Genomic DNA, 72,089 nt, shown 5'->3' on the forward strand with positions numbered 1-72,089 from the left:
ATGTGACATTTTTGTAAATATTTGAAAATTTAAAAATAAAAAATAAAACTATTTAAATAAATGAATAATGATACTTCTTTTTTTAAAACTGTAGTTTAGTTATTTTAAATAAAAAATTAGCCACACTTTGTCACGCTACAAAATATTTGTCACTCTAACAAAGAAAAAGTGAATATATCTATCTAATTCTATAAGCCATTTTAAAATTTTAAAATATTATGAGCTTTTGTTTTAGTTTCAAAACAAATCTTGATTATTGCATTTTAATTTGCTCCATTTTTAAAGATATTAACTAACTCGACATTTTTCAAGTCGTGTGCTTTGATATATTTTTTGAAGTTATGTTTCTCAATTTAAAAACATGAGAAGTGATAATTTATTGTAAATTCTATGTTTGCCATTTAATTTTTTTTAACACTATTCTAAAAAAAAATAGAAGTGAATGTTTGATTTTAAGGTTTTCCTCAGTTTATATTTTTTTTATTAGAGTAGAATTGCATGTACGATAGGAAATTAAAATAGTGATGATAGTTTTTTGAGATAATTTGCATAATGATGGCTATTTCTTTGATAATGAATAGATTTCAAATACTTTTTCTCATGAATTCGGGTTGTGAAATGCAAAATAAACAATTAAATAAATTATAATATAGAACATTATTAAATGCTAAAAGACGCATGCATTGTGATTATATCACTATTAAAAGAATAACTATCACTAATATAACACATCGGCACAAAAAATATGTGATAACATGGTGTTTCATTCGAAACTGTCATGCACAACTTTCATTCGCATATACATGTTGGGGAAAATGAATAAACATTCCCAATTATACATGAATAATACAACAATGTTATACAAATGAAATGAAAATAATCAATGCTATACAAATGAAATAAACATAATGCTATACTACTCAGTGCCGTAGCGAAGTTGTCTCCAGGGTCGGGGTGGCTGCCGTCTGTGTCTGCCTTCTTCTTGTTGGTCATCTGCATCTGGTGTCCTATCCCGTTGCCGTACTGTCTGTGGATCATCTCTGCCAAGAGGTACTGCGTAATCAACATCCATATGAAGCGAATGGGGAGATGACTAATATGATGGCTCTAGACAAGAACGAGGTGGCATGGCGGGTGCATCGACCTCCCCTACATTGAAAATGTCAGCCAATAAGTATGACATCGATGGGGTAGCAATAGACTCAGAAGGGGTGTCAACATGTCTATTAAACGGTCCCACAATATCAGCTCCTGGTGAAGGCGCATACAGTGTTGATGATCCGAACACGTACTTCGTCTGTACAATCGGTGGTGAGAAGGTGGGACTCAATGGACGACTGGAGGAAGCATGTCGTCCTCCTACTAGATCTGCTCGACCTCCTCATACTTGAGCTAGTCAACCTCCTCGTGTAGGCGGGTCAGGTCAAGGTGTAGAGATTTGTCGGCCGTCCTCGTGGACAAGGTCCAATCTAGCACTCACTAACCTCTGGACTACAGGATCTGGAGAGATCTGATCAACCTAATTGTAGTATGTCAGCTTGCAGTATACAAAAAAAATTGATTAACACGTGCAGATCGTAACGTAAACATAACAAAAGTAAGTGTGGGTTAAAGTCTTCTTATGAGCTCATATATACAGTAGTGGTCTTGTCGATGAAGCGTCGTGTGATGGACCTATACCAGGTAAAGTATAGATCATCCAAACGCATCAGACCATCTTGTACTCCACTAGAAGAATATAGTCTCGCTGATGCTCCTATGCAATCATGTATATCTTGTGTGTAGTCACCCAGACCGTGACCCCTCAACCGCGTCCATCCATGCCATGAAGGTCCTTCCCAAGTACATCTATCCCTGATGTTAAAAAGTGGTCGGGAATGCCCTATTGATAGCCAAACTGCTACATAACTCTATCAGGGAGATACCACTCGATAATATGAAAGCATATGAGTGGCACTCGGGCTACCCATAGGTCACTCTTAACTACATAATGGGGAGGTAAATCGGTTATAATCTCAGCCGTATAGGGCCTCCATACGAATTGTATTTAAACATAAGTAAAATGTAAGCGAACTATACGTATCTGGTAGAAAAAGACTATGATGTGCTACACTTTAATCGGACTATACTTCATGCTCCCGGTGTATGTCCAACTCAAACCTGTACCAGGGCAATCTGTGTTGCGCAACCAACGGCGCCCTCATATCGTCCCTCCTTCTATACAAAATAAAACATAAGTTTTCGAATGTAACAACTAGCAAGTACTATGAATTAGTATTCATAGTACTTATAGCATGAATGTTATAATAAATGATGTTAGTATTAATCGATATGCGAGTGGGTCAGCTGGATGACCATCCTCACCCCTCTCAATCTGCAGGAAACCTCGGCGCATAGAAGCTAAGGAGGCAAATATCTCCCAGGCCTAAACCTGTAGTAAGCAGAGTGGGCCAACAATCTGTGTCTTCAATAGGTGAGTGGCGCAACACATCTCCCTATAAAGCCACGCCAATGTTGCGAAAGGAGTAGAAAAGAACATTATATGCACGTAACTCCCTGAAACGTTGCAAAACAACACCTCACATATCAAGCGCAGCAGGTGGGCTCGTGCATGGCATACTATAGTCTCCGCATCTGCATTTGCTAGGAGCTGACGAAACATCTCCCCATTAAGGAACCGTATATGAATGTGTGCACCAACCAACTCATTGTTTGGTGGTACGAACCCTAAAAAATGTCCACACATAGTACGTAGTGCGAGTCGTCCCTGAAGGTCTGTAGGGCCCTCAATTGGTCCAACAGTACGACCAGTAATTGGGCTCCCATCAATTGGCAGCCCGAACAAAATCGTGACATCTTCAAGTTTGATGGTTGCCTCCCCATGTGGTGTGGTAGGTGGAACGTGTGCAGCTACAGTCTCCACCGCTCCACTAAAACTGTTACGAGATGCCAATCCAACTGGATATGGGCAGTTCAATATATACCATAGAACCCCGCATTGCATATCCATCTAACAATATGGTCGTCTGCATCCAACCAGCGCTCAATAAACTGTGTGCCCCCTTGGAAGAATTAGGAGTCGACATGACCATCAACCCATGCTCAGCTGGACCGATGATCATCGCCCATCGTCAACACGTTGCGATCAGCAGGCCTTGGATCAATCCTGCAAAAGGCACCGATGAAATATAGTAAATACAAAATGAACATGACGTGTAGTAAAAGTCCTATAAGTGTGTCATAAGTCAATACGAAGGGTCAGTTGCATCCCTTGGTTGTGTCCTTCTTGAACACCTTGTGCAATTATGTCCTTCTTGATGACATATGTTGTATGTGCTCTTCTTCCTACCTTCCCTTGCGTCCATCTCATTTCGTAGACGTAAGCTTTTAGGTTGACCTTTATGCCGAGCATACGTAGGATTTGCTCGCAAATTCGGAAACGAGGATGCTGGCCAATACGTCTCGTGCCTAATCAAATTAAAATTGGTGGCGTATGTCGCATAGTGCTCGGTAGTGCTCAAGCATGACTTAACATACTGGACGGCTTTCAACCGTATCTCTGCACATGCAGCGAGAAGGTGGGAGTAAGGAAAGTGTAAAACTTGCAACTTCCCACATGAGCATTTGTGTCCATTTACACTCAAAGTTTGGATATTGTTTCCTTCATGTGGCCCCGTTTGTGCTGTTGTGATGCTAAAGGTACCCCTCAACCGGTTGAACATTGTGACTCGTTGTGCGGTTGCCTTTAGCTTCCCTCTTTCTATCACTAGCAGGATATGCGGAGTAAATGCATTTCCTCCAGCTATTGCCTTACGAGCAGCCTCCCGTCAACTACTGAAATAATGTGCAACGCGATAATATGTTAGTTGCACAAAGGTCATTATTGGGAGGCTACAAGTTCCTTTCAGAATGACGTTGAAACATTCCACAAGGTTAGTGGTCATGTTCCCATACCTTCGTTCACCGTCATGGCATCGAGTCCACATATAAGGAGGGATCTGTTCGAAAAATGACTTTACTGGTTCTCCACCCTCATAAAATATTCTCTCCATCCATTTGTCAAATTTTCTTACCCGATGTTCCCTTCCCACTCACTCAGTAATATGCTTCAGATTAACACTTTGTTCTTTTGTATTAAATTTGTTGACCACGTGTTGAAAGTAGAATCGCTGGTGGGCATGTGGTGGTTGCCACTGTAGTGAGAATTCCTGGATGCTGATCTGATATCAGGAAAATGTCGTCCCTATCGGTAATGAAATGAAGACAACATAGAAACCAATTTCATATTGTTATTTTTTAATTAAAAATAATATATTATGATGCATATGTTTTAAATTTGTGTTAATATTGGTACTATTATTTATATTAAATCCAAAAATGATTAAATGATAGTATTGTCAAAGAATTCCAACATATACATTTCGAAAAGAAAAAAAACCAAATCTAAGCTATACATTAACATGCCTAAAGAGCAAGTTGAAATTTTGACAATCTGAATAATAATTAGACATTTTATGCTTATTGAACAAGTCTAGGTTCATTTTAAGAAATTAGAATGTAAATTAAAAGCATGAAGATGGATGCAAAATTAGAAAAAATGGACGACAATAATATATACAAATAAATTAAATACAAACTTCAAACTCACAATGTTAATCCAAACAATAATTCATTTTAAATTAAAATCCAATCAATAATTCATTTTTTTTTTCTAATACCAAATTTAAAACACTAGATTACAACATACTTGTCAATTAAATTACACATAACACATAAAACAAATGAAAGGAAGTAAAATACTAACAAAAAAACCCTAACCTCAAATTTGGGCGTTTCCAAACTATGCCTTCAATTAGCAAATTGAAGGTGATACGTACTAATTTATGAGCCACACTAACGATTTTATTAATCAATCTAACAAGTTTTTTAATCAAAAATATAAATTTGAATTCAAAAAAAAAATGAGCTTAGGGTTTCAAAATGAAGTTACCCCATCTCCCCCTTTTATATCTTCCTCCTCAACATTTGGCAAGCAACCTTCGGTGAGCAACGATCACATGCCAATCGTCCGGCCTCTTCCCTCTACTCTACAACGGTCTTCTCCTCTCTGGTCTCTCTGTTCACTCTGCTCTCTATTTATCCGTCACTAATAGTCATAAATTCGTCACTAATAGTATTAGTGAGGAATTTATGAGTAGTAGTCACAGTTTTCAAATAGTTGCTATATGTGTCGTTACTACTAACTGTTAGTGACGAATTTAATTTTTATCACTAATAATGGAGTATTAGTGATGGATTAAATCTATCACTAAAACCCTAACACCATCACTATACAGTATATAACGGCTCAACTCAAATTCGTCACTAATAGGAGGGGTATTAGTGACGAATTATAAATTCGTCACTACTAGTAGGGTATTAGTGATGACTTAGATATTCGTCACTACTAATATGGTATTATTGACGAATTAGAAATTCGTGACTACTAGTATGGTATTAGTGACGAATTAGAAATTCGTCACTACTAGTGTGGTATTATGGGCGAATCAAAAATTAGTCACTAATAGGAGCGGTATTATGTAATTCATCACTAATAGTAGGGTATTAGTGACGAATTTGAATCCTTCACTAATAATTAGAAAAATTACTTTTATACTAATTTTATTTAATCATGAATTCTTATATAAAAAATCTATAATTACATTTTCGAATATATAAACTGAAACCATAATTACTACAAAATTCGTAAATCATTCAAAATTTCGAATTTAAATATAAATTCAATTAAAATGAAGAAATAACATATGTTTAGATAACAAAAATTATTTAAAAATATTCAAAATTAAAATACAAATACTAATACAAATTCAAATTAAAATACAAAAACTCCATTTGTTCAAGTGACAATAAAAATTATAAAAAAAATCGTCAAAAGTTGCATCTGACGACTGTAGTGCATGCATGCATGACATCATGTTGATGTTATGACAGCCGCAAATCCTACAAATTAAGAGTCATTAAAAAAAATTTAGTACACCAAATCGAGGAGAGCTGACGCTAAGTATAATCAGGAAAAATAATTATATGATATAACAAATTGGCAAAAATTTCATAATCATGCATATTACATAATTTGTACGGTAGTAATATCAATAATGAAAAATGTAACATTGTGTTCGAGAGCATAGATTTCGAACATTTGAATGGATTTGGACAAATTTTAATACAGTTTAATATTACATTTTATTTAAATTCAATGTAAATTCAAGTCCAAAGTATCTCGAAACACAAGGAGCATAAAATTATATTAAAATTTATTAAAGTCTATTTAAATCTAAATTTAAGATGTAAAATGCATGCTCTAAAAAGCAGCATAAGATTAGTTTATGGGGGATTTGCACAATGACTCAATGAGGTATTAGCATTGCGTGGGGAAGGGGATGCAGCGAATAAATCCAACCGGTGACATATGTCCAATTAGCATGCTTTATTGTTTCGTAGACAAGCATTATTGCTCTACTTAAAATAAAACTCTAAACAATGATTGTGGGGTTTACAGAGGAGGGAAATGGGAAGATTCATGGAGAAAAAGGTCATGAACTGGCATGAGCAAGTGTGTATCTTTTCAAGCCTTAGTGAGAAAATATTATAACTAAGTAAAATATGTGAGTCAAATGGACATGAAATTGGTCATTTGTTTGGTAGTTGAGAAAATTATGGAAAATAAAATATGCCCTAGGCGCTTTCATTGGTGATCTCGTGCATGGACCATTTTTTTTCCATTTTTTTTGGTTATTTTCTATAGTGACACCCATATGTCCAGATGAATCTCTAATTATGTCTTTTTCAAATAATTATGAAAGTGATGCTCCCTGTGAGTTATGTATATATTCAACTTATGTGTTTTTTAAATTTTCAAATCCTCAGCCAAGTGTATATAATATTTTCAATGATTTTGGCACGGCAATGAATGCTTTAAGCTTACCGGACCAAAAACATATAAATGAATGTCCGTTGTAAATGAACTAAGTCTACATTACCTCATTTATTATGATTCCTAAGTTTCACTCATCCTTTCAAAAATAGTTTAACATTAAACTAAGCCTATCTTTTGTTTCAGACTTTGAAAAATTTTAATGCAATTTTGGCAGCATGCCGTCTATAAATTGGATATTTTCTCATAAAACCTGTACCTGATAGGTTCAAATAGATCATTTATAAGAAGTTGAAGGCACACACGACCCTATATCCACTACCAGCATGCAATACACATCAATTGCATCCGCCATGCCGGAGACATTCTAAACTAGCATGAAATCCCGTAGCATATTCACGACAGTAATCCATGTAACCATATATTAAATTCAGAATATGAATAGCAGAGAACAATGGATAGTATTGAGTTTAGTGTTGTATTGTTATTCATCCAGGCATTTGACAGAACGTTATGAGATGATGAGAGCATTTAATTTAAATAATTATGAAAGTGATGCTCCCTGTGAGTTATGTATATATTCAAATTATGCGTTTTTCAAATTTTCAAATCCTCAACCAAGTGTATATAATATTTTCAATGATTTAGGCACGGCAATGAATGCCTTAAGCTTACCAGACCAAAAACATATAAATGAATGTCCGTTCTAAATAAACTAAGTCTACATTGCCTCATTTAGTAATGTTTGCGAAATTTTGGCAGCATGCCATCTGTAAATTGAACATTTCCAAAAAAATTCCTACACTAAAACTTGATAGATTCAAACAAACAAATCACAATAATACGCATCATGCAGATACTAGTGAGTTTGAGCATGTGAGAACCTAATTTCACTACAACATGCAATTCACAATGTACTGCATCAGCCATGCAGTTAGCGTTCAACACAAGCATATTTGAAAGGTATTAATACATTTAAATGAAGTGTTGATGGGGGTTGTAAACTGGAATGAAGAAGTTTGCCTTGAAACTACTTGGCAGGGCTCCATTTTCAATCCATGTCAATGCCTATTTTACTTTCTTTCCTTAATTGTTCATCTCTTACCTTGAAGATGCTCCCATATTAGGTTATGCATTCATTCTGGAACCTCTATAATACTCTCTTCTCACAGAGTAGCTACTTTCATTAAAACAAATTTCATTTTTCCTCAAGTTAGATTCAAACTCTTAGTGAGACACTTTCACTTGTAGAATAGCTTATACTTCATGTTCATGTGCATGGTTCGCCTCTAGAATTTAGATCCACACAAAAATGGGAAATCTCATCCATGCTTTAATTCTCAAATTTAGATATTTATGGATTCAAATAAAATTTAATATAAGTTTGTATTATATTTTATTGAAACTCACACAAATCCATATTTAAAGTATGAATTTTAAGCTTGCAAAAATGAATAAAAAATTTTTTATTGCAAAATTTAAACAATATAATGAAAAAGAAAAATAAATGAAAACTATGAGTTCAAAGTAATTAAAAAAAAAAAACATCAATGATTATACTAAAGATACAAACTTCAACCAATTTTTATTTATAAGACGACAACCATAAAAACTAGAAATTATCATACTAGGAAGAAAATCTTCAACCGATTTTTATTGACAAGGCATATTTATAAGTTACAAATAATAATTAATACTTTTTTCTGAGTAAGAAAAATTAAAATTTTTGTGAGTTATCTAATATTACAGTTAGAACAATAAACTATAAATTTCAACTATTGATTAATAATAATTTAAGCTATAAAATGAAATCCTACAAGTGACTGACCTTCAAATACTACTGCACAAGGATATATATCCCTTTCTTATTACATGTTAAACGAAATAATTATAATATATACATATATAATGCAAATACTTAGTCTTAATAAACAAAAAAAATTATAATGTATTATTAAGTAGGGGCAGCTTATTTAAATATACATAATTAAGACTAAGTATTACCATTAAAAATTAAAAAAATAAAGTGATAATATATTTTTGAAAGCAAAAATTTTGAGTTTAAATGTAGATTTCTATAGATTAAAATAACTCCACACAAAAACTAAATTCTATCTAAATCTAAGCAAACCAATTAAAATTTTTCCATGCTCCCAAAAACATGGTTAGGGATTGACTATTTTAAAAACAAGAGATGACCCTAGAAATATATTGTTGAGGTTCCAGCCAAAATAAAAATAAAAATAAAAATAAACAAAGAAGAAAGACAAGGGAACAAACCTAAGGTGTCCAGCGAGAAGTTAAGGTCGTCAGTCGGCTGGGAACAGCAGGAGCTAGACTAGGAAAGGGTCGAGTTCGACGGGGGTCGCAGCGGGAAACTGGGAGAGGGTGTACTAGGCCGTCAGTCCACTAGGGCTCCAACGAAGCCTGCGATGTCCAGCGAACAGGGCACACTAGGCCGAGAGAGAGCAGCAGGAGACTGGGAAAGACGATCGCGCGTGGGAGCAGAAGAGGAAGAGGAGGAGCCAAGAGAAGGAGGGAAAATATCCTATGGATAGGGATAAGAGATTTTGGGCATTAGTGACGGTTTCAAAACCGTCACTATTATTCTCCGTCTATTTTCTTTTTTAAATGACATAGGATTAGTGACGGTCCACAATTCATCACTAATAATGACCTAGTAGTGACGAGTTTAGAAATTCGTCACTAATAAGAGACCAATGGTGACGAATTTATAAATCCGTCACTAATATTCTGAACTTAAATTTTTTTTTTTAAAAGGAAGTTTTAGTGACGAATTTAAAAATTCGTCACCATTGGTCTCTTATTAGTAACGAATTTACAACATCGTCACTAATACTCTGAACTGAATTTTTTTTATTTGTTTTTAAAAAAGGCATTATTAGTCACGGTTCTCATATCTGTCACTAATAAGAGACCAATAGTGACAAATTCATAAATTCGCGACTAATACTCTGAACTTAAAATTTTTAATTTTTTTAAAACAGGAAGTATTAGTGACGGTTCTTGAATCCGTCACTAATAATAGGCCAATAGTAATAAATTTACAAATTCATCACTAATACTCTGAACTCAAATTTTTTTTATTTTTTTAAAAAAATGAAGTATTAGTGACGGTTGTCAAATCCGTCACTAATAATGACCAATAGTAACGAATTTTGAAATTCGTCACTAATACTCTGACCTAGTACCCTTAACTAAATTTTTTTATATATTTATAGATATTAGTAGTGACGGTTGGTTAATCGTCACTAATAAGTGACTTTTAGTAGTGCGCGCACCTATTACTTGGTTATTACGGGTGTTGGCGTGGATCTCTCCTCCTCTTTATTAGATCGGAGCTAATCACTCGTCAGAATGTTAGACCCGGAGAGAGTGCGAGACAGGCGTTGACCTGCCCTTATTAGTGTGATTTATTATGGGCATATCAATTGTCTCCCCCTCAATTTCAAATTTCTGGATAGAATTTTGAATTTTGTGTTTGCATCTTTCCCTTTAGAAGTTTTAACACTCCATTGTGTTCCCTTTTTTTTTTTTTTTGGGAGGATAGTTGAGCAGCTCATGCCAAACCGTTTGTGCCGAGCTGTTTTGTCCGAGCTCTTTGGAGAAAGACTCGTGCCGAGCTGTTTGTGCCGAGCTGTTTTGTCCGAGCTCTTTGAAGAAAGACTCGTGCCGAGCTGTTTTGTCCAAGCTTTTCGAAGAAAGACTCGTGCCCAGCTATTTGTGCCGAGCTGTTTTGTCTGAGCTCTTCGAAGAAAGACTCATGCCGAACTGTTTGTGCCGAGCTCTTGGAAGAAAGACTCGTGCCAACCTGTTTGTGCCGAGCTGTTTTGTTCGAGCTCTTCGAAGAAAGACTCGTGCCAAGCTGTTTGTGCTGAGCTCTTTGAAGAAAGACTCGTGCCGAGCTGTTTCTTCCGAGCTCTTCGAAGAATCATTCAGGTTGAACTGTTTTGTCCGAGCTCTTTGAAGAAAGGCTTGTGCCGACCTGTTTTGTCCGAGCTCTTTGAAGAAAGGCTTGTGCCGAGCTGTTTCTTCCGAGCTCTTCGAAGAATCATTCAGGCCGAACTGTTTTATCCGAGCTCTTTGAAGGAAGGCTTGTGCCGAGCTGTTTCTTTTGAGCTCTTTGAAAACTTAGGCCGAACTATTTGACTCTTTAAGGGAATTAGTTCGACCTGTCCCATGGAGGGAAATTGGCTGAGCTATCCAACCTACTCGACTGTGTGGCCTTACAGGTCATGCCCATTAATTGGGCCTTTGCGTCTATTGAGCCGTGCTCCCCTGCTGGGCTTTTCTGGCTTTACGAGTCGTGCTCGTCAGTTTGGGCCATCCGCCTGATGAGTCGTGCTCATCTCTTGGGTTGTTCTGGACTCACGAGTCGTGCTCGTCAGTTTGGGCCATCTGCCTGATGAGTCGTGCTCATCTCTTGGGTTGTTCTATCCTCACGAGTCCTGCTCGTCAGTTTGGGCCATCCACCTGATGAGTCGTGCTCATCTGTTGGGTTGTTCTGGCCTTACGAGTTGTGCTCGTCAGTTTGGCCATCCGTCGAATGAGTCGTGCTCATCTGTTGGGTTGTTCTGGCTTCACGAGTCATGCTCGTGAGTTTGGCCTTCGCGTCTGTTTCCCCTTCCCGAGGCATCGTTGCACGCTTCTGTCCTGCGAGAGATACATAAAAGCAGGTTTTAAATGCATTCTACCTTGAGAAGTGGGCTGGAGGAAAGCTCTTATTTATGGTCATCCGTCTAACGCTGTGTCCGAGGCGACTTGGTGTTTCCGAGGTAACATTTGTCCTTGGGAAGCCACGTCTGTGCCTTTGTCAGAGACTTTCTGTGTCCTTTTCCTCCCTCGAGATGCAATCCTTTTAGTAAATGAAAATTCTTGAGACTCCCGCCACAGGGATTCATGCCCTCGTCTCTTTATAAAGGCCAGTGGACTCTTTCATTCCACACTCGTCTTCATTCCAAGAGGACTGCTTTCTTCTCTACTCTTCTTCATTCCACAAGTCCCCCATTTGGTGCTAGGTATGCTTTCCCTCTCTATAGCATTTTTGCTTTGTTATTCTTCATGTTCTTCGTTGTTCTTGCGTTAGTTTTGTATGTTTGATCTTTTCTCGTAAGTCGCCTAGCTGTTTGTGTGTGAAATTTTACTGGTCTTGATCTGTCTTGGAATCTTTTCTTCTTTGTTTTTGCTGTTGCTTGCTCGTTTGATCCTTAGGTATAGATACTGTTTCCTTCAGGCTTTGTTTTCCCTATGGAGACTTCCTCACAGCCTTTAAGGGTTCCTACTATAGTTCGGAGCGCTCGTTGTGAGCTTACCTCCTCCGACCTGCGGAATGTTCATTATTTTTTTTTCCATACCATCTAATATCACTGTTAGGTTGCCCTCTACTTCCGAGTCAGCTCTTGACCAAAAATCCGAGGAGCTCTGCCTTTATACGGATTATATAGATTTGGGTCTTAGGCTCCCTTTTCCCTCTTTTGTCTCTAGCGTACTACGTTTTTATCGCATAGCACCATCTCAACTCATTCCGAACTCTTATCTTTCACTCACCTGTTTTGCCGTGCTCTTACTTCGACTGGGCCATCAGCCTACCGTCCCACTTTTCAGAAATTGTTTCCAAATGCGATCTCATTCTGCAGAGAAGGAGCTATATTATTTCAACTCCCTACCAGGTTATAAACTTTTCTCACCAGGCAGTTCTTCCATCCATAATTGGAAGACTCGTTACTTCTTTGCCTCGGGAGAGTTGAATTACACGGGCTCCTTTGTTTGGTCTTCTACTCTTGATGGTAACGTCGTCTGTCTTTTTCCCCCCTCTTTTGCAGGGCTTACTAGGTTATCCGTCTAACTCATCTTTTCTCCTTTCACCCCTTTTTCCTTTGTAGTTCGGGTGCACCATCTCCTCCCCAGACTTTCCCCCGAAGAGCAGGCTATCCTGAAAGAACTTCATGTCCTTGGTGAACAGGGTGTTATCCCTCATGAGGAGCCGCTCCAGGAGCGTGTCCTCGTGCAGTGGGGGATCAGCCCCGTTTCCTCAAGTCATTCTTCCCCCTAATTATGTATATGTGTATGTTCGGATGTTGTCTTTACTGTTGGTATTCTTACTCCATTTCTCTTTTATCCTTGCAGATATGGACTTCACCCGGTATGAATCTCTCATAGGAGAAGCTAGAAAGCAAAGGGTGAGTAGGAGCAGGAAGAAGAGAAGGGAGATCGAAGGAGAATCCTCTCACAGGGATGCCCCTGCAGTAGGTGACTCCGGCGCCCTCACTGATGAGGTCCAGGCTACTCCTCCTATGAACCTGCAGGCTCAAATTGAAGCCATCTTTCACGAGCTGACCCGTTCTGCCTCTGCTCTCCATCGAGCTGTGCATGCTGAGGATTTTGTGTAGGCCCAGTGCACCCTTCCTGACGCTCTCTCAGCGAAAATCCGCTATACTTCGTACCAGGTAGACTTAACTGGCTTTATACTTTTAGACTTATGCATAGTCTTTCTAACTGTTCCAAACTTTGTATTCTTCCACAGCTGGCGACGATGGCTCTAGCTTAGGAGGAAAAGGTTGCGGAGATGTATCGGCAGACACTCGATGCCTGGGAAAAATATGTTCTTACTCAGAACGAACTGCACGAGGCCAAGGTCCGCGAGCGTGCTCTGCAAGCAGAGGTTGATCGCCTTCGTAATGAGGAACTTCCTGCCAGAGAAGCTGCTGTTGTTGCTTCTTCTTCCCGAACTACAGTGAAAAAGTACAAAGACTCCAACCAATTTGTTATCGACACCTCCAAAGCTTATCGAGTTGGATTCAGGAGGTGCCGGGATCAAGTAAGGACCAAACATCCTGAGCTTCCTCTTGATGGTGTAAGCTCTCATGGTTATAGCGGTGAGAGCCCCGAGTCTGCGGAGGATCTGGAGGAGGATGAAGAAGGGGAGGAGGAGGAAGTTGGAGAGGGGAGCAAAGCAAACTAGTTTGTAGGAACCAAACATGTATTTTGAATTTTTCAACCTTTATTGATGTAGTGCAACTTTTGTAATGGATACTTTTATTACAGCGCTGTAAGAAGCGGTTTTTAAGAATAGTATTTCTTTAACATTTCAAAATTCCATGTGTTCTTGAGTTCTTTCCCCCCTACATCTTCCAACTTGTATGTCCCTGGTTTTATCTCTGCTGTGACCTTGTATGGGCCCTCCCAGTTAGGCTTTAACTTGTGTGACCCTAGCTCAGCCGGGTTGTTTCGCCTCTTCCTCAGGACTAAGTCTCCTGGCTGGAAATTTCGTACTTTAACGCGGTTGTTGTAGTACTTTGCTACCCTCTGCTGGTACGCTGCAACTTTTAAACTCGCCTGATCCTGTCTCTCTTCCAGTAGGTCTATTTCTGACCTGAGCTCCTCACTGTTGGTCTGCTCGTTAAAGTACTGCCTTCGCCAAGAGGGTATCCCCACCTCTGCTGGGATGACTGCTTCTGCGCTGAAGACAAGCATGAATGAGGTTTCCCCTGTTGCTGCTCTCTTGGTGGTGTGGTATGCCCATATGAGGGAAGGGAGTTCCTCTGTCCATCTACCTTGCATGGATTCGAGTCGCGTCCTCAGTCCGTGTAGAATCGTCCGATTCATGTTCTCTACTTGTCCATTGCTCTGGGGGTGCGCCACTGACGCAAAGAAAGGCTTAATAGATAGGTCCGAATAGAACTTTTTGAAGCAGTCATTGTCGAACTGCTTCCCGTGGTCTGTAACTACCGCCCAGGGGATGCCATAACGGCAAACCAGTGAGGTCCACACGAAGCGTGTAATGTTCTGCTCTGTTATGGTGGCTAGAGGTTCGGCCTCTACCCACTTAGTGAAATAATCTATTGCTACCAACAAGAATTTTTTCTGGCCAGTCGTCTGTGGAAGAGGTCCGAGGATGTCTATCCCCCACTGAGCAAAAGGGCAGGGACTGGTTAGAGGGGAGAGTAGACTAGAGGGTGCGTATGGTACCACTGCGCACCTTTGACATCTGTCGCATCTTTTGACGAGCTCGATAGCGTCCTTCTTTATTGTGGGCTAGTAAAATCCTTGTCGCATAGCCTTGTGAGCTAGAGCCCTACTGGCAAGGTGGTTTCCGCATACTCCTTTGTGGATTTCCCGTAGTATTTACTCCCCTTCCTCGTTGCTTAAACATCGAAGGTAAGGCAATGTCAGGGATCGCCTGTAGAGCTCCCGACCCATCAACGTATATCTTGCAGCTTTCCTCCTTACCTTTTAAGCCTCCTTATTGTCTTCTGGTAAGGATCCATCCTGGAGGTATAGGAATAAAGACGCTCTCCAATCGTCCTTGCTGAACTCGGACGCTACTAAGTTAATTCTGTCCTCCTCGTATGAGGGTTTCCCTATGCGTTCAAGATAGATAGTGTCTTTCCAATCCGAACTGGTTGCCGAAGCTAACTTCGCGAGTGCGTCCGCCTTTTTGTTCTCTGCCCTCGGCACGTGTTCTATGTCGAACAGAACGAATGCCTCTATGTATTCTCTTGCTTTGAAGAGATATTTCTTCATTCTTGGATCCCTGGCCTCGAATTATCCTTTAAGCTACTCTACCACCAGCTGGGAATCACTCAATACTTTGATCTATGCCACCCCTAATGCTTCCGCCAGACGCAGGCCTACTAACAGAGCTTCGTACTCCGCTTCGTTGTTGGTTGCTATGAACTCCAGCTTTAATACAAAGAGAGTTTCATTGCCCTCTAGGTCAGAAAGGATGAATCCAGCTCCCCCTCTAGCAGCATTAGAGGACCCATCAACATGTAGCGTCCATTTCTTCGACTTGGTGGATGATTCGGGGAACCTTTCTGCTGTAAAATCTGCGAGTACCGGAGCTTTGACTGCGGGCCTCGGTTGATACTGTATGTCGAACTCACTTAATTTTATCGACCACCTCGTCATCCTTCCCGAACTCTCCGGTCGCTATAGAATTTGTCTCATTGGCAGGTTTGTTAACACGATAACCCTGTGGGCTTGAAAATAGGGTCTTAATTTCTGTGCCGCACAGATGATGGAGAAAGCGGCTTTTTCCACCATACAATAGTTCTTTTCGTCACCACTTAACACCTTACTTGTGTAATATATTGGCTGATGCTTCCTGCTTTCTTCCCGGACCGGGACCGAGCTGATGGCATTTTTCGTGGAAGCTATGTATAGATAGAGGTCTTCCCCATTCTTTGCTTTTGTCAAGAGAGGAGGGGATCCGAGGTATTGCTTAAGCTGCTCGAAGGCTTTGTCCTGCTCCTCCCCCCATTCGAATCCTCCCTTCTTCCGTAGTGCTCTAAAGAAAGGTAAGCCTTTGTTCCCTGAGCAGGAGATGAACCTGCTGAGGGAGGCTATCCTCCCCGTTAGAACTTATATCTCCTTTTTAGTCCTTGGAGCTTCCATTTTTAGTAGCGCTTGTATTTTATCCGGATTTGCTTCTATACCTCTATGAGTCACCATAAAGCCCAGGAATTTCCTTGCAGAAATGCCAAATACACACTTCGAGGGGTTCAACTTCATGTGGTACCAGCGAAGGAGCTCGAACGTTTCCCTCAAATCTTTACAATGTTGCCCCGCTTCCATGCTTTTCACCAACATATCGTCCAGGTACGCTTCCATTGTTTTTCCGAGCTGGTCTTTAAAAATCTTGTTCACCAACCTCTAATATGTGGCCCCCGCATTTTTTAAGCTGAAGGGCATCACCCGGTAACAATACAAACCCCTTTTGGTGATAAAAGAAGTTTTTTCCTCATCGGCTCGACTCATAGGGATTTGGTTGTACCCTGAGTAAGCATCCATGAAGCTGAGAAGTTCGTGCACCGAGGTCGAATCCACTAGCTGATCGATTCGAGGGAGAGGGAAGCTGTCCTTTGGGCACGCTTTATTCAAGTCCGTGAAGTCTATGCAGGTGCGCCATTTTCTATTGGGCTTCCTTACCAGGACCACGTTCCTCAGCCACTCTGGGTAGTCTACTTCTCGAATAAAGTTGGCCTGCAACAGTTTCGCCACCTCTTCATCGATTATTTTGATCCGTTCCATTGCGAAGCTCCTTTTTTTCTATTTCACAGGTTGGTGGTTGGGGTTGACCTGCAACTTGTGCTCTATCACAGCAGGGTCAATGCCAAGCATGTCTGCGGCCGACCATGCAAACAAATCAGCAAATTCGTCCAAGAGTTCAGTCAGCTCCGCTTTCAAGGTGTCGGGCAAGTAATTCCCGATCTGTATACTTCTCTTTTGGTGGCCTTGCAGTGGTATGTGCTTGATATCTTCGTGTAATGTACTGATCTGGGGATATTCTCCTCTGACTTCTAGATCTTCCACTGTTAGAGCTTCTTTAGCCTCCATCTTCCCTTTCAAGGCCATTACATAGCAACTCCGAGCAGCGGCCTGATCTCCCTTAGCAGATCCTATCCCTTGTGGTGTAGGGAACTTAACTTTGAGGTGGTATGTTGACGATACCGCCCGAACTGCGTTAAGGAAAGGGCGACCCAAGATGACATTGTATACTGAAGGTCGGTCAACCACCAGGAATTCTGCCAACGTCGTTACCTGCTGTGGGGTCGTCCCTATTGTTACCGGTAACGTGATCGTTCCTAAGGGGTGAACGGTGTTTCCTCCAAATCCTACCAAGGGGGTCGAGACGGGCTTCAGTCGTTCCTTGCTGATCTTCATCCTGACCAAGACCGAGCTGAACATGATGTTGGCCGAGCTCCCGTTGTCTATTAGTATGCGTCTGACCATGTAATTGGCCACGAGTAGGGAGAGCACTAGTGCGTCATCATGCGGTTGCTGCACTCCTTCTTCATCTCCACTGTCAAAGGTGATGACGTCATCTCTCTTGTTTCGTTTGCTACTGGTTTCCCCCTTTTCCATCATCAGCACCTATTTAGCATATCTTTTGCATGCACTCCTGCTATCTCCTCCACTGGCGGATCCTCCGAAGATCACCGCAATTTCCCCAATGACCTGCTCTTCCTTCTCTTTTACGCCATGCCTTCTTTGCTCGAGTGGTTCCCTTTGTGGATTCTCTTTCTTGATAAACTTTGACAGATGTCCCCTTCAGCTGAATGCATTCTTCTGTATCGTGGCCGTGATCCCTATGGAATGCGCAGAACTTGGACATGTTCCACTTATGTAGAGGCGTTCGCATAGGTTCAGGCCACGAGACGTAGTCCTTCTTTTTTATCTGCATCAGTAACTCTGAGCGCGGTACATTTAGGGGTGTGTAGGTGGAGAACTTGTCGTGCTGTCCTCCCATCTTTTGACCCGTTTGCAGCGCACTAGTTTGATGCCTTTTTGCAGATCTATAGGTGTCTCCAGATTCTCTGTTATTGTTTCCCCTTTTCCACTTTATGCGATTTCCTCTCGTATCCATCATCTCCTCCAAGTTTATGTACTTCTTTGCTCGGATCATTAACTCCCCCATGTCCGCCGGCAGTTTTTTCCCTAGGGAGTATAAGAAGCTTCCGGGTTGGAGAGCCATTGTCAAGGTGGCCGAAGCTACCCCCATATCTAAGTTGCGGATTTCTAGGGTTGCTGTGTTGAACCGGTGCATAAAGTTCTTTAGAGTTTCCCGCTCCCCTTGCACCATACTCATTAGATGGCCTGTTGTTTTAGCAACTCTTCGGCTACTAAGGAAGTGGCCAGTGAACATTTGCTCCATCTCTTGGAAGGAACCGACAGATCCTGGTCGAAAAGTTCGATACCAGTCTCTGGCAGTACCCATTAGGGTGGTAGCAAAAGCTCTACACATGATGGCGTCAGGAGCCCCTTGCAACTGCATCAACATTTTGAAATTGTCCAGGTGATCAATGGGGTCAGACAAACCTTCGTATCTTTCAAAGGTGGGCATCTTGAATCTACTCCGCAATGGAGCTTCCTTGATGTCTTTGTTGAATGGAGGCTCTGAGGACCTTAGGGATGCTTCCCCATAGTAGGGCCTGGTTCTGCCTTCCTTCATCATCTTCTCTGTGTAATCTATCTTCTTTATTCTTTCCTCGAGCTTAGTGGACCTTTGTTGGTTGACGTCCACACTATTTGCATCTTCTACCTTCTTATTAGGGTGAGTTTTCTCTTCTTTCTCCACTGGTTCGTTAGCTTGCTTGTCTGCGCTGGGATTCTCTTGCGGTTGGGGAAGGACGTGCTCTTCTTGACTCTTCTGTTGTAAGAGTTGGTTGAGCATGTCTCTCATTTCCTTCTGGAAAGCGAGGAACTCTTCCCTACTGACACCCGATGATTCTACGGAGGTGGATTAGATGGATTGGGATGGTACTTTTGTATTAGGGAAGGAGGTAGAATTGCGTGAGGTCGGCATTGCTGGAATGTTGAAAGTCGAGAGCAAGATAATATCGCCTCCTAAAAGTGACTTCCCACAGACGGCGCCAACTGTTGCGAGGTAAAAAATAGTTAGGATGCTCCTTCGACTCTCGTTGACCTGAAAGAGGAAGAGAAGAAAGGCTTGGAGGACCCGGGGTGTACTCCGGGGGATCTCTCCGATGCCTAAGTAAGAGGAAGGCTTTTAGGGAGGCTAAATGCAACAGTAATAATGGGTGTCGAATGACTTACCTTTGCCTGTACTCCAAATCCCTTCTTATAGGGGATTGAGTTGACCGTCGGTTGGCTCGAATTTATTGCACGGGGGCGTGAATCGCTCTCCAGCAATAAGTGCGCGCGCCTATTACTCGGTTATTACGGGCGTTGGTGTGGATCTCTTCTCCTCTTTATTAGATCGGAGCTAATCACTCGTCAGAATGTCAGACCCGGAGAGAGTGCGAGACAGGCGTTGACCTGCCCTTATTAGTGTGATTTATTATGGGCATATCAGAAGCAAATCTCGCAGGACCAAGCTGTAAGATTTGCCACGCGTTAGTTCACGATTTATTTACCCTGCAAATGTCACAGTTTGGTCCTGCGAGATTTGCTTCCCAACTTGCCACGCGTCAGTTCACGGTTCATTTCCCCTGCAAATCATGCAGTTTGGTCTTATAAGATTTGCTTCTCAGCTTGCCATGCGTCACCATGAGAAGCCTTACCCATTTAAATCTCGCAGTTTGGTCCAGCGAGATTTGTTTAAATTTTGTTGGAACAAACTGCGAGATTATGTAAGTCTTAGAATGAAAAAAATTTTCTAGTATTATTTAATATTTTATTATAAAAAAATATTAAAATAGGAAAAAACTCCACAAATGCAAGTGGCAAAAAGCAAAAGACAAGACTAATGAGGGTGAGAGAGCGTTGGCGGGGAAGCCGACCAAATCCGATGCTCTTATCCGGTTCGGCAACGAACCAAACCGTTGGTTGCGTGTCGGCGATCTCCTTCTCTGCTTCCATTTTGATTTATTGCATTGCAGTGTGGCTTCAATATACCGCACAAAAACATTTTCTTTCTTCCAAAATTGACGACCAAGAAATGGATAACATGTTGGAAAATTTCATCCGAGGCCCACAGAGCCCCTTGAAATCCCTCTTCCACCGTCGCGGCAGCCGCAGCAACAGCGGAAAGTTATTCTCCGGCGATGATGATTCTGACCATGGCGAGGCCAATTCTCCCAAACACATTCCTCAGCTTTCTCCTTTCGCCAATTCTGTCGTTGCTCGATGCTCCAAGTAATCGCCGTTGCCTCCTCTGCGTTTAGATGTTTTTTACCCCTTCCCATTATCTGTCTCTTTGATCACTTCCTTATTTCATGGGAATCTCGCACTGTATTTTCAACTGGATTTATTTCAGTAGTTCTTTCTATGTCTTTATGCTTGTTTTGATCGCATTCTCATCACCATTGATAGTCGTTAGGGCTAGCTGTTATTCTTTCAGTAAAGGTCTGTTTAATTGGGGAGAAGAAAAGAGAAAAGGAATGGGTTCCTCTCCATGACTCTTGTTTGGTTCACATAAGATGGAGAGAAGAGAAAAGAAAGGATTGCTCTCCTCTTCTCTTGTTTCACAATGTTCTTGTCTGTCATCCCTAGCCATATGAATCATGTGGCTTCTTCCTTCTTCTGAGCCGCGCGGTTTTTTGCTGGCCATTATTTATTATGAATATACTGTAGAAATCCCATGTATATTGGAGAGATTTAGTGGGTATATTATTGAGTGAGATTCTTTTAGGAGATTATTTCCATATTTAGAGTAGAGATTGTATTATAAGTAGTTTGTATTGGCTTGTACAAAATTATTCAAGAAATACAGAAATTATTCATTCTGATTTCATGGTATCAGAGCTAGGAGATTAAACCTAACTATCAATGGCGGAAACTTCCGGCCAAAGTAGAGGTTCGATGACTTCTAAATCTCACGAGGTCCTCTGATAGAGTTTCACGAGGTCCTCCAACAGAGTTCAGTCTGTGATTCGCCTCATCTCTGCATCAGAGGGGAGACCTCTCGAGTTAGGGTTTCATACTTTCATTTTTTCTCACCGTTGCCGACTACTGCCCATCACTCACTCGCAGAGCCTTGTGAGTCTGTGACAACGCTCGCCTTGTGGTGTCGCCGTACCTTTGCCTGTTCGCACATCGCTCGCTCGAGTCACTCGCCGTTACATTCTTCACGAACCACGAAACCAGATCATATGGAGGTTACTGATGAAGAACACATTGACTATGATTTGAGTGAGCCAACTATGGGTGAGAAACTTGAAAGCTTAAATTTACTGAATAATGGTAACAACACAAGCCATGAGAAACAAGATTCTTCTCCTCACACAAAGCTTCCAAGTGCCGACTCTATTCATATTCTGCTTAAGCAAGCCCTACATGCTGATGATCGTGCACTTTTTTTAGATTGCCTTTACACACAAGATGAAAAGGTTATCACAAATTCCACAAATATTTCTTCGGGTTCTTTAGCCCCAAGAGGTGATTTTTTGCAAGCTTGAATATAACCTCTAAATCCAAACTCCTTGGATTATTGATTATGGTGTTTCTGACCATATGGCCGATGCTTATCATCTTTTCTCATCATATTCACCTTATGCTGGAAATTTGAAAGTTAAAATAGCAGATGGATCACTCTTGTCTGTCGCAAGCAAAGGGAATATCCGACTCTCTAACTCCATCAATCTAGAGTCCATTCTTCGTGTTCTTAATTTATCCTGCAACTTACTATCCATTAGCCAGTTGACTAATAATTCCAATTGTTCTGCTACATTTCTTCCCTCTCATTGTGTTTTTCAGGACCTATCATCGGGGAGGACGATTGGCAGTGCTAAGGAGTGAGAGGGACTTTACTACTTTGAGGAGGCGAATGTGAGTGAACAATGTAAAACTGCTACTTGTGATTCTGTATTTATTTCTAGCGATGGTGAAATTTTGTTATGGCATTCTAGGATGGATCATCCAAATTTTCAATATCTAAAACGTTTATTTCCTTCCATTTGTTTAAATAAAACGTCTTCTGAATTTTAGTTTGAAATTTGTGAACTTGCAAAATACCAGCGTAATTTCTTTCCAAAATCCACATGCAAACCATCCAGACCCTTTACTATGATTTACAGTGATTTGTGAGGGCCCTCACGCTCTTTTAATCGCACTCACACGAGATGGTTTGTTACTTTTATTGATGATCATACTTGCATTTGTCAGTTTTCACGCTGGGACATTATTTTCAAGAAAATGGAATTGTTCATCAAAGTTTCTGTGTGGATACCCCTTAACAAAATGAGGTTGCTGAACGTAAAAATAGGCATATTCTTGAAGTAGCTCGGGCATTAATATTCACTAAAAATATGAAAAAATATTTTTGGTGCGATGCCATTTTAATAGCTCCACATCTCATCAATCGAATGCCTGGTCGAGTTCTTTCTTTTGCCACTCCTCTCCAGAAACTCCAGGTATGTTTTCCCAACTGTTGACTCCACTCCAATTTCTGTATGAAAATCTTTGGATGTACTGCATTTGTTCATGTTCATACTCACAATCGGGATAAATTGGAACCTTGTGCCATTACATGCGTTTTTATTCGTTACTCTCCTACTAAGAAAGACTACAAATGTTATGATCCTGTTACAAAAGAAATGTTTGTTAGCGTTGATGTCATGTTCTTTGAAACCACTTTTTACTTCCCAAAGCCCTCTCTTCAGGGGGAGAAATGGAGTGAAGATCGGTTCTTTGATTTTTCTGTCGATGAATTTGTGCCATACACTGAATCTACGATTGCATCATTTCCTGATCTGTCATGTACAAAAGACCACTTAAACTCAGGGAGAGATGCAGAAAAAAAAAAACAACACAGAAATACTTGTTTACTCAAAAAAGTCAAATACAAAGAACAAGGAGAATCTCATACCTAAGGCACAAAGAGAGTTGGAACCGATGATAGCTCCAAGCAATCATGAATACATGCCCAATCCCGATCAGGTAATAGATGGCCATGAGTTCCCTTCTGATAAGCCTGTACTTGATGACATCAATTCACCTATTGCAGTCAGAAAACAAACCAGGTCATGTACTTAATATCCTTGGTCAAAATACATGTCTTATAAAAGTCTGTCTACAAAATTTCGTGCTTTTACTTCTAACCTTGACAGGATAAAAATTCCAAAGAATATCCAGGAAGCCTTGAAGATTCCTGAATGGTGGGAAGCTGTAATGGAGGAAATGTGGGCTCTGAAAAAGAATGGAACTTGGGACGTTATGAATTTGCGGAAAGGGAAGAAGCCAGTTGGTTGTAAATCGGTCTTCATAGTGAAATATAGAGCTGATGAGACAGTTGAACGGTATAAAACCTGACTTGTTGCAAAAAGGGTGTACACAGACCTATGGCATTGACTACATGGAGACATTTGCACCAGTGGCAAAATTGAATATAGTTCGGGTCCTTCTGTCCTTGGCAGCTAACTTGGATTGGCCACTGCAGCAACTTGACATTAAGAGTGCGTTCTAAATGACGAGTTAGAAGAAGAAGTCTACATGACGATACCTCTAGGTTTAAGTAAGAAAGGTGAAGAAAATAGGGTATGTAAACTCAAGAAGTTCCTGTATGGACTCAAGCAATCTCATAGAGTATAGTTCGACAAATATGCGAAGGTGATAAAAAACCAAGGATACCGTCAAGGGCAATCAGATCACACTATGTTTTTTCATCAGTCTGAAAGTGGTAAGAAAATAATTCTGATTGTGTATGTTGATGATATAATCCTAACTGGAGATGATACAGTGGAGATGGAAAGATTGAAGAAAGTCCTAGTTGCTGAGTTTGAAGTTAGAGACATGAGACAAATGCAATACTTCTTAAGAATGGAAGTTGCCAGATCAAAAAAGGGTATGAATGTCTCTCAGCGAAAGTATATCCTTGATCTCCTAACCGAAACTGGCATGCTTGGATGCAAACCTAGTGAAACTCCCATTAAAGCAATAAAGAGAGTTGAAGACTGCGGAATATCAGTTGAAAATGAGAGGTATCAGAGATTGGTTGGTAAACTCATCGATCTATCACATACTAGACCCGACATTGCATTTGCAGTTAGTGTGGTTAGCCAACACATGCATTCACCCAAAAAGACTCACCTAGATGCCGTGTACAAGATCCTTAGGTATCTCAAGGGCTCTTCGGGCAAAGGATTCTTCTTCAAGAAGTGTGAAAGTAAGGAAGTAGAAGTTTTCATAGATGCAGATTGAGCAGGATCAACAGAAGATAGAAGGTCTACCACCGGATATTGCACCTTTGTATGGGGAAATTTGGTGACTTGGAGGAGTAAAAAGCAGAATGTAGTGGCTCGAAGTAGTGCTGAGGTTGAATTCAGGGCGACTGCACAAGGGATATGTGAAGGACTGTGGTTATGAAAACTTTTGGAAGAATTACAGATCCTGGTAAAATTCCCTATCAAACTCCACTGTGACAACAAAGCAGCCATCAGTATCTCTCTTAATCCAGTTCAACATAACAAGACTAAGCATGTAGAACTGGACCAACACTTTATCAAAGAAAATGTTGAAGAAGGAACCATTTGTATGACGTATGTACCTACCAAGGAAAGAACCGCATACATCTTTACCAAAGGGTTAGCCTGACAAAGTTTCGATGATTTCATCTGCAAGTTAGACATGATCAATATCTATGATCCAACTTGAGGGGGAGTGTAGAAATTCCGTGTATATTGGAGAGATTTAGGGGCTATTTATTGTATATTATTGAGTGAGATTCTTTTAGGAGATTGTTTCCATATATAGAGTACAGATTGTATTATAAGTAGTTTGTATTGGCTTGTACAAAATTATTCAAGAAATACAAAAATTATTCATTCTAATTTCATATACAATTAGGGTAAAGCAATAGTAATTATTGAACCTGTTGCCTCAGGCTGCTTTCTACTAGGAAAGAAAAGTTACTCATTTGGTTGCAATTGAATTCATTTTCTGGTAACGAAGTAATAGAATGACCTCAAATAGCTGCAATGAAGGGGAAATGCAGCACAAAGAAGGCTTGAGGAATCTGGTTATGGAAAATTTTTGGGAAAAGTATTCATCTGAGAGAACCCACATCTTTTTTTATCAGTAAGAAAACCAACATTTGTAGCTCAAGAAGCATGAAAAACTTAAATTGCCCTTTTAGAAGTTATTAGCAGTCTATCCAGTACTCAATTCTTACTGCCAATGTTTACAAAAATTAAATTTTGGCTTTTGCCCATAGCTTGATTGGAAATTAATTAACATACTTAAGTAACTAAAAAGGTGGAAAAAACAGTTGCTATTTACAATGTTGCTGTGCTAATTATTGTAAACATTGTGTTAATTGTGTAGATTTTGTGTTTATGATTTATAAGCTTATTATATGCATTTTTGTGTTTTTATGTTTTCCATTTGCAAGTCTTAGTATTAAAACTTTTTCAAAAAGTACCATTGCCCAGTTTTTTTTTTTTTTTCAAAATTTAGTCTAGCTTGGATTCACACCCAAGATTGTATGCTTTATATATATATATATATATATATATATATATTTTAAATGCATAGTATTGTTTTTGTGGTTTCTACTAGTTATAGGGTGTGATTTAGAAATTTGTCCATGTGAAATAAGTTTGCAAAAAAAAAAAAAAACTCAAATGTATACTTCACCTGTGTAACACAAATTATCTTTGTACACACAGCCAGTCCCAAACCCAAATAAAGGAGCAGGGTTGTGTTAAGTAGCTGACAACTAGCATAAAACTTTGTTAGATCTTATTATCATGAATTCTTACCAAATTCACTTAAGTCAAGGGAATAAACCGGGTTAGTATAGAAGGAGAGAGGGTTAATAAGTTACCACAAGAAACTAAGATTGAATTAGCAACTTGAAATATAGGGGCTCTTATTGGCAAAAGTATGAAAATAGTGGAAATAATGTTAAAGAGGAAAATTAACTTAATATGTTTTCAATAGACGAAATGGTTAGGAGAGAAAGTTAGAGAAATTGAAAAATCAGGATTTAACCTTTGGTACACTAGTAAAGAGAAACATAAAAATAGGATGAGAATTATTATAGACAAAGACCTAAAATATAATGTAGTAGATGTTAAAAGAATATGGGATTGGATCATTAAAATTAGGATAGCTTTAGTCTTGGAGATAGTAAACGTCATTAGTGCATTTTGGGAAGATATGGATAGTATTTTACGAGGGATACTAGCTTCTAAAAAGACATTCATAGGAGCTGATTTGATATGAGAGGATACATGGAATCCATGGATATGAAGATAAAAATGAGGTCGGTGATACAATCTTAGATTTTGTCATGTTTTACAATTTGGTAAATTGAATACTTGCCTTATAAAACAAGAACACCTAAAAAATTGCAGAGTGGGTATAATAAAATCCAAATATATTTTTTATTAACTGGAAATGAAGATCGTCTATCTTGTAAGGGTTGTAAAGTTATCCTAGGTGAAAGTTTGGCTACATAACATAGAGTCTTAGTATTAGATATGCATATTAAAAATGGAAAAGAAAAACTAACATAAATCAACATAAGAAGACTATATAGTGGAGCTTGAAAAGAGATAATATAGTAAAACTCAAAGATAAAATGATCAAAGAATGTGATTGGACAGCAGGAGATAAGGTAGATGCAAATACGGTTTGGATAAAATGGCTAATTCTATTGTAAGGATAGCAAAAGAGGTTTTAGGTGAGTCCAAAGGAAAATACTCGGGTAGTAAAGAAAGTTGGTGGTGGTATCAAGAAGTTCAAAAGACCATTAAGACAAAAAAAAAAGGCTGTACCCAGTGCACAAAGCTCCCACTTTGAGTGGGGTCTGGGAGAGGTGGATGTCGGCAAGCCTTACCCCCATTTTTGGAGAGGCTGCTCCCAAGTCTCGAACCTGATTCCACCCGTACCGAGGCGGAGGCACTTGCCATCGCACCAAGGCATGAACTCTATTAAGACCAAAAGAAATTGGTATAAAATATGGCAAAATTGTATAAATATAGAAAATCTTAAAAAATATAAAAAGGGAAGAAAAAATGTGAAAAAGACTATTAGTGAAGCTAAACTTAGAGCTTATGATACTTTATATACTAAACTAGATACAAAAGAAGGGGCAAAGACATTTATAAACTTTCTAGAGTTAGAGAAAGAAAATGCAAAGATTTAGGTTATGTAAATGTATAAAGGATGAGAATGATAATGTCTTAGAGAGAAGACATAAAATAGAAGTGGCGAAGATACTTTAGCAAGTTGTTTAATGAAAACCAAAATGAAAGATTGAACTTGGAAGTGACAAATAAGGAGAAGACTAAATATAGGAGATTTATTTGCAAAATTAGAGTCTTCGAAGTTAAGATGACATTAAAAATGATGAAAAGTGGGAGATTTATAGGACCAAATAAAATACCAATTGAAGTTTGGAAATGTTTAGGGAATAAAGAAAATATCTGGTTAACTAGTCTATTTAACACTATTATAAAAATGAAGAAAATGTTAGAAAAATGGAGGAAAAGTACAATAGTGCCTTTATACAAAAACAAAGGAGATATTCAGAACTACAATAACTATCGTGGAGTTAATATTATGAGTCATACGATAAAATTATGTGAAAAGATAATTAAACATAGAATAAGACTAGAAATGAGGATTTCAAAAAATCAATTTGGTTTTATGCCTAGGAGATTAACAATAGTAGCTATTAATGTTTTAATAAGTTTAATAGAAAAGTTTAGGGAAAAGAAGAGAGCATTGCACATGGTTTCTATTAACCTAGAGAAAGCATATACAGTATCTAGGGAAGTTCTTTGGTGGGTCTTAGAAAAAATGGGGTATGCAGTAGATATATTAAGGTCATTAAAGATACCTATGATAGAGTAGTAACTAGCGTTAGGATTGTAGGAGGGGAATCTAGAGATTTTCCAATCACAATAGGTGTACATCAAGGTTTTACTTTGGGTCCTTATTTTTTTAATTTAGTAATTAATGAACTTACTAGGAATATCCAAAATGAGATCCCTTGGTGTATGTTGTTTGCAGATGATATCCTATTGATTGATTATAGGAGTAGAGTGGAATCTAAGCTAAAATTTTGGAGAGCTACATTAAAGTCTAAAGGGTTTAGGATAAGTAGGAATAAAATAGAATATAAGAAATCTAATTTAAGTAATATAAGGAGTAGTAGTTGAGAGAAGATTAAAATTGATAATCAAGAAATTAATAGCACTAATAGATTTAGATATCTTGCATTGATTAAGCAAGTGCAAGGGGAAATTGAAGATGTAGTACAAAAAATTAAAACAAGTTAGGTAAAATGGAGGAGTGCCTTAGGTGTGTTGTGTGATCATAGAATACCCTTAAACTCAAAAGAAAAGTTTTATAAGACGACTATAAGGCTGGCTATGCTTTTATGGTTTTGAATGTTGGGCAACTAAGGAACAACATGCACAAAAAGTAAAAGTTGCTGAAATGCGAATGTTAAGGCGGACGAGTGGTAGAACATTAAAAGATAAAATAAGAAACGAGCATATATGTATGCATAGCACCGGTTCAAGACAAAATAAGGGAGGGACGACTTAGATGGTTTGGACATTTGAAGCGCAGGCCTAGTATAGCATCTGTGAGGAGGAGTGAGTAAGTTATTATTTCTAACATGAAAAGGAGTAGGGCTAGGCCTAAAATAACTTACAATGAATTAGTGATGAAGGATTTAATAGCGCCTAATCTAATAGAGGAAAACACTCCCAATAGGGTGAATTGGTGGAAAAGGATTAATGTATTTGACCCCACCTACTGGGACTAGAGGCTTGTTATTGTTGTTGCTGTTGTTGTTGTATTGTGTTAATTGTGTAGCAATTCATATTTTTATCTGTTCTTATTAAATTTAAAGAAATTATAAAAAACTGAAAATAAGGATCTATCTAGTTGTTCTTTGGATTCTTGTTGCAGTCATTCTTTCTGAACTGAAGGACCTTTGGAGTGCATCATAAACTTTCTCTGTTTAATGCTAATGTAAACAACGCTGACAACTTCTAGTAAAAGAAAGAAAATAAAGAGAACTCCAAAAGAAGTATCAAATCCAGCTTTTATTTTGCTAGTGTTATATTTTTTTTTTCTCGTGTGTCCTCTTTTGTGTATTTGTTTTTATTTTGAGTTCATCAACTTTTAGTCCTATGCTTTGTATATTCTCTTTTCCTTTAACAAAATATTTCTTATCAAAATGAATATGAAGCAGAAGAGCTCTGTTTTGAAATGGGGGCCAAGTCTGTTTAGATTTGAGAATAAGTGGCTTATTCACCCTGATTTATGGAGGCTAGTTAAAGAGTGGAAGGGGGGGGGGGGGGTGCAATGTGGAAGGTGGGGAGGGTTTTAATTTTGTGAGGAGACTGAAATTCTTGGAAGATAAAAACTTAAATCTTGGAACGTGGAAATTTTTGGTGATATTCCGTATGAGAAAAAGACAGTCTTTAGGAACTTGTGTTTGATAGAAGAAGAAGACAATATTGTTAAATCTGAAAATCGGAGTACATGATTTTGGGGCCCCCCCCGGCCCAAAAAAAAAAAAACTAGCTAGGAAAGCTGAAGAAAGACCATAAACTGTGAGGAAAATACCCAAATGGGAAAAAACAAAACACACTATCAAAAATTCATTAGAAGAGCGCTTTTTGAGTATCTCTGAAGCTTCACCCTCTGATGGGCTTGTTGTTTACCTTTTGATCAGATCCCTTCCCTCCTGGCTGAGCCCTGACTCTCCTAAAGGCAGTCGAAGCATCAGTAACACATCCTCCCTTGATCATGTATTGGATGATTGCAAAGGAGTGAAACTCATGGTAATATGCCTTGTCTTTAGGTATAGGCTTGGGCCTACAATCGATTGCTGTACGGGTTGTGTGGTTTTCCTTAAGAACATACTTTGTATTTTGTAGCCTGCAACTGAACCCGCTCGATCGGTGGTGCCCTTATGCTTGCTCTAATTGCCTATCCCTTGAACTTGATCTTCTTTCAGATTTGAGCTCTTCCTTGATAAGGAATCCCCCAGCCCCAAACCTTTCCCCTGAAAGGCCAGCTTTCCCAAATTAGAGTTTCTCTTCAGCTGATTTTGATTGCCACTAATTTCCTTGAATGATTGCCTGGTGGTTCCAATCTTGAAAATACTGATTTTTCTATTGTGGAGGCTTGTAATATTACTTTTGTTAACAGAACCACAATCAACATATCAAATGTTGGACTCTATAGCCTTTTACTCTACATCCGAGCACATCTCTAGTAGTTTCCCAGAAAGCTCTCCAGCCCAAAGCCTTCTTTCCATTTGGTATGCAGATTTTACTCAAAATCCCTTTATGTGGGATTATTAAAAGAGCACTCTTTATTGCAAAAGCACTCTAGGAACTTGTTATGTTAGATGTTCTCACAGAAGAGGTTCCTTTTTCAGAAGAAGATGTTAGTAGAAGAATTCAACTAACTAATGAATTTGACAACTTCTTATGAAGGAAGATATGAGTTGGGGACGAAAATCTAGGATACAATGGTTTAAGGATGGGGATTGTGATACGAGATTATTTCACAGGGTAATGAGTGTCAGGACGAGAAGGAATTGTATTAGAGAATTGGAGGATGTTAGGGATTCGGAAACTGAGGATCTAGATTGTATTACAGGGATAACAGACTTCTACAAAAACTTGTTTGTTGAGGAGGATGTAGGAAGAGCTATGATTAAAGGGTTCGATCGGTGTCCTATCTCAAGGGACAAAGTGGATTAGCTTGATGAGAGGCCTTTTGAGGAGGAAGAGATTAGAAGTGCTGGGTTTGAAATGGATGGAGAGAAAGCTGAAGGACTGGATGGATTTAGACATTTTTTCAGGATTGTTGGCGTTTTTGAAGGTTGTCCTTTCAAAGTCTTTCATGAGTTTTTTGACAATGGGATAGTTGGTAGAAGCCTTAATTCCACTTCTATTACCCAGGTCCTAAAAAAGATGGTACTACTAGAGTTAAATGACTTCAGAATTATTAGTTTGGTCACTAGTATTTATAAGATTTTAATTAAAATCTTATCCAAGAGATTAGTAAGGATCTTGGTGGATACCATCTCCTATAATCAAAGTGCTTTTATTGTTGGAATACAAATCCTTGATGCTGCATTGGTGGCTAATAAGGTAGTTGAGGATGTTGTTAGGAGAAAAAAGAGCGTATTGGTTTTGAAACTGGACTTTGAGAAAGTGTATAATTGGGTTAGTTGGGGTTTTTGGGATAAGGTGATGGATAGAAAGGCTTTGGAGGGAGACGAAGGAAGTGGTTCCTTGGGCGTCTCTCCTCTGTAGTTCTTTCTTTCTTAGTTAACAGGGAGGCGAAATCTTGGTTTCCAGCTTCCAGGTGATTATTAGTATAGGATTACGTTTAATTGGGAGCTTGTTTGTAATATTTGTGAAATGTAGGGGTTTGTTTGTAATTTCATCTAGTTTTAGGGGTATATGTGTAATTTCATGTGAGAGGCTTTTTTATAAATAGTGTGTGAAAGCCATGTTGTAGTCATAGGTAGTTGTTGATGAATTTGAATTGGATTGAACATGCGATTTCCCCTTTGTATCTCTTCTCTTCCTCCTCTCTTCTTCTTCCCTTCTGCTCTCCTACATTCTCTCATGGCTGTAGATCCTTGATGTTGCCCCTGCATCATTTGGTATCAGAGCCCAATCATGATCTCCATTCTTCTATCCTTCAACTCTTCTTCTCCCCCTCTTCTTCTCTTCTTCGTTCTTTCCTTTGTTCTGTAACTTCTCCCTCCCTTTCTGCTCTACTTTTGATCTGAACTTTCTCCTCTCCATTCTCTCCCTGCTGCTAGCATCCCCTATCTTCTGCCTTGTTCTTCTCACCTTCTCTTCTTCTTCTAATTCTCTTCCCTCAGTTCTCTCTATTTCTTATTTCTTCTCTTATCCTTCTTCTTCTCTTCTTCTTTCTTTCTCTGTTCTGTTCTCTAATTCTGTTCTCTTTATCTAATTCCTCCATTCTTCCATCTTATTCTTCTTCTTCTTCTCCATTCTTGATCTCTTTCTTAATTTTTATTCTCTCTCTCTCCACCTTCACTAGTCCTTGATTTTGGAAAAAAAAAAAAAAAAATAGTTATGACCTTTTTCAAAATTCCATTGGTATCCTCATTTTTGAACACCTCATCCTTGGAATATTTTCGCAACACCTCCCACACCATCATAATCAGAGCCCCCCAAAACCTATTACTTTTAAATTTCGTCGATGTCCAACCACCGGGTCCCCATGCACAACTGAAACATTTTTGGCCAACCCCCCTTCAAAATATCTTTGTCTGAAATCCCATCACCAGAGGCCCCTCATTGCTCATGCACTCCACTTGCCGGCAACGCACGTGAGGAGACTTTCCAGTCTACTCTGTATTTGCCAGACTCATGAGAAATTGCTCCAGCCACAATATTGTGGGTTTCTTCCATGATATTTTGATCTGTAGTGCGATATTTTGGTTGAGAGCTTGATATTTCGCAAGTGTGGTAATTTGCCATGAAAAGCAAGAATTGTGGTTGTATAGCTGCAATAGTGAGTTTTCTAAGTGAATTTGTTTCATTTCTACATGATACTCAAGATTAAAGGTGACTTGAAGATAAGGCTTGAAAATTGAGAGTCAAACTTGTGGTTTTGCATTAATAGATTGCAATTTTTGGCCAAATTGTGTCGAGGACTTTTGGTGATATATAGTTGCAGTGTATATATGTGTAAATTCAGCAATATGGTGACAAATTATTGGAAAAAGGAATGTCAGTTGTCATACTTTGGGCATAATTTCGAGTTTTTTCACACCTTTCTCAAGTGTGGAGGAAATGTTTGCAAAATCATCATTGATGGAAGATGTCCTATGAATGTAGTTTCTAAAAATGGAGTCACTCGTATGCAACTTCTTTCAAAACCCACCCAAAGCCTTATCACATATCTTGGATTGATATTCTACTTTATATGTTTGTTAAAGATATTTGGTTCCTATCCACAAGGTGATTATTTTGATAATGTTTTCTGTTATATCATACCCTTGAATATTAGCCATGTACTCCTTGGTTGGATGATTTGTGTGTCACTCAAGGATTACATGTCTTCCATTATAATGGAAAGAAGATCATTTTGAAGCCCACCCTACCAATCAACCAACACAAATAATATGCCTGACTAACTCAACTTGCAGACACGACAAGCAAGGAAATGCATGTGTTTGAGGACATCCAAAGTCTTTCTAACATTCCTATTGTTGATTTTGTCATTTCTGATGTTTATCACTTTATTGATGCCAACTCTCAATTCAACTATATGATGTTGCCAAAGGATCATAGTTTCTTGCATATCTTAAGTGCTAGCTTTCAAAAAGTCCAAGTTTGCTTCTTACTTCCTCCAACATTTCAAAATTTGAGGCCAATTTTTTGTTTTTTTAACTAGGGGAGATTTGATGTATGATAGGAAGCAAGACCTTGGGAAATTATTGTTGGAGATTTATGGAGAAGAAGTGGACAAGTGTTGTTGATTTTAATTAATTACTTTAATATATCTGTTTAGTTTAATAGTATAGGATTATGTGTATTTGGGGGCTTGTTTGTATTATTTGTGTAATATAGGGATATGTTTGTAATTTCATCTAGTTTTAGGGGTAGATGTGTAAATTCATGTGCTAGAGGCTTTCTTATAATAGTGTGTGAAAGCCATGTTGTAGGTAGTTGTTGATGAATATGAATTGGATTGAATGTGTGATTTTCCCCCTTGTATCTCCTCTCTCCTCTCTTCACTCTTCTTTCTTCTTCTTCCCTTCTCCTATGCTACAATCTCTCATGATTGCAGATACTTGATGCTTTCCTTTTCACTATCGTGGCTGATGCTTTAAGTAGATTGATTAATAGAGGAGTTGAAAGAGGTTTGGTGAAAGAGACTATGGTGAACAACGAGGAATTGCCTTTTCCTCACCTTCAATTTGTGGATGATACTATTTTTTTTCCTCTCAAAGGATAGGAACAACTTCTCTAATGTGCTCACTATTCTATAGGTTTATGAGAAGGTAATGAGGCTAAAAATTTATTTCTTTAAAGAGTGGCCTAGTGGGATTAGGCTTGAAATCTGAGTCTCTTTGCTAGGATAGCTAGTTGCAAGGGTTTTGAGCTGTCCTGGTAACCATTTAGAGGTTCTTATAGGGGGTAATCCTAGAGCTGATTCATTTAGGGAACCGGTTTTTGAGAGAATTGCTAGGAGTTCAGATGGGTGTATAGGAGCGTTTTCAATTTAGGTCTATCTCTCTTCTATACCCTTGCAGTATATCCCTTTTTAGAATTTTGGTGAGAGTTGCCTGCCATTAGAGAAGTTAATGAGGGATTTTTTGTGGTCTGGATATGGTTAGTAGAAGAGAGACTATTTAGTAGGGTGGAACATTGTGAGTAGGTCTAAAAGGGAGGGAGGCATGGGTCTTGGTCATTTGGTGTCTACATAAACATCTCCTTGGCGGGGAAGTGATTATGGTGTTTTCCCTCATAAATTTCAAGGTTGTTAGAATTGGAATCCTACATAAGATAGTTGGGAGGGTCTTGCAGGATTGGATCATAGGATCGGATTGTGGATTATAAGATTCTACTTACAATGTAAAATAAATTAAAAATTTATGTATTTGACATTTTATGACTACTCTCAACAACATAATCCCAAAAACTTGGTTGTAAGTTTAAGAAATTAAAACAAATTTCAGCAATGTAGCTTGCTAGCTACCACCTAGCAGGGTTTTCCTTCAACATTTTTTAACCTAAAAAAAAGTCTGAATAGTCTGAACTGCAAAGGGCAGACTGTTGCTAACTTATTTATTTAATAATTGTAGTTAAAAAGAAGAGCCAAAAGTATGAAATTGCTAATCTTAATTTAGTGAACTGATGTAAATTTCTCAGATTCTGTGGTTTCATCATCAGACCATAGGAAGAAGAAGAAGGAGAAGAAGGAAAAAAAGAAGGAAGAGGAAAAAAGAAGAAAAAGAAAAGCTTTTTGTTGAAGGAAGAATTTTTTGTTAGTCGCAAAGAAAAGGAGAGGAAAAAGAAAGCTGTATGCTTTCTGCTTTGGGAAAAAAATATAGATCTCTGGCTTGTCAATAATAAGAGGGGGAAAAAAGGCAAAGATAATGCATGGCTGCTACAAGCCTGTAACTATAAGCTCTCAGCCTGACTGTGCAGCTCTTTATTGTTGAAGCTCTCTGCTGATCTCAAAGCTCTCAGCTGGTCTCTACTGTTGCTAGAAGGAGGAGCAGTCCCAGCCTATTGATAGACAACCTAGGATTTGCCTATCAACAACTCTAAGCTGTTAGAGAGCTTTCAATTTTGAACGAAAAGAGCTTTCAAGAGATGCTCAACTGCTCTTTTGACTTGGATTGAACAAATCCTAGAACATACTCATTATTTTGCCCTAATTTTGATGCATTTGAGCCAACCCAACCAAATTTTGTGTGTATGGAAAAGTAATATGTTTGGGCCAATAAAAATATATATTGGCCTTTTTTCTTTAAAATCTTGGACAAGAAAAATCCATATTCCATTGCATAAGTAGGATCCGTAGGATTGCTAGTAGGATCATGATCCTAAAATCCTAATGATCTAGATAGGATCCTACTGGGATCCTACTTGATTAAGTTTCTATATAAGATCCGGATCGATTAGTCAAGTTTGGATCGTAGGATTGTCGGATCGCACGATCTAGATCATGATTTTGATAACCATAGTCATAACCTAACTATCTTTGCGACAAGTTTATTCATAGTAAATTTGGTCTTTCACAAAATGGGTGGGATGTTATTGCAAGAATTAATATGACTTACTCCAGCCCTTGGAAATTTGCATCTCAAATCTATCAGTGTATTTTTTCTAACGTCCTTTAAGTGGGTAATGGAGAAGGAATTCGTTTCAAGGAGGACAATTAGGTCAGGGATATGCCCTCAGCTGTTGGTTCCCTTGTTTGTTTCGCCTTCCTAATCTTCATAACTCTCCTATTGCAGCCTTTCTCATTTTGCAATAGGGGGGGGTCTTTCGTGGGATCTTCACTTTGAGAGCAACCTCAATGAGAGAGAAACTGATGAGCTTGTTTCTTTGACAATTATGCATTTATGCTTGATTCTTTTCATGTCTAGGTGAGGAGTGGTAAGCGTGCTTGGAATCTTGATTCTATCAGGGATTTTTCATGGAGATTTTTTTCTCTCATCTAGTCCATGACCCTAATATCAGAACCTTTGGCCTATATTCTATAGTGTGGAAAGTTAAAGTTCCTTCAAAGAACAAGACATTCTCATGGACTCCCATGCTTGAGAGAATCGATAATAATGATCTAATATAGAAGCGAAGACCCACAAGGCCCTATCTCCCGATATTTGTTTCTCTACTTCAGGAATGGGGAAACCTATTCTCACTTGTTTCTACATTGCCCCTTCTCCTGAGACATTCCAATAACTATTTGAGATATTTAGAGAAAATTGGGTTTGTCAAGCTTCTTACAATTGTTTTCAAAATACTGCATTAGGAGCCTTTCATAAGGGAAAGGAGAGGAAAGTTCTATGGAGTTGTACTAGACTGGCTATTATTTGGTGCATTTGGATGGTAAGAAATGCCAGAATTTTTAAAGGGGTTGCCACCTCCGGTAATATGCTTTGGAGAAGAGTGGTCTTTCTGGCATCTCTTTGGTGTTCAGCAAATGGATTCTTCTGGCATGTTTCTTTGGAAGATGTGCAGTGGGATTGGCTGGCTCTACTTTCTTGAATTGCTTTTTTTTTTTTTGTCTACCTTATGTATTTATTTACTGTTTCATTGCTTTCCTTTTGTTTTATCCTGTCCTCCATTTTTTATTTTTTCCTTTTCTGTTTTCTTGATTCTCTTTCTTCTTTAAATGTAAGTGCTTATTTGGTCTAATTTCAGAAAATCTCAATGACTGCCTCTATATTTTATAACTGGAGGATGTCTGGATTGAGATTTAAATTCGATTGGTTCATGCCTCCTAAGGCAGTGGATTTCTGGCTGCTTGAAGTTGAAAACTGCTACTATTAAATCAAAGAAAAAGGAAAAGAATGAGGGTGAAAACCACTCTGTGTACTTATGATTTTTATCAGTTTGTTTAATTTACTGTTTCATTGCTTCTTCTTTTTTTTTTTTTTTGTATTATCCTGTCCTTTTTTTCTTTTTTCCTTTTCTGTTGTCTTGATTGTCTTTCTTCTTTAAATGTAATTTTTCATATATATAGTGCTTATTTGGTCTAATGTCAGAAAATTTCAATGACTGCCTCTATATTTTATAACTGGAGGATGTCTGGATTGAGATTTAAATTTGATTGGTTCATGCCTCTTATATAGTGCTTATTTGGTCTAATGTCAGAAAATTTCAATGACTGCCTCTATATTTTATAACTGGAGGATGTCTGGATTGAGATTTAAATTGATTGGTTCATGCCTCTTAAGGCAGTGGATTTCTGGTTGCTTGAAGTTGAAAACTGCTACTATTAAATCAAAGAAAGAGGACAAGAATGAGGGTGAAAACCACTCTGTGTACTTATGATATCCACGTTTTGGCTTAAAGAAAAGATGATCAATTTCCAGAAAAATGACTTCTTAAACAGTTGATACGGAGTGAATTTATTCCCCTTCTGAATCTGTGGTAAAGAGTTAGGGGAAGATTTGTATATAGTTGAATAAAATTCTATATTAGAAGAATTCTTGTCTCCTGTTAATTCATTTTCCTCTAAACACATGTTATGCAATGGCAGGGTTCTTTTGGTTCCTGTTGAACAATTACAGTATCAGTTTGATACAGAGCTGCCAGATAGTATCAAGCAGCCTTCGACATATGCTAGAAATTTGTTAGAGTTCTGCTCATATCAAGCCATCCATATGCTTACTAGGCGTCCAGATTATTTGAGTGACAAGGAGTTCAGTCAGTTGACATTTGACATGATGCTCGCATGGGAGGACTCTGGTGCTGAGACTGGATCAGTTGGTAAAGTGAGACTGCTTGTCATTTAATCAGTTGATAGTTGTAGGATATATTGAACTGCATAGAAAAGATAATACAATTCTTGCCAGTTGCGTATCTTCCTTATTTTTGGTTAGAACCTTTGGAGTCATGACTTAATATGTTTCTACTATTTTGAGCTTGACAATGCTTTATTCTTTTCAATCATAGGAAACTCCTTGTAGTAACCAGAAGGTGGAGGACGAGGATGGGTGGTCATTGTTTTATTCAAGCTCCACGAGTATGGCTGTTCAGGTTGCCTTTAAATTGCCCCCTTTTTTTTTTTCTTTTTTTTGCTGCCATGCATTTATTACAATTTATGAGCTGCTACTTACTGGCACATTATACAGATATCACGTTTCATTTCTCACATGGGAAGTGTTTTTCTTTAAAAAAAAATATGTGAAGAATAATTGTTGAGTACTCAACGAATTATTTTTGAATTCATGAACTGCTAGCATTCTCATTTATGATGTTGTCTCCATCAGGTTGATGACAAGAAAACTGTTGGGCCAGATGCTTTTGCACGTATAGCTCCTGCTTGTGCTGCTGTAGCAGACGTAATTACAGTCCACAATCTTTTTTATGCCCTCACAAGCTCTTCTTGCCATCAACTTCATTTTCTTATATATGACAAGTACCTTCGAAGCCTTGACAAGTATGCTTGAGATTCTTGAGGTGTACCATTTGTGTGAACTCCCTTTCTTTGTACTAGGGAAGCTGTTGCCAACTCATTTGAAATCATATTTTCAGCAATTTAATGAATTATTTGGTGATAGTACTTTCCTGATCATTTGTCAACTTAGCACACTTGTATGCGTGGTTTCCTTATAATTATATTCAACTGGTGATGAGGTCTTTGAGCATTGTGCATCGTTTGGACTGGTGATGACATTATCTGGTTTTATGGCTCTTTTAACTGGACAGCAGATGCTGTTATCTAATATTTGTGGATTGTGATTGGACAAGTATTATGATGTTTGAGTACGGTCTGACTTTGATTATCATTTGAGGAATTTATGAATCTTATACATTAGAAATTTGGAATTGAGATAACTAGGTTAACACACTGCATTTCTAGTTTGACAGTCTAGTTGAAATTCTTTTCTATATTATGATATTGGGGGGAAAAAAAACAGTGTTAGCTATAGATAGGTTGATGTTATACCTGAACATTTCTCACCTTCTGTTTGTTTGTGATACTAATTTTTTCCTTAGGTGATTAGAGATTTTTTTTTCTGAATGTTCTGATTCTCCTTCAAATATTTGAGCGGGTTTCTGGCTAAAAATTAATGTGGGGAAGAGTGGTATTGCTACTATTGACTTCAATAGATCTAGGGAGTTGGCTTTGTTAGTGGGTTGTGGTATTCTAGACTTGCCCTTGTCTTATTCAGGTTGAGTGGTAACCCTATGTCAGTGGGTTTTCAGGATCCAGTGATGGAAAAGATGTCTAGGCATTTGGATGGTGGAAAGGTGCATTATTTTCTCTAAGGGGCCATATTACTCTTAGTCAGGCTTGTCTTACTCTTTATTGTTGGACCACAAGGACCAACCACACCAAAATTGATAAAGCGACAACGAAATTGCAAGAAATAAAAGAAACACAAGAAAATTTACATGGTTCAGCACTAGGCTTACGTACACAGGCAATCCAGAAAAAGTTACTATTAAGGTGTAGAGAAAAATATGACAAGACAGTATCACTCCTCTCCACAATTGTGAAAACGCCCAACCCTTTCCTAACCCATGAAAAGAAATTTGTATTGGAGAAAGAACCTATGGTGAACTCCTTTTACAAATTCACTCTCACTTGAACTAACACTCCACAAGGCACAATTCACCTCTCTCTCTCTCTTTCTCTATACCCACATGGCAATGAGACCCCACGCCTTATATAGACCCAACACGCATATAATGATTGACCACCCAATAAATAACCATGCTACAATTCCCTAAATAATTGTCCCCAAAATCAAGACATGACTTTGAAAGATACTCTCACATGCTTGGGAATCTAAGTCATAGACATTATACAAGGGAGTTTTCAAGGAAGAAATTACTAAGTTGCAAAGTCAACCATGCCTGCCTTGGAAAGATACACCTCCACTATCCAAGACTAATTAATTAGTCTTGAAAACAAGCTTGGCATGACAACTAAACATTTATGCCCCATGCAAGGATCAACTTCCAAACACTCTAATTTCTTCCTTCCATTTTTATTTTATTTTATTTTATTTTATCATTTGAATAAGTTGGTTCCCATCACATAGGCAGGACCAACCCAGCAAATCTCTACCTCACACAAATTTACCTTGGTTTGAATAGAGAAGTCCCATGTGGCCTCCTATCCTTCTTTGTTGGAAATACCATCATCCTTCCCCTCGACTGAACTTTTTGTTTGTTGGTTCCACCACCTTTCACTTCCTTGGAAAAAACATTTCTTTTTCCATACACTTGAACCAGTCACATTTTTCATTTGTGTTGTCCTGATTAACTTGTACAAGTTTCCTTCTCAAGATCCCTTCATCATCACAAATGCACCCTTTGATATTTGAATATACCCACCTTGATCGATTAACTTATACCCGCTCAAATCTAATCTCAAGATTGAGAATCAAGTCTCCTTTCAAGTCTAGTACGTGCATAACATTTTCAAGAGTTCTCACAAGTCACAACACCATCATATATCTTTATCTGGACGCAACCAACTCCCGCCACCTTAGATTTTGAGACAAGTTGGGAGATTGTGTGTAGGTCTAAGTTGTAAGGGGGTTTGATTCTTGGAAAGTTGGTTTTTAAAAACACTGCTCTTATGGCTAAATGGTTATGGTGATTTCCCTTAGAGGAGTCCTCTCTTTGACATCACTAAAAAATTTTACTTGCATGTGAATGGGTGACTTGCATGTGAAGGATGCTAATTTAGAAATTAGATGTTCTCAAGAAAGCCCATGGAGGCGTATATTATACTAGATTTGTTTGGGGATAATTGTTCTCGAATTCATTTTTGGGAAGGCATTTGGATGGCTAATACTATATTGTTTATATCCATACCTCATCTTTATTGTTTGTCTTGGGGGCATAATGATGTAATTCCTCCATTTTGATATCTGATGGTCATACATCTTTGGATTTCCATTTAGCTGAATACTTAATGACAGGGAAGTGGAGGAGCTTTCTTCTTTTTTATTGCTGTTGGAGAATTGTCTTCCTTCCTTTAGGAGAGATAGCAGTTCTTAATCCTTAGATCCTTTTGGGGTTTATTCTTGCTAATCTTTTTTTTAATCATTTGACTAGTGCTAATATGTCCTTTCACTCCATAAAAGTATTTAGAAGGCCAAAATTCCTTCAAAAATCAAGGGTTTTACGGGGTTGGTTCTTCTTAAATAGAGTCAACAACCATCTGCAGAGTAGGATAGATTCGAAGGCACTTTATCCTGATGTGTATCCATTATATTTTGATAGCTGAACAGCTTCTCATCTGTTTTTTTTTTCCCCATTGTGCCTTTGCTTGGAATATTTGTAATAAGCTTTTTGGTTTATTGGGATTGCATTGAGTTTGCCCAAAGTCACTGAAGGATTTCATAGTCACTTCATTTCTGATTTTGGTTGAAGCAAGGATGCAGATGCTTTGTGGTGATGGAGGGTTTTCTCAGTGCTGTAGGGGTTGGAATGAAATGCGTGTATATTTACCAGGAAAAGGTTGATTTCTTTCTTGTTAAAGGATTCATTATTTTGCCTCTGGTGTGCTGCTGCCAGCTGCTTTGAAGGAGTGAAGTTCTCAAATATGTGGTGGTATTGGCTGGCATTGCTAGTGTGATTGTTGTGTTTTTCCCCTCCTTTTGTTTCTTTATTTTCTGCATAGGAGGATTTCTTAGTCTTCTTTCATCTTCTTTTGTTATCAAAACAAAATATATATAGGGTTAACACCAACATACTGCTGCAGAGTAGGAGGCCTTCTGTTGCTGTATATGTGTTTTGTGTGTGAAAATAGTTTTGAGGATGTGTCTTGCTAAGATTTGATTAAAATGAATGACCTAACTTGAAGATAGGTCTCTCCCTCTATTTATAATACAAATTAAATACATTCTAATGGCAAATACCCTTACTAACTCTCACTAATTAACACACTAACACACAAAATAATAATAATAATAATAATACTAAAAGACATAAATATCCTCTAACTCTCTCCCTCAAGCTAGAGTATATATGACGTATGCTTCTAACTTGTTACAAATGAATTTAACACGAGCACCCCCCAACACTTTGGTAAAAAAATCAGCAAGCTGCATATCCGACTTCACATAAGCTGTAGTAATGAGCTTCTACACAAGTTTCTCTTGAACAAAGTGGCAATCAACTTCAATGTGCTTCGTCTACTCATGAAAGACCAAGTTGGAGGCAATATGAAGAGCAACTTGATTGTCACACATTAACTTCATAGGCTGAGAATGAGAAATATCCAATTCTTCCAACATGTTCTTCAACCAGACAAGTTCACAAGCAGTGTGAGCCATAGCTCTATATTCTGATTCAGCACTTGACCTTGCCATGACAATTTGTTTCTTACTCTTTCAAGAAACAAAATTACCACCAACCAAGATACAGTAACCAGTTATGGATCTCTAGTCGGAAGGCGACCTAGCCCAATCTGCATCTGCATATCCATGGATATAAGTGTGACCCTGATCACAAAATAAAAGACCTCTCCTGAGTGAACCTTTGAGATATCTCGAGATGCGAATTACTGCGTCCCAATGACTTGTCCTCAAAGAATATAGAAATTGACTCGCAACACTTGTTGCAAAAGATGTATCCAACCGAGTGACTCTGAGATAATACTACTTTCCAACAAGTCTTCGTTATTGTCCAAGATTAGGTAGCAAATCACCCATATCTGGTACTAACTTCTTATTAGGATCCATGGGTGTATCAACTAGTTTAGATCCCAACAATCCAATTTTATCCAACAGATCAAGAATATACTTCCTTTATGACAAAACAGTTCCCATACAAGATCTAGATACTTCTGTACCCAAGAATTATTTCAACGGTCCCAAATCTTTAGTCTGTAGAAAAAAGTTTGAGATTCTGAATACCTTTATCATCATAACCTATAATAACAATATCATCCACATAAACAACAAATAGGATCCTACCAACTGAAGTATGACAATAAAACATGGATTTACAGTATACCATCAAAGACCAAACTCAAGTACTACAGCACTGAAAAGACCAAACCATACTCTGGGAGACTGTTTTAAACCATACAGAGCCTTCTTGAGCTAACACATGAAGTCTAACTCCCCCTGAGCAACAAACCTAGGTGGTTCTCCACACAAACCTCCTTCTCAAGGTCACCATGCAAGAATGCATTTTTCTTATTTAACTGATGCAAAGGCCAGTGACAAGTAGTAGCCAAGGAGATGAACAAACAAACTGAAGTATGCTTGGCAACTGGAGAAAAAGTATCAAAATAATCTAGACCATACACCCGAGTGTATCCCTTAGCAACAAAACGGGCCTTTAGACGAGCCACAGAACCATTAGGGTTGAATATCACAGTATAAACCCAGTGACAACCAATCATAGACTTGTCAAGAGGAATAGGTACCAAGTCCCAAGCACCATTGTCATGTAAAGCATTCATATCTTCAACCATAGCATCCCTCCACCCAAAATGGGCTAAGGCGTTCGAAAAAAATTTAGGAAGGGTAGTAAATGATAGAGCAATAACAAAACAATAAATAGGAGAGTGATAAGGAGTCATAACAAACATTGTTGGAAATGGGATGTTGAGTACATGTGCATTTACCTTTCCAAATAGCAATAGGAGGATCAACATTATGGGGAGTATGATCATCAGGCATGGAAACCGAAGGCGTGGTAGTGGAAGCTAGAGGGGACTCTCTTCCTTGGAGTCGTTGTTGTGAATACACCTACAAATTAGGATGATCAAGACGATGAGAAGGGCTCGAACTACATGGAGACTCAGATGGTTGGTTGGGCAAGGACAGTAGAGTAGAATTAGGAAGATTAGGCAAAGTAAGAGACTTATTGAGCTCAGAAGCACTCGGTGACTGGGTGTGGTAAGGTGTAGACTCAAAGAAGGCAACATCAGCAAAAACAAAGAAGCGATGCAACGCAAGACTATAACAACAATATCCCTTTTGGGTACGTAAGTAACCTAGAAAGACATATTTTATAGCATAGGGATCCAACGTATCCATCCTAGGAGTTAGTTGATGAACAAAGGACACACACCCAAATATACGAGGAGGGAGAGAAAATAAAAGTGAATTAGGAAAGAGAATGGAGTAGGGAATTTTACCACTAAGACAGAGCATGGCATTCTGTTGATCAAATTACAAGTAGTAAGTACATCACTCCAAAACACTTTAGGTACATGCATTTGATGTAAGGTGCGAGTGATTTCAAGAAGATGTCAATTTTTCCTCTCTGCAACCCCATTTTGTTGAGGAGTGTGGGCACAGGATGATTGATGAACAATACCAAAATGAGTCATATAAGTAGTGAATTGTACACTAAAATACTCTTTAGCATTATCACTTTGAAGTATACAAATGACAAACCAAATTGAGTCTTTATTTCAAAACAAAAAGCACAAAATGCATGAAATAACTTAGATCTTTTATTAAATATAACCAAGTCACTCTTGAATAATCATCCAAAAAGATTACAAAGTATTAGAAACCCAACTTGGACACAACCCTACTAAGGTCCCAACATTAGAATGAATTAACATAAAAGGGCTTGCAGCCCGTTTATTGACTCAGGAAGCGAAAGGAACACGATGGTGCTTTTCCAACTGATAGGACTCACAATCGATACTAGACATAGAACTCAAACTAGGAACAAGACATTTCAACATTTCCAAAGAAGGATGATCAAGGCGACAACGAATTTGGAAAGGTGTGGCAACAACAATGCAGGCGGTAGAAGGAGATAGTGGCTTAAAGTGATAGAGTCCACCAGATTCACGCCCTACGCCAATCATCTTCCTCAGCTTCAAATCTTGAATAACCATAGAATCATGGAAGAATGTCACCGAACAATTCGTGGATTTAATAATTTTGCTAACGAACATAAGATTGAAAGGAAATTTGGGAATATATAAAACTGAAGGAAGAGAAATAGAAGAAGTGGGATTTATAGTCTCAATTCCCTTGATTGTAGTGGTGGATCCATTAGCAAAAGTAATACAACGTAAATTTGCAAGATATTAAAGAGTGGAGAAGAAGCTAGGTATACCTGTGATATGATCAATGGCAGCGGAATCTATGACCCAAGGACTAGGACAAGAAGTACTGGGTGACAAGCATACTTTGGGATTGTTTGGGCAAAGATTTGCAATGGGAAGAGAAGCTTATTGTGATGCTTGATATTGCTGGAACTTGGAATACTCTTTCTCTAACATTGATATAGTATGCTGCCCCCCACGCGGACCCAAAGGTGAGGAGTCGGTGGTGGTTGCATTGGCTGCCCCCAGAGGTGTGAAGTCGGTGGTGGCTACATTGGCAACACATGAAGGTCTACTGTGAAGATCCCAACATTGCTCAATAGTATGATTACTCCTTCCAGAATGAGTGCCCTTGCAAGGTGTACCTCTACCTCATCCATCTCTACCGCTATGACCACTTGAACCACCTCAATAACTTTTGAAGTTGTTTGGTAGAGAACTAGAATCACCTTGTGTAGTAAAGGCTGTCCTCTCAGAGCCAGATGCAAGAGCAGTAGAATGCGTGCTGAAGGAAGCACGAAGGACACGAGAATAAACATCGGAAAAGGATGGCAGCTCGACACTAGGTATCCGAGATCGGACTTCCTCAAACTCAGATCTCAAGCATGCTAGAACATGAAGAACTGTCATTTGCTCCCTCTGCTTTTGCATCTCACGAATGTTGGCAGTTATAGGTAGCACGACATTAAGCTCCTCATGAATATGCTTCATCTCTCCAAAATAATCTGCAATACGCCTATCTCCTTGTTGTAACTAAAAGTACTCTTGGGACAAATCATACATACATGTAATGTTACTAGTGTATAGAAGTTTGACATAATGCCAAATCTCTTTGCAATATCTAGATGCATAGACATCCGTGCAATCTATGGCTCCATTGAATTCTGTAGGAGGAAAACAATCAACTAATCAAGGCATCTTCTTGGACCCACACGTCTTTTCCCTTCTCATAAGAAGGATCAAATTGGAGCAAGTGGTCATATTTTCCTAATTCTACTAAATAAACCTGAATAGCTTTAGACCGTTGAACAGTACTTTCCATCCAACTTTTGAGTTGTTATTTGAGGCAGCGATGTAGGAAACAAATTTTTGGGATCGTAGATTCCATCAAACAAGAAGAACGACCAAAACTAATTGGGACAATCACAAAACTATGTGAAGCACCGACACAACCACGGATGAGGAGAACAATTCACCGATGGATATAGCACTGCCACAGCCTCAACACTGAACATACGAACGCTGCTACTGCTCCCAAAAACTCGTGAAGAAGCCTTCACAAACCCTAAATAGAAATAATTTACTGGTGCAAGTGCATGGTCGAAAAAGGTGGAACTTTTTAGCAAAAAACAGGCCTAACAGCTTGATAATATTGTCTGGAGAAGGAATCAAGACATTGCAAAAGAAAAAAGGGAAAAAGTTGGCCAGAAATTCACTCACGCGCTGGCACATGGGGTCGGCTCTGGCGGCATTTGGCCGGCACATGGGGGCTCTTCTATGGGGATGGGGTTTTGTGAGGTTAGGCTTCGGGGGGTTTCTGTTTACGGGTGTATGGTTGGTTTTGTGAAATAATGTGGGGTGAAGGTGGATCTAGGAAGGACGGCCACAAGAATGGTGCTTTCGGGTGATGGCTGAGGGGAATAGGGTTTAGGTTGGTTCACGCTCTGTTCCATGTTAAGATTTGATTAAAATGAATGACCTAACTTGAAGATAGGTCTCTCCCTCTATTTATAATACAAATTAAATACATTATAATGACAATAATACCCGTACTAACTCTCACTAATTAACATACTAACATAGTTAATAATAATAATACTAAAAGACATAAATAACCTCTAACATGTTTCACTTGTTTATTCATTGTTCTTTTTCTTGGAACTTTTGGAACTCTCTCATTTGGGTTCTTGGAGAAATGTGGATGTGTCCAAAATCAGTAGATCTGTTGGCTATTTCTTTTGCTGGTTTTGTGAAAGGTAAGGAGGCCAAAAGGTTGTAGAGATTTGCTCTTTGTGCTGTGTTGTGGGAATTTGGCTGGAAAGAAATGCTAAAATTCTATCAAGGAAACGATTATCAGTGGGATTTATCAGGCACAGGATTCGATGCTTGGCTTCTCTTTGGGCTCATGGTGCAGGGTGTTTTAAGGGATGATGTCTTCAAGATGTCATCAAAGACTGAAGTGCTTTGTTAAGATGATGTAGTTTGATTTTCTTCTTTCTTCTGATTGAGGACAACTTATCCTCTTCTTTTTCTTTTTTTTCTTTTTTTAATCTTTTTCTTATTCTTCTTTTTAATGAAGTTTCTTTTTCTGCCCCCCAAAAAAAATGAGGACTATTTTTTTGCCACCTCCGCTATCCGAGTTTTATCGCCAGTAGACCTCTTGGTTTCTGATTGGTTACAATTTGGAGAGATGGGCAAGGCTGAATGCACTTTTATGTTGGGGGTAAATTACACATGCCATTTTGACATGTCTCATTGTTGTTGGGAATAGTAGGGGTTGTTGCCTGTGGGCTGGCTTTATTCAATTATGAAAAGGTTTGGTCATTATATGAAAATTTTTGTTTTAATTACAGCAATATACGACAAATTTCAGTAAGTTTACTGCTTTTTAAAAATTGATATAATTTTTATTTGAAACAAATTGATCTAAACCAATGTAAACATCCTGGGACAAGCATGCATAGTTTGGTTTGAGGTGTCTTTTGGTAAAATTAAGTGTAAAAGTTCTGAGCACTTTACACTGAATTCCAAGCCCACTGAACATTGAACAGTGTATGGTGTTTGGTAGTGGTCTGTTACTCTGTTCAAATGTGTATTTTTCCCACTTAAACCCTGTTACAATTTTTTTTGAAAAGGGCAGCCCCGCACACAAAGCTCTTGTGCATGTAGGGTTTGGGGAAGGCGTGGACCACAATCGATCAACAGTATGCAGCCTTACCTTGCATTTTTGCAAGAGGCTGTTTACACAACTTAAACCCATGGCCCCAGGTCAAAGAGTGACAACTCTACCATTGCGCCAAGGCTCCCCTTCAATTACAAACTTAAATTAAAATTTGAAATTTCAATTACAATCGAAGAACTACACTCAACTTTGTTTCCTTTTATTTCCCAACATTTTCTTTTCTTTTCTTTAAGTTTCTTAGCAACCAGAGGGCAGATTACAATTGAAGAAAATTTTGAAGGCAAAAAATAGAAGAGGAAAACTATTCTCTTTTTCTTTTCTTCAAGTTTGTGCAGATTACAATTGAAGCTGGGGAAAACAACCAAAGAGGAATGCCACAAATCTTCAAACCCAAACCAAAACCCCAAATTTCAGAAATTCAGCATCGGAATTTCAACAAGAGAAGTGACTGTGAGGTCTTCCTTCTCCACAACACAATGCATCTGGAAGCCATGCTTCTGCATTGAACTTCAGCATAGACAGACAGATCAAAAATATTTTCACAAAGAGAGGGGGGTGATTGAGAGGGAAAGAGTCGCAGCCCTCTGCATCACAATCTCACATTCTGTCGAGCGCCACCCATATTCTCTACATTGCCATATCACCTTCTGTCAAATGCCACCATATTCTCATCCATTATCCACTTCCCACCATTCTCACGAAAGGAAAAAATGGGACTGTTGACATTTGCCATGGAATCTCAAAGATTGGCGGAAGTTGCAGACAAAGGAGATGAGGCAGAGGGTAATTGTGTAAAGCTTGGTTTTATAACCCAGTCCAGGCTGTCTGGTCCCACTGGGTTCAACAGGAGCAGGGTGGTCTGGATGATGGCCACAAATCAGAAATGGGATGACCAAGCAGAGAACTGGCCTACCAGAGCAAACCAGCTAGAGTTGTTGCGAACTAAGGTCAAAGATGGATCAGCCCTGTGTCTTACTACACCAAAGAAAGCTTCACTGCAAACACGGCTCTTGGGATTCAAAACCTGTACCTTAAGGACTAAGAAGAATAGGCTTACCAGTAAAATATATACATACACATGGCATACACACACATGTATGTTGAACTTAAATATATTTTTTATTGAATCTACCCAACACTTCCTACCTTAAAATATATTTCAAGAATATCTTAAAAAATCAGGAAATTTATAAAAATTTCTTCTTTGTTGTCATTGATGATGATGATAATTATCCTAGTCATGATTTGTTTTACTCTATTTGGCTAATAGGTAATTATGATCAATAACATAATATTTGTATTATTGTTACTTTTATTATTATGACTTCATCAGTTCAACCACTAATTTAACTGCTGCTGGTCCAACCAACCTGGTGGCTTCACGAGGTTGGTCACTTGTCTAGGTTTTAAAACCATGGTGTAAACTCTGAAGTGTGGAGCTCAGGACCATTTTAAGATAATTTTTAGATCAGATCGAATAGCAGAGATTCACAGGATGTTAGAGGAGCAATCAAACACGAACCAGTTTAGAGCTAGCCCCTGAAACGGACGCTATTAAGTGCGAACAAAACTCCCCTGGAGTTTGATAATTGAGCAGTGTCTAGGTTCAGGTGGCTTTGGGTTATGGTTGTAACAACTTTAGACTGTTGCAGACTAGAAACAATAAAAAACACTGCAGTAGAATTTGTAATTTGTGCATGCTTTATTGAACAAAAAACCACCTAAATGGCATTCTATGATGTTTACTGGGGGAAAATACAAAGAGGATCACTTGAAACCACTTGACATACAATGTAAATTTTTGGGATAGGGCACTGAGAAAATCCATATTCTTCATAGTTCAAAAGAAATAATGCCCCAATGAGCACAATCTTTAAACACTCCAAGGAAGTCTCCTAATCCTCAAAAGAGTCTTATATTCAGCTTCTTCCTCAAACGCCAATGGAGGCTCCTCTCCAAATGCTCTATTGGTTTTTTTTTAATTCCTAGATTGATCTTTGCTTTTCCTGAACTAATAGAGGGCCCAAACGAACAGGGCTTCCATAATTGTTTCCAGAAATACCTGCACTACTCCAGAAAGGTCCAAGAGAAGCTCCCAAACATCTAGTATCTCTCAGTGTGTTTCTTGCTCTATTCCCCTTGTTTTACTCTTTCTTATTATCGATCCTACACTAAGTGCTCATTGAGTAGTTGGCAATTCAACTTCAGGTGGTTCATGCCATCATTCTTCCCACATATGATACATCTTTTAGGCATTGGCCGCTTCCACTTCATCAAACAATCTACTGTTAAGATCTTGTTTCTTGAAATTGTATTGACCTTTATTTTCAGTCTATTTTATAGACCAAATGGTGACACCATATTTATGATTTTTTTGTTTTTTGAATGTGTATTAGTTGGTTCTTTATTTGTTGAATGCTCATTGTAATAATGGGTCCTTGAATATATATGAAAAGATGCCTATTTCTTTAACTTCAGGGTGATCAAAGCTTCAAAAAATGCTTTAGGGCCTTCAATTTCTGGACTTCAGCTTACTGAAGGTGAGATTGTCTTGGATGTTGATGGTACAGTTCCCACTCAGCCAGTTCTGCAACATATAGGGATCTCTGCGTGGCCTGGTAAGTCATTTTGTGTCCCTGAAACTGGATCAAGATTTTGATATTGATTCAACCTGGTCACAGTTGTTGATTATGATCCATTAACCTTTTTGACTAGCATAGATTGTATAGTTGACATCATTTGACTTGGTTATGGATATTCAAACATTAATTTGTTTGCTTGCTAATGCCCATATGAAACTGATCAAGTAAAGGGCATATTGCTATGATAGTTCCTCGGATGAGTCATGACTGAGATGGACTGATTGATTTTACTATTGTTTATGGCAGAGTACTTAATTTTATCCTGTCCCAAATGATTTTAATAAAAAAAAAAAGTGGCTTTGCATGGTTACTCTGATTTTTATATTTATAAAGTTTAATGCTTGTATTACTTTTATGATTTAAAGACTTGAACCATGAATATAAATTTTTTAGAGTTTATTTGATATTGTTATTTGTTGGACTAACTTCTTTCTTAACTCATTGAGCTTAGTTGGCCGACTCTGACAGAGTTATTAATTAATCTTGCGGTCTCCAACTTTGGTCTAAATTCATTGTTCCAGGGCGGTTGACACTGACCAATTATGCTCTGTACTTTGAGTCTTTCGGAGTTGGTTCATATGATAAAGCTGTCAGATATGATCTGGCAACAGACATGAAGCAAGTCATAAAGCCTGAGTTAACTGGACCTTTGGGTGCACGTCTCTTTGATAAAGCCATCATGTACCAATCGACATCTATGTATGTTTTCCTATTGGCTTTGATAACTCTGAACTGGTTCATTGTGAATTCTGGTATGACAAACTGATTCACCTAAAATCTTAAGCTTGTAGAGTGAAGCCCAATAAATGGTTTTAATTTCTCTCTAACACGCCCCCGCATTTGAAAGCCCATTGAGCTTGAAGAGTGGATAAAGCACAAGACCACCTTACCTTGTGCCATAATTTTAATTTTAATTAGAAGAATGATGGAGGCAGTGAATTTGAAATCTAGACCCTTTTGCTATTGAGGCTCTGATACCATTTCATGGAACCAATTCACCTAAAAGCTTGAGCTTGTAAAGCAAGGCCCAAGAAATTTTTTTGATCTCTCTCCAGCATGATAAATTGAAATGCTATCTGATTTCAATTTTTTTCAGAGCAGAGCCTGTTTATTTGGAGTTCCCAGAAATCAAAGGCAATTCCCGTCGTGACTATTGGCTGGATATTTGTCTTGAGATCCTGCATGTTCACAGGTTCATCAGGAAGTACAACCTTAAAGATATTCAGCAGTCTGAAGCTCTAGCAAGGGCAATCTTGGGTATATTCCGATATCGTGCAGCAAGGGAAGCTTTCCGTTTCTTTTCATCCCAATATAAAACCTTACTTGCTTTTAACTTGGCTGAAAGCCTTCCGGGAGGAGACACAATCTTGGAAGCTCTGTCTCGTCGCTTGGCTGTTATGAGTACTGATGCTTCTCAACTTGATGTTGCTAGGACCTGTTACACAAAAAAGCGGCACACAGCATCCCCATTTTCACTTTTAACACTCCGCAGACTTGGACTTATCTTACAAAAAGTGGCAGATGCCAATGAAATATGTCTGGTTGGAGATATATGTGTTGGTGAAATGAATCCTTTGGAAATGGCAGTGAAACGATCAAAATGGGACACGGGAAGGGCTGAAGCAGCTCAGGCGACTGTTGATCGGGTGAAAGTTGATGGGATTGATACAAATTTAGCTGTGATGAAGGTAGGTTGTCAAAGTGTCTTTCTTGATTGGATTTCTTATTCTCAAGTAACCTTTAGCAATAAATTGTTGAACATTATTTTATATTGTAAAATAATGTAATTGTATGTTAATTGCATTTTGATATGATTAAAGGAAAATGTAGTTGATTGTAATGAGTGTTGTCAATTGTAAATTCATATTTGTAGTAAGTCTTGATAATAGAGCATAAAGAAGTCTCCTTATTCTCCTACTTTTTTGGTGTGAGGATGACCTTGACTACTACACTAGTTCCAATAAAGAGTAATGATGTGAAACATGACCCATTAGTGGGCAGTAAGGATTCAAAATAATCTGAGCTGATTTTTCTCTTTATTTATTTTTGTTTGCATATTTGATAGCTTTTCAATATGCTTTTTCTTAATTCATGGTCGGGATTCGGTTGGCTAAAGTAGGATTGTTGAACATATTTTTGTATTGGATCCTTTCAGCCTTTACTTTTGTTGATATTGTAGATTACTTAAGAAGATCCAGTTTGATTGTGGTTGTTGATTTTCAGTAATCTGATTCTTACAAAGCCTAATCATAGAAGTTTTGTGCTCTTATTTTTGAAAATGATGGACTTGCCTTGCCCCACTTTTTTGTAGGATTTACTTTTCCCTGTTATTGAGTCTGCCAAATGCCTTCAGTCTTTGGCTTCATGGGAGGACCCACTCAAATCAGCAGTGTTTCTGGTGTTGATCTGCTATGCAACCTATAGGTAATTTGTTTTTAATTGAACCTTTCATGTTGTTTGAATGCCGTAAAAAGTTGTACTCTTTTTTTTTTCTTATTTCTTTTAACACCAGTCCTTTACTTTCTTTTCTAGAAATCTTTATAAAGACCTTGGATATGCCAAATCATCAAACTATGAAACAATTTACCTTTCTAATCCAGTTGTTCAGTCATATATTGGAACTGTCATATTTGACTTGCATTCAATAATATTTTTTAAAATCTGGAAATTTAAATTTTTGTTTATTTTCCCTTTATGATGATGATGTTGACAAGTGTGATGCGTAGTGATCAACTAGTCAGTTTTGTTAAAAAGAGGATATGCTGTGTAATTCATCTTGGAATCCAAGGGATTTAATGCTATAAATAGGAGCCCAGTGTAATTTTTTCATTGCCAGTGGAGATTGCAATTACTAGGAAATTGCATATGAGTGTTAAGATAGATATGTGGGTTCACTGTTTAGTTCCTTAATGAAGGGCCTGGCCTTAAACTCATATTCTCCTTAAGCTTCCAGACAGAGTTTGAATACGTAATGATACGCATGTACATGTGTATAATTAGTATATACACTATTGATAAAGAAAGGAGGAGGCAGTTTTCAACCTGCATATTCTTTCCTCACTTTTCCTAAATACCCTTAATTTTACAACTTATCTTATAATTACATCATATAAAAATCATGGACTTTTATGTAATGTAATAAAATAATTTTCATTTTAAACTTTTTAAAAACCTCCGTAAATTTCCATTGTCTTCTCAACTCCCTATTATCCCCTAAAAATAGTACATTTGAAAGTTTTTTTGCCCCCAACTATTATATATAAAATGTCTTTTGTGTGGGTAGATGTCATACACAAATGTTTACACTAGTCAAGCCAGTGATACATGCTGGAATGAAATATGAGGCTTGTTAGTGTGTATTGGGTCACTTCATTGCAGTGTGCTTCTGAAGGAGAGAATTTTTGTGACAGAACTTCTATTTGATTGGATCCTTCGCAAACTTTTACTGGGAAAATACACCAAATATGGTTTTTTGACAATATTCCAAGAGGGTTTGTAGTAAAATGAGAAATAAATTTTATCTGCTGGTAAATCTCTCATAGTTGAGCTGCAAATGAGACAATCCTTTTTTGATGGAGAAAAGGATTGATGTGAGAAGTGTTGGTGTGCAATTATATGTTACAGGGTGTTTTATATTTTTAAGTGAATAGAAGAGAGAAAAGCTGGTGGTTAACTACGTGGGGCTAATTCTTAAGGCTTAACACCAGATATGTTCAGTAGGTACCATCCCTTCAACTATGTTCACATTACCCCCTGTGGTCTTGTTTTGAAGTTTGTTTGGTGTGTGGCTCAAATATTGAATCATTCCTTAGAAGATTGAAGAGTTGGAAGAACCAGTAGCCATTTGAGGGAAGAGAACTATTTTATTAGCAGCACTAATCAGTATTCAATAAAGGGAAGGGGGACTATTTTATTAGATGCACTTAATTTAAAGGTAGGCACCTATTTTATGTCAATTTCACTATGGTTTAATCATAGAAAAAAAATTATTGCAGTGGCTTTCTTATGATTGATTTTGGACTCTTTACTCCGCAAAGAGGAGGTTTTTGTGGGTGAAATGGCACTACAGGCCCTTAAGGGCCATATGCTGAGATTCACTGGGAATTTACTTTTGAAGATTATTAGCCCTGAATGGGATTCTGTGCTCCTAATGATGCCTGATCCATAATCAAGTTTGAATAAAATCAATTGGCATGGCAATGATCAAGATGGGGCGCATAATGGAATAGAAAATGGTCTGGTCTTCAAATTTTCCTTGAATGTGTCTTTCTTGGTGATGCTTCTGCCCTAGGAATTGATGGTCAACCGACTCAACCACATAAACCATTGTAAACTAATTCATCCCCTGCAGGGATGAATTTGTATGCAATCTCTGGGTTTACAGATTGAGGTCAAATCCACATCAAATTGGTGGATTATTATTGTCAAATCTGAGTACTCATAGTCTTATCAAGATCTTATTATACACCATGTGTGCATGTTGTGGTATAGTGAAATGTATTTGACCATTTCCTTGTAGAAAGTGTTGCTGCAGATCTTAAAAACATTAGCAGAAAGGCTTGAGCCCGTTGTACTTGACCATTTCCTTGCACAAGGTGTTGCAGGAGAGCTTAAAAACATAGCAGGAAGGTTTGAACCTGTCACCCCCACTTTATTGCTCCCACTGAACGAATTGATTACCAAGGGCGCATGTGACAGTTGAAATTTGAAACTTCATATAGAGCACAGAGGTGTCCTAAGATTCTTGCTAAACCCACTTTCTACTTAGCTGATTTGCATGGAATAAGGGAAAAGAAAATTTGAGAGAGAAAATATGCTGCAAATGTACAAAGTATTTTTTGCTTGGTGAGCTCCCAGTCCTGGTGCATGCTTTTCAATTTAAAAAAATAAAAAATAAAAGAGCAAAATGTAAGTTGCTACCTAGACTTTAACTGGCTCATTTTCTTGGATCAAAGTCTGTTTCATTAACAAGTGCAATGACTTCAGGGACTGTGATCTAAGAAGGGGAGCTTATTTAATGGCAGGAGTGCTGGTATGTTCCTAGATAATGCTGGGGCTTTCATGAATGAAAATGATTTACAATTTCCGTGTTTTTTTGCCTCTCAAAAAACTTCAAGTTTACTTCCCCTTAATAGCCTTCTTTGAATATTTTTTGTTCAAATTTCTCAATATTTTGATGGATGTGATTTTTTTTTTCCCCTTTTTGTTTCTGCATAGTCAAAATGGGTTGGTTTTGATTGATTAAGCTGTTTGCTTTCAAGATAAGGTGAATATTCTTTGTGGCTTGTGATTGCCTTGCCTTCTTTGAGGGTGGTAGGTTGCTGTCATTTTGATACAACTGCACTATTGTAGATTCCATATCAAGCAGTCCGCATTGCTTTATATGAGCATTTTGGCAACAATTGATTTGAAGGAAATAACTTAATAAGGCAGTTAATTATTAAATCAACTGATGTACAGGGATTGGATCAGGTATGCTTTGCCATCCATTTTCTCATTCCTTGCAGTCCTCATGCTCTGGCATAGTCATTTCAGCCAGGGGAAGCCATTAGAAGCCTTCAAGGTCACACCTCCCCCCAGTCGGAATCCAGTTGAGCAGCTTCTAACATTGCAACAAGTCTTCGCTCAATTTGAAGCACTAATCCAAGATGGGAATATTTTCCTTCTAAAGATAAGAGCTCTCGTATTTGCTGTACTTCCGCAGGTATGTACTTGCCATACTCGTCAACATATCAACTTTTCATTGAACTGGAATAAACTTGATATTAGATTCTGCAGTTTGTTTTCCTATTGGAACTCCAATTTATCAAGTGATTAGTTAGGAGAGGGAGAGCATGTACCTGTCCTTGCCAACCCTTTTCCGTTCTTAGTAAAATGGTGAAAAGCTCCTGTATGCCTATCCTGAATTGCAATACTTCTTTCAGTATCAAAATTATTGGCTTTACTTATTTATTTTGAGCTTTTGAATTTGTCATTTAACAGCAGCTCCCTTTAACAGATGTTTTGAGCCAGTAATAAATACAAACCTCAGAAGCTCGTACACGAGCATACTTTATGCATAGTTTTAAAATCCAGGCTGGTGTTCAACCTTGAAAAAGCACTAGGTCGGTCGTGGTCGAACCAGTGAAGTGAGCATGACATTATATATAGTTATATATATTATAATAATTATGATAATATTTGCAGTAATCTAAGATAATATTTCAAAGATGCTTGTGACAAAAACAGTTTTTAGTCAAATAGTCAAAAAGAATTGCTTGCACATTTTAGATAAAAAACAAATATTTTTTCAAAAATATTCTTGAAATTTATTATTAATTATTAATTAGGTGTTCAAAGCAATATTTAAAATATATGGAAAAAGGTTTGATTCAATTAACAATTTACTTAATTTGGCGTGTATTATCTTTGTTATAAATATTATTACTTGGTCATGTATATGACAAAGGGCAGTTGGTATGGTGGTAGGCTGGTAGCTAACAAGTTGAAGAATTGATGAGGTCCCAGGTCCAACTCACGCTGGTGCTTCTTTCGAATTTTTTTTTCTAATGAGGTGCTGACTTGACCCGCAGCTGACCCTGGTTTCGGCCAGGTTGATCCAGCTGTGACCAGTTCAGCCCAGTCAATACCAGTTCGTGTCAATTCTGGGTTGGGAGGCTTTCCTGTCCGTGTTTCTAAATCATGCTTTTATATGCCTCTCCATAAGCACTGGAATTTTTTATTGTGGGAGTGCCCTCATAAACTCACCACGTGGACATGCCCTGATGTCAAATAAGCAACTGGTTCATCAGTTGAACAGAAAAGCATTTTCTTTTTGCAGCATGTATTTGTCCTCTGCTAAATTAATCTAATTGAGAACCAAATCTTTTTGAGACTATCTATACTGAGAATGTTTTAGTTCTCAGCAGTTTAAAAGCCTTAAATAAGCTGCCAAAAGAATTTTCCCTGACTCACTGATGAACCACCTAAGACTGAAGTTTGAGTTGAATGAAACTCCCTTGTTCTCTGATGATAAAAAGTGTTGGCACATTATGAAGCAGGGACGCAAATTTCAGTGTGCATTCTGTAGAACACAAACCAATCACCACCTTGGGTTCTTGTCTCAAAAGTCTCCATGAGATGATGTTTGATTACTTGCCTCACCCTTTGTATAAAAATTTTCATCTTCCTTTTTCTCCTTTTCAGGCCACGGAGAGGGTTTCTCTGTTGCTGGTTTTTCTGGCAGCAACATTTGCATTTGTGCCTCTGAGATATGTGTGTCTGTCGGTGTTCTTCGAGGCATTTACAAGGGAAATGCCATTGAGGAAAGATAGCAGCGACAGGTGGCTGAGGCGTGTAAGAGACTGGTGGTTCAAAATACCAGCGGCTCCTGTTCAGCTTGTAAAATTTGACGACAAAAAAAAAACAAAATGACTGTCATGAGCACCGTTCATTTGTAAATGGTAGATAACGAACTGGATATCATCTCCTTTCTAGCAAAATTGCGGGTTCTGTACATACATGGCTTTCAAGCTCGCTTGGGTTCTTGCAAAATTGAAGTTCTCAGATGTGTACCGGTAATCAAGAAGGTTCCAAATGGGTGCATCATTTCTTCCTCAGTCTTTTCCTTTTGGGACAAAAAGAGCTGCATCTACGAAGAACTTGCATACAAACTAGGTATTTTGACAATGAAATTTCATTCAACCATTTGATGCTTGAGAAACATCTTCAAGCTTTCCACATCTTAAATGTGCCCTACAGTTTGCCATAAATTTCATTTTTTATTACTTTCTGCAGTTACTTCACTTGTGCTATGCAAATGAAGAGAACAAACAGCGATATTTTACAGGTTGAGTCCAGAGAAGTGGGAGCAATGTCTGCTCCCTTGGAGTCCAGAGAAGTGGGAGCAATGTTTATTTTCAGTAGTATATTTCTTTTGTTAAAGGGATGAATTGGGTGATTCAAATTTATCTAAATCTAAAACTAAGATTTGAAATCTGTGCTCCTAAATACTAAGTGTAAAGAGTTGGAGAAAGAGCTAAAATTAGTGGTTCATCAATCTGTGACGATCCACTAAGGTATAATTGGTGTATGAACATGATGACAATACACGAGTTGATTTGCTTGAAAAGTGGATGTAGGTCGATTTCCAAACAACTATAAATATAGCATCTCACTCTCTTGTTTGCAGTTTGATTATTAATTAATTTTATATTTAATGTGTGGTTGTTTTAAAATTACATTATATCAGTTTGGTGCCATGTGTTACACTATTAAATCAACCTTCTACATATCCTCTTTATGTACAACTTACACAATCAGCCCAATCCAACAATAAAGTGCATAACCCGCCACGCAAGAAACACCTCACTTTCTCAGCAAAGGAAATACCACTTCTTAGCCCAAAGCCACGAAGAAAGGTTGTCTTCAAAATTGTTTAGCCTTTATTCCTCACAAGGATCCAAAGTAAAAGCAAAGAGTGCACCGAGGAAGAAGAGAATTAAATTTCAGTGTAGGTAGGGATGTCCAATAACTCAGGATGTTAGTTGAGTAGGTGCTCGCAGTATTCTCTAATCTCTATGAGTGCATGCAGTCTCAGCTCTACATATATTTTCCTCCTTTTAGCATTTATTTTTCTTGTCTATGAACAACATTTCTTAGAATATTAACTGTAGTTTCATAAAAAATATATATAGAATAATTTAAAGCAGTTGGAATAGACTAAAATTTTAATTCATGTTATGAATATTAATATTATAGTCAACTTTCATTAGATAGTGCGTAGATTTAGGAATGGTTTGATATCACTTACGTAGAAGTCGTAAAAATAAAATAGATAAAATGTTGCAGAACAGAAAAAAACTTTAAGGCACGTTACAGTGTTGTTTTTCTTAAAACGTTTTTTGCTCCCACCAGATCGGTGTGTATTGAGTCCACAAATACGTTTTCAAGATATAATGAATTCCAAAATATAATATGATATCAATTTATCTTATACACAAATGAAAACTGATCGCAAACACCTTAAGAAGAATTTGAAATAAATTTCTAGAATTTTATTTCTACAAAAAATAGAATCTAGATTTGAAGAATAAATAAATTGTGAAAACTTTATATGAAAAAGAGGAGAGAATGATGAGTTTTTCTACGTTTTTCGTTGTGTTAATTCTATCTTTAAATAGATAAAATTATGCATTTTCCCAAAAGTTACAAAGGTATGAACAATCGCAACTATTCAAAGCGTTATGTGCATCGACCTGGTTGCACCTCCAAAATTTCCTGATCGCGCCCTAGTCAACACACACTGGAAGATTTCTGTGTATAGTTGATAACACAATCAACCAGGTCGAACCATTCTGGGAATCTCCCGTTATTTAGTACTCTGGAATCTTCTAACTCGACCCAATAGTCCTTTATGTGTCCTTGGTCACACCTCATGATCTTATAAAAAAAATATAAGATTAATTTTAAGTCATCTGATCATGATCTCGCAACGATGCAAGTGTTAAGTGTTTGTGCTCTATCTAAATGCGCCACTAGCGCCCTATAGCCCATGCCACGCGCGCACACGTGCATGTGCAGAAAATGCGCGTGCATGTGCATGTGCACAAAGGGAAGGCTCCTCTAATAGAAAATGCTAAACAACCTCCTAACTAACCAAATTGTCTTTTTTTCTCCCCCAACCCCAAATCAAAGAAAATTTCTCATAATTTTATCGATCTTACTAGCTACACTACACTAACAAGAATTCCTTAAAGATAGATAAGAGATAAAGAGGAATACTAACAAGGCAAGCTTGATTGAGGACAATACACCCACTTAGAGAAAGTAAAGCTTCTATTTATCCAACCTCTTAGTTACCTGATCTATCACAAGATCCCAAAACCCTTTATTCTAGGATTACCACCTAAAGAAACACCTAGACAAATCATAGGCCAATCAAAATACCACACCCAACTAAAGAGAAAAACATAGATCTAGCAATATTCAAATTAATACAAGCTAACCTCTTGCCCAAATTTATTTTTAAAACGAAGATCTCCTCAAACAATTGCAAGACAATAAGCTCATTTAAAAGAAATGTCCTATGATCTTCCAAAAAGAAAATGGTATCATTGAAGATAAGAAATCACAACCTCCTTGCTTCCCACCCCAATCCCTCTTACAAATCCTCTTTCTACAGTCCTCCTATAAACCAATCTACTCAAAATATCAATCAAAAAACAAAAACAAAAACAAAAACAAAAACAAAACAAATAAATAATAATAATAATAATAATAATAAACCAAAAAAAAAAAAAAACAAAAAGCAAAAAATAAAGGCAAAATAAAAAAATAAAAACAAACAACAATAAAGAAAGAGGATCTTTGTACCTAACCCCCTCCAAAGCCTTGAACCAAGATTTAGGCTCTCCATTAATAATAAAAGAGAAAAATGCATTACATAAGCCTTGAGCCTTGAACCAAGATTCACCTTTGACCAAACCCCTTTCTCAACATGAATTTATTTAGGAAATCCCAACTTAATCATAAGTTTTTTTAAAGTCTACCTTAAAAACCTCCTCTTTATCAATCCTTCTACAAACATCTATAACTACAAATAGGACTTCACTCCAAGCTCTCACATAGGCTTACAAACTTTCTCCTTAATAAACAATTTCTTTAGTAATCAAAGAAGAATCAGCAATAAGCTTTCCCCCACCACCCCACCCCCCCCCCCCGGCGGTTATTCCAATTTTGTGCTCATATTCCTTCTCCTCCTACCAATAGCCAAACTACAAAAAAAAAGCAATAAATCTACAGATACCTTTCCTAACCCATGTAAACTTCATCGTTTGCCTCCAACTCCTTAATTCCCTAAAAATCACCTCATTTAATTCATTAATGAGCTTTACGTTCTTCTTCTTATCACATTCTATAAGATTCTACCTCTTCTTCTTTCATATCCGACAAATTAATCTCACCTAGAATGTTATCTTTCTTTGCCCTAAAATCCAAAAAAAAAAAAACCTTTAATATTCCAAATTGTCAACTCTTCTTTTAGGTGTTTCAATTTTCTCAAAAACTAGAACCTTGCCCAATCCTTTTCAACATTCTCACTCCAAACATTCATAATCAAATATCGAAAAGAACTATGAATAAGGCACATATTTTCAAATCTAAATAGAGTTGGGCCCTACTTAATTTTGCTTGACTCTAATAAATGAATGAACTTATCGAACACTAGCCTAGACAAAACCCACTAGAAAAATTAGGAAAGTCATCCTCCCATTCACTAGCAAACAAGAGCCTATCTAAACAACTAGCTACCTCCCTTCCCTCCTCCCCCACCCCCCACACACCCCCTATTTGACCAAGAAAATAAAGCATTACCCAAGGGAAAATCCCTCAACCCAATCCTTTATAAACCTATCAAAATTCTTCATGCTTGAGGTAATCTTCCACCCTCCTTTTCCCTAGGAAACCTCACCACATTAAAATATCCTACAAACCCACCTAGGATATCAAAAACCATACATAAAAACAATTTCTAAAAATAAATCCTAAGAGCAAGTCTAAACGGACCATAAACAACCAAAAAACTCATTCCTTTCATTTCCAACAAGACCAACAAAGCAAAAAAAAAAAAAAAAAGAGACAACAAGATTATCAATTTTAACAATTGAGTATGTATCCCATAAGATGAGGATTCCCTAGCCACTCCCATGGAAGAGCTCCCACTCCTTAAACCTACCTTCCCAAATACTAAGAACCAATCCACCATCCACACTCTTAAGTTTAGTTTCTTGGATAAAAATAGCATCAAAATAATTTCATAATAAGACCCCTCTTTCTCACATTCCCTATATCCCTAACATTCCAAGTAATGATCTTCATAGTTTAACCATTTTCCCCACCTACCACTTCCCTGATTTTAGACAATTAGCACAAGTGGTTTTAAAAACTTCAATTATGATACTTGCATTATCACAGTCTGCTCATATTTTCCTAAATTTTGCTCTTTCTCTTGTAAATTAAGCTCTCTTCCACTTCTTAAAGTAATAGCTTTCACTTGCTCTTTCAGATTGTTTTCCGTGGTGCTTGGAAGTGATCCTTGAGGCCTTTCAGACATTAATTTTTCTAATTGACCAATCATCCTTTCAATGCTCCACATAATGTTCTCGTTGTTCTTTAGAGCAATGTCATTACCTCCTCCATATTCAACTTCTTCTCTTGCTGTTGATTTTGGAAATCGGGTGGAGGCTCGGAAACATTTTGGGAGTTGCTCCATAAGAAATTTGAGTGGTTTTGCCATCCTGGATTTTTAGTGTTGGAATAAGGATTGTTTTGTTGTTGGTAATTCGACGCAAAGTTTGCTTGCTCTGAACTATTGTTGGCGAATGGATTCCCCACTTGACAATCTACCCCCATATGATTCCCTGCACAAAATTCACAAATTATATTAGTGGATTGAATGACACTCACATTGATATTGTCTAATTTCTTAGATAAAGTTGCAATTTAAGTATCTAAAGCAGAAAAAGAATCAATTTTGTGAACTCCTTAGGTTCTTTTAGATGTCACTGGTTTTAGTGACCATTGGTAATTGTTGGTTTCCATCTCCTCCACCAACTCATACGCTTCTTCCAACGATTTCTTCATCAAAGTCCCTGAAAGTTAAGGTATAATACCAAGAGGGAGTAAATTGGGTATTTTAAAAATTAATGAACATAAGCTTAACCAATTTATCTTAATATGTTTTTCACAAGTGATCTAAATATTCTAATCACCACAGAACTATTTTCAACAAACGACTATGCTAATTTTGATATTCCTAAATATGAAACCAAACCACAAGATTAACAATATTTACAGCAGATTAATATTGACAACAATATGTTCAGCCACACAAAGGTTTATGCTAGAATTTGAATGGTTAATGAACCAATATAATGTTATTCCAGCAGATTAAATTAAATTTAAATCCATAGCTACAGCAAAATTTGATAAGTATAGGTATTCAAATCATTCATGGCATTCGCAACTCAAAATAAAACATTCATATCATTCACGATAGATATATCTCACAATCAATATGCTTGAAAAGTATAGGAGATAAGGGAAAGAGTGACATCGGTATTTTTTTACAAGGTTCAGCAAACGTGCCTATATCCTTGCCTCATGCAACCTGCAATGAGGATTTTACTATCCCTACTTCTAGGCGGAGATGTCTCTTTCTTTTAGTAGGCGAAGATGCCTTTTACAATCCCTCCTTCAATAGGTGGAGGTGCCTCTCTTCTTTACGTAGGTGAAGTTACCTCTCTCCTTTGCATGGGCGGAGCACCCCGATCCTTCACTAGGCCGAGTCGCCTCTCTCCTTTCACTAGGTGGAGTTACCTCTCAAGTAAGAACAATCCTCTTGCTTGTCAACGATTCACTACTAGAACCGTCAGTTTACAAAGAAATTATAAAATGAAAAACTCTCTTTCTAGAGCAGATTTGTACACGAATAAACACTCTAATACTCTCAAAATAATATTTGCAATGAAACTCAAGATATTGGTTATGTTTTCTGGGTTTGAAAGCTTAGAACTTTGAAGGATAAAACTAGAAAATAGTTTTAGCAAGGGGAAATGGCACACAGCAGATTTTCAACCTAAATCCAATGTGTTTGCTTGCTATATGGTTGCCTTAACACAATTAGGGTTAGCCTTTTATAGCTAGGTTTGAATTCTGACTGTTTGTGCAAGTTTGGTAACAATATAATTCAAAATCGAAAAGATATCACACTATTCTCAAAATATATCGCGCGCTTCAGTTGACTAAACTGGGAGTTCAGTCGCCCAAACCAATTAAAATTATGAATTTTAAAACAGGCAGTAGCCTTTCGGTCGACTGAACTTTAGGTTTGGTCGCCTGAACCCATTTGGTCGACTAAACCCTTAGTTCAGTCACCTGAACTAACATTGTCTGGACTTAAACAATGGCAGTAGCCATTTGGTCGACTGAACCATAGGTTTGGTCAACCAAACTCTCTAATGCCAGACCAGTTTGTTCAGACTCCTGCATTCAATCGATAAAGCATAAGCCCCAAGTGCCCGAACACTCTGAAATTCAATGTTCTTTTTATTTTTGTTTCCAAAACTCATTTGTATCCTTTTGAAAAGATAGTTGGACTTTGTAAAGATATTTTCCAAGTTGTTAAATAGGTCTCTAGGTCTAATAATTAATCCTAAGAGTTTCACAACAAACATAAATTAAGAAATACTTACATGAGACTTATTTTACAATTACACATGGAATGCTATCTAAGTCTTCATGTCTTTAAACTTGATCGTCATCCAAGCTCTTCTTCAATAGTCATTCTGCATTTTACTTGTGTTCTTCATGACTTTACATTTAAACATCGTTTATTGTGCTTGTAAGCTATAATACCTATAAATACACTTGATAGCACAATCAGATGCCTTGGTTTGTCATTATCAAAATGAGATTAAGACTTGTTCGGCCAACAATCTCCCCCTTTTTTATGATAACAAATAAGGAGTAAAATGAGGTAGCCTTGGTAAGGCTCCCCTTCACAATAAGCATAAAACATAAAAAATAATCAATGTAAACATCTTTGTTCAAGCTCAATTGTGATTAAATTCTCTCTTTTTTGAAAAAAAAAAATCCCTTTTTCGACTTAAAATTCAAAAGGTATTTTATAATATGATTTTTGCATTGTGCTCAAAATTATTCCTTTTGACATAGAATTTAAAAGTATTGTCCATTTAGAAAATGCATTTTGCTTATTATTCTCCCCCTTTGGAAAATACAAAATACAAAAATATTATTCATTTTTTCTTATTCTCCCCCCTTTGGACATCAACAAAAAGAATTTCAATAAAGAGTAAGCAATATAGGACAACTAGTCAAATGAATAGAAAAAGCAAACATCTATTTGCCAACAACAAGCATGCAATACACAACAATATGACCATCAGCAGAAAGTCGCAATCCACATTCAGCAGTTAACATGTATAATCAGTCATCATATTCAATACAGAATTGAGAATGACTGCAAATACAACATATATACATAAACTTTAATAATTATACATCAATAAGTTGTTTTCCATTAAATCTTAATACAAAACAAGTATCATCAAGGTACAACCAGATACAAAGATTTTCATAGATCTCTCTCTCTCAATAACTAACATAAACGCTCATTTAATCCTCATTGAGAGGATCACCACCAGAAGAGCTCTCATCTAATCAAATTTCTTAGATTTGGATTGGAATACTTAGGGTAATGATCTAAATCTTTTAAAACACCTTTCCTAACATGTAATGAACTTAATTTACTTCAAATTTTCTCCTTTTGATCTAAGATCATTCATTTTGCAAACTTCCATATAAAATCTCCATTTTACCAAACTAGAACAATATTACGATTGACTAAGGTCTAAATGGCTTTTCGATTTAACTTAATTGAATCCTTATGTAGCCAATGCAGACTTGTTGAGGCCAACAATGCCATTTTCATATTTATTTAGTTCCAATACTTATATGATCAATAGGTTTAGAAACTATCTTCCAATTATCTAAACTCATTTCATTTTGACTTGCACAAAACATTTTATGGGTTCCAAGGTGGAGAATCATTATCTATGATTTGAAGTGAATAGCATATAGTTGCCCTATATAGAGATTTACTAAGTGTTTAACAAAATTAGGAGTTGAATAGGGAGTACGGTATTTTATCAAAGATTAGCCTAATATTTTCATGCTTGTGGATTGAGCATGATGAACATATTCTAACCATTTAGGTAATGAGTATTTAGGAGTGATGATTTCTTTTGGATATATGTGAAGAAAATTTCCTTTTCAGTCCTAAGTTGGCATGCTCTCTTATCCCTTGGGCTGTATCCAATATTTTAATGTATTTTCCAATCAACACAGTTAAGAGGATGTATTAGATTTTTCATTTGAATTCCTCATATTGACTTAACTCTCTAAGGTCTTTGGTATAGTAGATGCATCTACTAGGATTTGACATTTTAAGCCTAATCCACTATCAGAGCATTATTAAAGTGATTAAATAAACTCTTAAATCCTTAATAAATTACTAATCCTAAGTTCTAAGGAAGAATTATTTTGAGGATTATGTAGTTTGTTTTGGTACCCATTCTTCCTTGGGTCTTAAGGGGTTAGTACTAGGTGATTCTTTGACTCTCCAAACCTGTTTGGTTTTCACATCTTTTCTTTTAAATAGGCAATCAAACTTGGTATAGCCCTTCTTTTTACATATGAAGCATGTAGTGTGAGTATAAGCATTTGACGAAGTGCTAGCATAGAATTTTGACTCTTTTGCAAAGTATCCCATATAAAGATTTTTCTGTTTCTTGTTCTCTTTGCCATTGAATCCTATGCTTTCTTTGTCTAAAGTCATCTTTTGTGAACTTATCAACTTATCAAGGTTCTCTTTACCACTTGTAAATTTATGGATGATCTTAGCATAGTCTTTGACCTTATTTTCTAAGCTTGTTGTTTTCAGACCCTTTTTAATAGTAGTTTGGGATCTTAGGTCTTCTAGCTCTCTTGTCACTTTTTCAGTCTTATTCTCTAACCTCTTAATTTTTAAGTCTTTTTCCTTTTCAACAATAGTTTGAGAAATATATTTCACTAAGGTTTCATTCTCATTTTTCATGAAGTGTATCGTTTAGTCATCTTGACTAGAATCTTATCAACCTTAAATAGTTCTTTTTGTAGTTCTTCATAAGATGGCATACTTTCATCATTGGATTCATCATATGAATCATCATAAGATTCATTACATGAACCATTAAATGAGTTCGAAGAGGAACTTTGCACTTCATCTTTGTCTCGTGCAAATAGATGGGAGTCCTCTAAGAATTTTCCTTATCATATCATAGTTAGGTTAATTCTTTCCTAGAGCATTTAGGTAGTTTATAATATGAGTGAATATAGTATACATACTAGATATGGATTCTTCTAGGTTCATTCTAAAAGCTTTATACTCGCTAGTGAACACTGTCTATTCTACTATCTCTAATGTCTATGGTTCCCTCATAGGTTATTTCTAACTTCTCCCAGATTTCCTTGGAACTCTTGCAACCCATTATTCTATTAAATTCGATTGCGTCTAATGCAAAATATAGGGCATTCATTGCACTCGAGTTGATTTGCATTTGTTTCATATCTATCTCATTCATTTCACTTTCATCCTTGGGAACTTCTTTATTTTCAGTGAGTTTTTTAGGAACGTAGTTTCCTTGGACAACAACTCTCCAAGCCCCCCAATCCATGGTTTGTAAAAAGATTCTCATCCTTTGTTTCCAAAAGGTGTAGTTACCAATGCAAAATATTGGAGGCCTAGTAGAGGATCGACCTTCACTTACTGAATAGGGACACACCTAGTTTTGACATTTAGAACTTTGTGCAACTACCTATTAGGATTTATTGCAACTTATGCTCTGATACCAATTGAAAGTTAAGGTGTAATCCCAAGAGGGGAGTGAATTGGGTTTTTTAAAAATTAACGCGCGGAAGCTTAACTAATTTATCTTAATTTATTTTTCATAAGTGATCTAAATATTCCAATCACCACAGAACTATTTTCAGCAAATGACTATGCCAATTTCAATATTCCTAAATATTAAACCAAATGACAAGATTTACAATATTTACAACATATTAATATTGACAACAATATGTTCAGCCACACAAAGGTTTATGCTAGAATTTGAATGATTAATGAACCAATATAATGTTATTCCAGCATATTAAATTAAATTTAAATCCATAGCTACAGTAGAGTTTGATCAGTACAGGTATTCAAATCATTCATAGCATTCACAACTCAAAATAAAACATTTATAACATTCACAGCAGATATATCTCACAATCAATATGCTTGAAAAGTAAAACAGATAAGGTAAAGAGAGACACCAATATTTTTTACAACGTTCGGCAACCGTGCCTACGTCCTTGCCTCATGCAACCTGCAATGAGGATTTTACTATCCCTCCTTCTAGGTGGAGATGCTTCTCTCTTTTAGTAAGCGAGGATGCCTTTTACAATCCCTCCTTCAATAGGCGGAGACGCCTCTCTTTTTTATCTAGGTGAAGTTACCTCTCTCTTTTTCATGAACGGAGCATCCCACTCCTTCACTAGGCGGAGTCGCCTCTCTCATTTCAGTAAGTGGAGTTACCTCTCAAGCAAGAACAGTCATCTTGCTTGTCAGCGATTCACTACCGGAATCTTCAATTTACAATGAAATTGTAAAATGTGTTGACTTTCTGAGTCTAATCCCTGTTTTGATGTTGACAAAGCACTTGTATCTCATGTGTGTATTTAGTGCATGAGCAGGTTTATAAATCAGCACGCGCACAAATGAGAGGTGCAATGGAAGCCATGAGGATCCAAAAGCTTATACACACTTGGCGTATTCCATGTAAATGAGAAGAGCAAAAGGAAAAGAAGACACATGTTTTTACTTGTAATGCATTTTCTTTAGATTTTAATTTGTAATAATGCATATCATGTATAATGGGATGAATGCTCAAATAAAGACCATAGTTTGACCTTAGGGTTGAAAGTTTTAAGGTCAAAATTTGGGCAAAATCTTAGGTTTTCAAAGTCCTCGGTCGACTAACCCACACACGTTATAATCAGCTCAGTTGACCGACCATAGTCTTTTGGCTTGTTCTATAGTGCCTCGGTCGATCAGCCACGTTAGCTTTAGAATGCCTCAGTCGACCGAACCTGCAAAGGATTAGAAATCGCCAATGACCAGCCGACTGGCTTGCTCCTCAGTCGACTGAACCCCTAAAGTAATTTGAATTTTTTCCCTAGCTCAATCGATCGACTTCTTACTTAGTTGACCGAACCCATAGAAAATTCAAATTCTTCCCTAGGTCAGTCGACCGGCGCATTGCTCAGTCGACCGACCCTCTCGGGTTATTCAATATTTTCAACACTAAACATGCTTAATTTTTTGTTTAAACATTTCTAAAATGATGAGCGTGTCCCTAAACGGTCATATTTTTTAATGTTCTATACATAGCCTATTCTACAACATAATTAGGTGTAGATTAGCTTAGAAATTCTCTAAAAATATTTTTTGCTATTTTTCCTTGTACTGCCACATACACAAGCTTTCACTCATCCTCTTTCGCATATTTCTTTGTAAAATATTCTTGGAAAGAGAGCATTGAGTTCATCTTCTTCCTTTGCAAAGTATTGCAACTTGAAGTTAGATTGAATACTCTATATTGTGGGAATTATACATTTCATTGCTAAGCTTATACTCTCTCATTCATTTATATTTGATAATCATTTTTTTGAGAGTGAGCTTGAGTTTTTCCCATACTATTTTATTGATAAATATTGTTTCGAAAAATCTCTACAACTTGTGGATCTTTGCACATTCATTGCAAGATTCAAAAGTTTGCTTTGTGCTTATAACAAAATATATTTGAAAAGCTAATCTCCATTATCTTCTAGACTTTATTGTTGATAAATACTTTGGAGATATTACTTGAGTTTTTAAGATCTTTGAAATACACTTAGAAAATATTATATATTTGAATCAAAAATCATATTAATCATTATCTCTCACATTATTTCATAAATACATTTTTAAGAGATTTTATATAAACTCTATTGAGCTTAAACTCTCATCATACTAGAGTGCATTGCGTTTATTGTTGTACACAGTTGCTTATTGGAGAAGCATTTTGTTTGTACACAAAATTTATTATCTTTGTATTCCAAGCATGGCCTAAAGAGGAATACACCATCCTGTAAGGTGTACCAGTTTGGCTCTAACCTGGTTAGGTGAGTTGATGAGACTCTACCTCATAAGGAGATTTGGTTGTGGCTCAGTCTCGTATTTGAGCTGAGGTGACTCTTCCTCATAAGGAGAATTGCTTATGGCTCGGCCCTATAATTGAGCTGAGATGACTCTGACTCGTAAGGAGAATTGGTTGTGACTCAGCCCCATAATTGAGCTGAGGTGACCTCACCTCATAAGGAGAACTGGTTATGGGTTAGCCCCATAATTGAGCTAAGGAGACTCCGCTTCATAAGGAGAACTTCTTGTGGCTCAACCCCGTAATTGAGCTGAGGTGACTCCACCTCCTAAGGAGAACTGGTTATGGCTTAGTCTCGTAATTGAGCTAAGGAGACTCCGCCTCATAAGGAGTATTGTAAACGGCCTCGCTTTGCTCAGTTAAGTGAGCAAATAGTGGAATCCTTGAGCTGCGGCTTGAGGCGATGACGTAGGCAGGATTGGCTGAACCTCGATAACAAATATTTTATCTTTCTTTACTCTATTTAATTTCCGCACATGTATGTTTGATTATTTATTGTGATTAATTGTTTTACATACATGATTTAATTATTTGGGGATAGTAGTCTGCATAGAAAGACCCTAGGTTGTGTAATACTGGTTGTTGTTTGAAATTGAACACACCTAACCTAGGAAGAATTTTTTAAAAATCTAATTTATCCCCCCCTCTTGGGATTACACCATTCACATCAATTAGTATCAGAGACTCGTTGCAAAAAGTTTAACCGCTTGTGTTAAAGATCGCAATAGCTCACATTGGTGTATCCCCATTTGGTGAGGGACAATCCTACTCTAGGCCTCCACTGTTTTGTGGTGTGAATTACACTGTCTGAAAAATAAGAATGAGCATGTAACGACTTGCCTGTTTTCCATATATATATATATATATATATATATATACATATATATATATGACAACATATATAATAATCATGATATCCTGTTAAACTACAATGGTCATAATTAACTCAAACCCGTGGGTGCAAAGGATAAATCTGTCATACATCTCTGATACCTAAGCAGCGGAAAACATAAATTACATACATGCCATATACAACACCAAACACAATACCAGAGTTCTACTGAGTCTGTCATATATGTGTATATATATAT

General features: G+C 37.6%; 2 protein-coding genes across 3 annotated transcripts; one reads left to right on the forward strand and one right to left on the reverse strand.

Annotated features, from left to right (window-relative positions):
* Nucleotides 1-3,102: 3,102 nt before the first annotated feature.
* On the reverse strand, nucleotides 3,103-3,722 carry LOC131153835 (uncharacterized). The gene is made up of 2 exons (XM_058106287.1): nucleotides 3,295-3,722; nucleotides 3,103-3,166 (listed from the first exon to the last, which is right to left on the reverse strand). Exons 1-2 carry the CDS (start codon nucleotides 3,720-3,722, stop codon nucleotides 3,103-3,105), a joined length of 492 nt encoding a protein of 163 aa, XP_057962270.1.
* A 16,429-nt stretch (nucleotides 3,723-20,151) lies between these two features.
* On the forward strand, nucleotides 20,152-59,323 carry LOC131154265 (uncharacterized). 2 transcript variants are annotated; one of them, XR_009136404.1, is made up of 11 exons: nucleotides 20,152-20,554; nucleotides 38,105-38,339; nucleotides 38,521-38,604; nucleotides 38,838-39,007; nucleotides 50,994-51,133; nucleotides 51,679-51,856; nucleotides 52,254-52,845; nucleotides 53,469-53,581; nucleotides 56,618-56,861; nucleotides 58,343-58,813; nucleotides 58,934-59,323. XR_009136404.1 is itself a non-coding variant. In XM_058106932.1 (10 exons), the coding sequence occupies exons 1-10, from the start codon at nucleotides 20,166-20,168 to the stop codon at nucleotides 58,568-58,570; spliced, it is 2,373 nt and encodes a 790-aa protein (XP_057962915.1). In that variant the 5' UTR covers nucleotides 20,152-20,165; the 3' UTR covers nucleotides 58,571-59,323. The 2 variants fall into 2 exon arrangements, 1 of the variants encoding a protein (XP_057962915.1); XM_058106932.1 differs by having other exon boundaries at nucleotides 58,343-59,323.
* The last annotated feature ends 12,766 nt before the right edge of the window (nucleotides 59,324-72,089 follow it).

The sequence above is a fragment of the Malania oleifera genome, chromosome 4, assembly GCF_029873635.1.
Source record: "Malania oleifera isolate guangnan ecotype guangnan chromosome 4, ASM2987363v1, whole genome shotgun sequence".
NCBI classification, from domain to species: Eukaryota; Viridiplantae; Streptophyta; class Magnoliopsida; order Santalales; family Ximeniaceae; genus Malania; species Malania oleifera.

Excerpts from the sequence above, each read along its gene's own strand:
- LOC131154265 (XM_058106932.1), top strand. The coding sequence starts at position 20,166 with ATGAGGGTGAGAGAGCGTTGGCGGGGAAGCCGACCAAATCCGATGCTC. Across the intron at positions 38,605-38,837 it reads CCACGAGTATGGCTGTTCAG|GTTGATGACAAGAAAACTGT; the intron begins GTTGCCTTTAAA and ends TGTCTCCATCAG. Across the intron at positions 51,857-52,253 it reads ATGTACCAATCGACATCTAT|AGCAGAGCCTGTTTATTTGG; the intron begins GTATGTTTTCCT and ends AATTTTTTTCAG.
- LOC131153835 (XM_058106287.1), bottom strand. The coding sequence starts at position 3,722 with ATGTTCAACCGGTTGAGGGGTACCTTTAGCATCACAACAGCACAAACG. Across the intron at positions 3,167-3,294 it reads GAAGGACATAATTGCACAAG|GATTGATCCAAGGCCTGCTG; the intron begins GTGTTCAAGAAG and ends TGCCTTTTGCAG.